The sequence below is a fragment of the Miscanthus floridulus genome, chromosome 18 (assembly GCF_019320115.1).
Source record: "Miscanthus floridulus cultivar M001 chromosome 18, ASM1932011v1, whole genome shotgun sequence".
Taxonomy (NCBI): Eukaryota; Viridiplantae; Streptophyta; class Magnoliopsida; order Poales; family Poaceae; genus Miscanthus; species Miscanthus floridulus.
Window position 1 is genome coordinate 18463677 of NC_089597.1, and position 60948 is coordinate 18524624.

A 60948-nucleotide genomic window follows, 5' to 3' on the forward strand; every position below is an offset into this window, starting at 1 on the left:
CCCACCAGCACATTTGGAAGCCCAGCCAGGAAAATTGTCTTTGACTTCAATGACATGCACACATGCTTTCACCTGGGAGAAATGGAGATGAATCTAATTTGCGCGTGGTGCCTGTAAGTCCTTGTCCTCCCGATATGATATGAATGTAATCTTTGAATTTTGTTGTAACTAACCCACGCCGTGATTTATAGAATGCAAGTGCACATTGTCAAACAAATGTTAAGTGTGAAAGCCAGGTATGTAGACCCTCAAGCTATAGCCCAAACAAATTTTAATTACCCTAAACGGTGGACACTGGATGCCAAAGAGCTAGCAGCTGCAAAGACTCTTCGGGAGAAAGAGCGCATCCGTAGTGCGAAGCTAAGGGAAGAGTCCCTTAAGGTTGCGGCATATATTGCCTTGGCTTTCAAAAATCTCCAACACCACTCTACTATATGGCTACCATACAACTTCGAGTAAGCTCAACTCTATATTTAAAGCTTTATTCGATATATTTCATTTGATGCAAAAGGGCTTATGTAATTCTATGATTAAATCCATGTAGCAACCACTGGATTTGTATAGCCGTCGATGTCAGGAGGAGCATGGCATGGGTCTTTGATTCATTAGATAAGGACACGGTGACATACAAAGACTTCATATCGATTCTCAAGACGTATACATATCGACAATCCTCATTAGCTTATATGTTTGTATACATACTTGTAACGTTCACTTTTGGATACTAACAAGTTGTATTTGCTAAAATAATTCGAACAAGGCATTTAGGTTCTATGTCACTAATCATCATGGAAGGCATGATCCAGCAAGGAAAGAAAAGCTGGCTATAAAAACACTATGTGCGGTAAGTGTAACTTACTTCTTCAGTACTCCGTTACATGGCTATCAAAAGCATTACTTAACATTTTCATATGCAAAACACACAGTGCCCCAAGTAGAAGCCTGGGAGTGTATATTGTGGATACTATATATGTTCTATGATGGGTAACACCGGTGCCTACAGGAGACACCCCTTAAGGGTAAGTTTGAACCTCTTCACCCGTAGTATAAAAACTTCATAAATGGTATGAAATACTAAACCGAAACTTGTTTTCTTGTAGTGGAGAGAAGAGAAAGGAATGAAAAGAGATCCATACAAGGATGACCAACTCTTAGAGCTCGTTGGCGACCTTTGCAACTTCATATTGGACCAGATTGTACACGTCAGAGGCGCCTACCATGACCGAGAGTCTGAGTTAGGTACAAATCCTCAGTACCAACACATTCGTGAGACTGAAAGGCTAGCTCTAGGACGTTGATAACAATGTATATGGAATTTGTATATTTAATGATGATTGTATATATTCATGTGAATTGGACTTGTAAATGTAGTTTATAGAATACTCTTATGCTTGTAGTCGCGGTCGCGGGGTGTTCGGCAACGCGAACGCTGGTCACGGGGCGTTCGGCAACGCGAACGCGGTTCGGAACGTTGGTCGCGGGGTGTTCGGCAACGCAAACGCGGTTCGGAACGTTGGTTGTGGGACGTTCGGCAAAGCGATTTTGAATTGAAAATTTGATTTTTTTTTTGCGGGAAAACGTATTGTAGGGGCGGTTTTAGATTGAACCGCCCCTACAAATACCTGTTTGTAGGGGCGGCTGGTACTACAGCCGCCCCTACAAATCGATTTATAGGGGCGGCCTGGGAACCACCCCTATAAATGCATGATTTGTAGAGACCCTTGCGTAGGGGCGGCTGGGCAAACCGCCCCTACAAATGGTCTACAACCGCCCCTAGAAATATTTTTTGACGTAGTGCTTTTTTGCCTTCTTTTTTTTTTAAAAAAAAAAAGAAAAACGAGCTGATGGCCTAGTCATCGTGAGCAAAGAGAGAGCAACGTCTCACACGTGAATATGTTAAGTGAAATATATATATAAACATATCCCCGCACAGAATGGTGAAAAATATCTGAATATGCACTTCCCTAGTGCAACACAAATTCGTGTTTTTCCTCCTTTTCTATTCTATTGAGATATGAACAGAAGCTTCGGTCAACAAGTTGCATATTCCCTCGTCCCAAAGGAACTGCAATTCTAGATGATAATATTCCGTGTTATTGCTACTGCAGTACTGCTACGGATGGAAATGCATGTAATAATAATGGAAATCTAAATTATCCAGTGTTTTTATGCGCTGCGTTGCAGATTGTAATCCATACATTTTAAATTAAGTTTCATCTTTCACTTTATGGTAAGTCAAACTTGTTAAACTCTAACCATGTTACGTTTATATAAAAATCCACCAATATCAAATTAATTCCATTTATTTTTTTCTTGAAACATGTTTTGAGAATCCATTATTCAAACTTGTAGGTGTTACTATATGTGTCTAAAAACTTGACCAGAGTTAGATGAAAATCGATTTAGGATAAAATCAAAGTGAACTATAGCTTAGAACAAATTAGGGAGTAAATCTGAATATAGTTATTCACATCTATATCTGATATGTATACTAAATTAGAATTATCTTAATTTGTTTAGCATATCTGGATTTAGATATGGATATCTCTAATGGCAACGCGAGTCATATGTTTTTGAGCAAGAACACCGGGGGGGACGATGAGTCCCCACCTGAATATATTACCATTGATTCCAGACAAGGTCTGGTGGGTGGAGTTACAAAGTCGGCTTGGTGCCAGTTACAAAGTCGGGAGGGGATAGAGATATAGATTAAATCCAAACAATTGATCTCCAGAAGCTAGAGAGGAGATAAGATTTCCTAGGATACGGCACTGTCAAAGTGCTGCAGTTGTCTTACAGGTCATCACTAGCCGATCAACACTTGGGTGTAGGCCCTGAAACACCACATCGTGTCGGTGTTTCCAAAGTTCCCAGTAGCAAAGTAGGATTAGAGGTGATGTCGCCTTAGGATGGGTCCCAACTGGGGGGCTGGCGCGCCATAGGTTCTCCACCGAGCCTAATTCTTCCATATTCCATCCAAGCCTAGCCCAAAACTGACGGGCAATGACACAGTCCAAAATGATATGGTTTGCATCCTCATCACTCCTCGTACACAGGTCACAAGTTGCATCCGTGAGCACGCCCTTCTTCTCCAGGTTCACCTTGCATTGTATCTGTTTCTGTAGCAGGAGCCAGGCGAAGAATCGTACCCTAGGGGGTGCGAAGTTGCGCCAGACAAAGGCAAAGGGTGGAAGCTGTGTTGCTCCCCTCTGATTGACGCCCTGTAAATCAAGCCCGTTGTTAGCTTGTGGTCTTTTTTTCAAAAGCACAACTCTCTCGTCTTGTGCCTCTATCAGGGTCATGTCCTGTAATAGCTGCTGCAACTGAAGTAGCTCACTTCTTGCTCTCGGGGTGAGTAGTGGTTGAAGTAGAGAAGAGAATGAGGTTTTAGACCCATCTCCAACCTTGACATAGGAGATACTCCCTCCGTACTCAAAAAAGTCGACGTTCTGGGCCTTTGGCCCGTTTTTACAAAGCTTGACGTTGTGCCATGGCAGGGTGAACTTTGGACTGGATTGCCCCTAGTCGACGCCGCCCGTTCGCTTCGATTGCCCGTCTGGCCGTCCGTCCGTCTTCACTCCCCATTAATTGTTGTTCCTTCATCTTCCTCTCCACGCTCAACTCGCTATTAGAGTTCGTTGCTGTTCCTTGCCGCCACGAATGGATCACTCGCGCCGCACGCTCGCCATGACGCTCGCCACACGCTCGCCGGAAGCGCGCCGCGCGCTCGCCGCTCGCTCGCCTGTACGCTCGTCGCAGGGCGCTCGCCGCGTGCTCGCTGCTCGCCGCGCGCTCGCCGCGCGCTCGCCATCGCGTCCTCGTCGGAGTCCGTTGCGGAGGAGGTGCTCGCCGTCGCGGCCTCGTCGGTGTTCGCGGACTCGGATGAGACGTTCGCGGACGTCGAAGACGTGCCGGACTCCGTCGAGCAGGTCGCGGCCTCGTCGGTGTTCGCGGACTCGGATGAGATGTTCGCGGACGTCGAAGAGGTGCCGGACTCCGTCGAGCAGGTCGCGGCCTCCGTCGACATGGTTGCAGACTCAATCGACATGGTGCCCGACTCCGTCGAGCCTGACTCCGTCGAGTCTCTATGCCCTCGCTGTGGCACGTTCCACGCTGGCGGTGTCTTCGGAGAAGCTTGCTACCAAGCTCGCCGGAACGCACGCAGGTGTGGCCATTGTGGACTTCTACACGAAGATTACGATATGCCAGTAAAGTGGTTCCATCTAATGGACAAATTCGATTGCGAGTTCTATATTCCTGATGTGGCCAAACTTGAAATGGATGGTACTAGAATCAAGTTGACTGATGACGTTTTGAAGAAGGTGGAAGAGTATATTAAGAAGCAGCAAACAAAGAGCACTAAGGTACAGTACAGCATCTCTCAATTTGGCCATTGCAAACCTAAGATACACTCATCTAATAATTTGCATAAACTTGCATCTTCTAATTTGTTACAGGAAGACTAGCAAGTGATTCGGCTAGCAATGAAGCTTCACAAGGGATTTGCAATGGCAGCCTCTTTTCCCTCTCTAGTGCTTGTTTGTTTATGTGAGGAATCTTGATTTTGTTGCAACCTTTTACCTTCATTGCTTCCTTCAAAATAATTTGTAGTGTGACAAAGATCCTATTTGCTTTCTTTGGACAGTACTCCAAAAATGCCTACAAAAAACAGATTGTAGTGAGTAGAGTACTTTAGTTGTTCAAGATCAATTTAATCAATCGAATGGATGATCATTTACCTCTTGCACTGCTGGAATTAGATCTTTAATTGTCTTAGCATCTTTCTTGTATTGAATGGCTTGAATAGCTCGAAAAAACCCCAAATCTAGAATGTTAAAATCTGGAGAATTGGGTGGTTGACATATAAGCCTAATGTCAAACCCATCTTGCTTTGCAACCGCACAAAAATGAGGATCATCAACTTTTAAATGAGATGGAGCATTATCTTGTTGAATGAATATTGGCTTGTTGACATCTTCTCTTGGCCACTTTGCTCTAATTGCGGGCAACACTCTATTTATCATGAAATCTCTTATCACATCCCTTGTGATTGATTGAATTGGTTTGATTACTTCCTCTCCACGAAGACGGTTGTGGCTTCCTCTAATAGCTTGTTCAAAATTGACTAGTGGAAAGCAACCTATTTTGCCATCAAACACACATACTCCATTTCTAAATCGTGGCCGAGCACATACACATAAGAACATGATCCTAGGGATGTAGTTCTTGTTCTTGCAAAGGCGGTGTGGTTCATCTTCCTCGGGTAGCAAGTAGTACCTCTCTGATTTTTGAGTGAGGTAGAACCACTTCTCATCAATAAACACAAAGTCAAACAAATCCTTGAACTTTGGATCATCAAGCAAACCTTGATCAATCATGTCAATGCACCACTTCAACCTAGTCTTCTTGTTATCATCAGTGAGGTAAGGTTTGATGCTACTAGAGTGGCGTCTAATGAAACCCCTTTTCAAATACCTTTGTATCCTAGATTTGCTAATACCAAGTTTACTAGACACATCTTCTATGGTCATCCTTTGCTTGAGAGGAATATCCCGCAACTTTTCCAAATCTAGAGGGATTGCTTTGCGGCCACTTCTACCTTTCTTTAGATTAGGAACCATGACCGGAATGTTTTGAGAAAGTTGGTTTTTACCTTGCCTCCATATGCGCTGAACTGATCTAATTTTTACTCCAAATTGGTTAGATACAATTGTTGTATCATGCTTGCCTAGTTTCCCATTTTTGCTTCTCATCAACAATGCTTGATACACTTGTTGTCTAACACGATCAGAATAGTCATTCTTCGGTTGGTGTAGTGGAACGGGAGCATCACCATCTTGTTCTAGCAAAACGAAAAAACAAGCTTTTTAATAGTACAAAGTAGTCACGGCATGATGTAGTTAAAGGAAAAAACCAATCATTTTAATAATGATAACAACAAGCTTATTTACAGTCCAAAGTAGTGACGACATGATGTAATTATAGGGAAAAAAACAATCATTTGCATGGGGTGCTGTTCATATAAATGAGAGGACTGTAAATTAGGCACGGCATGACTAGTAAAAAAACAGCTCCAAATTAGGCACGGCATGACTAGTAAAAAAACAGCTCCAAATTAGGCACGGCATGACTAGTAAAACAAAAAAACAAAGTGAGAGGACTGTACCAGTGAGGTTTTGTACGTAATCAAAGTCAACAGCTCCAAATTCATCTAATGGTAAGTTCAAATCTATTCCTGTTGAAAAGAAAAGACCACACTTAGAAAGGAAAATAATTTGCATGGGGTGCTGTTCATATAAATGAGAAAGAACAAACTGAGAAAGACACATTACCGTGGTTCTCATCTTCCAAAACTGGCTCGTTGAGATCGATGGGAAGGTTGTCGTCGTCATCTTCTTCCAAACGAACGTTTAGATCAAAGGCAGGGAAAAAAGCACTCATTGCTCGGTTAAGTGGACAGAGAAGATGGCAAGAATAGATGGTTGAGAAAGAAGGAAAGAGAGGCGTTTAAGCAAGCAAGCAAATGGCGTGGAGAAGAGAGAAAGCAAGTTGCCGCATAAATAAGCCAGTGGCGTGGAGTACAGGCAGCTCAAACGTCGGTGCTATCCGAGCGCGCAGGCAACAAACGAAAATGAAACAAGTGCCAAACGAAAATGAAACAATTGCCCCGCGCGCATGCAAGACTGCTGTCCGCGCCAAGCGAAAATGCAGGCGCCGAGCAAAACTGCTGTCCGCGCGCGCCACGCAGGGCAAACAGTGCCATGCAGCGGACCATCGCCATGCAAAATGAAATGGGCAACAAAAAAGGTGGGGCAACCGGGATTTGAACCTGGGGCGTAGCAATGCAGGCTCCGCGCACTAGCCAGTTGAGTTGGTTAACTTTCTCGTACAGAGAGCAAGCGCAACCATATTTATTAGGGGCAAAGAAGGAAAACTAACCCCTAATTAATCACTCCTTGGTTACCACAATCCTATCCTAAACGTCAGGTTTTTTTGGGTATGGAGGGAGTACTGCGGTATGCCAGCAGCAGACTTCTCAAGGCCTCCAATGGTCACTGGCGATGCTCCCCTGGAGCCCCACTAGTTGGACTTGCTGCCTTGCCCAAGCTGCCCATGAGGAGTCATTCGGATGGTGTAGACGGTGCACTAGTTTGAGCAACAGACAAGCGTTCTGGGTGTCCAGCCTCCTGATGCCAAGCCCTCCATCTTCTTTCATGGTGCACACTTTCTCCCAAGCCACTAGACACTTGGCGCCAGAGGAGCCGTTCCAGAGGAACGCCCAGCGTTTGGCGTCTAAGGCTTCTTTGATCCCTACCGGCAAGGCCAGAGCACCCATCATGTAGGTTGGTAAGCCATCCAGAGCCAACGCGAGTGGTATGTGAAAATGGTACTCCCTCCGTTCATAAAAGAATGCAACTACATGTTGCGTGTCAGCAAAAGTAGTTCACGTTTAACCAAATTTCTATTAAATATTATTCACATTTACAGCTCCAAAATAATTTATTATAAAAATACATTTCGTAATTAATCTAATGATATTTATTTGATATCATAAATATTGATATATTTTTATCTATAATTGATCGAACTTAAGATATAAAAACCATGATACTGTGCTATAATTGTATTCTTTCTCGGACGGAGGGAGTATTAGTATTTATAATTGTAACGTAAAATTGCTCTACTCCCAATAATTCTTAACAGTGTGGGCTGCTTTGATGTGTAGCATGGACCAATCGCCGACCGCTAAACGAACAAAAGGCTGGTTAACGTGTTATTCCAGCTTATAAATGGAGATGAGTACCCTCCTCGGATCGGCGTATATACCTACCTCAACAAATGCCTGGTACTCCTATATAAGAAGGGCTGCCAGCCTGGCGCCTCGATCGTCATGTGGGGACGGTTTGAACGACAACGTGAGAAACTGAGAATGGCAGGTGCCCTCCATCCTAAAATAAGTGCACTTCTAGAGTTTAGGTGAAGAGATCAAGATTAGTGAGAAATTATATATATGTCCCTATAAAGATGTAATTATTGCACTTTGGGAAAAGAGAAAGTAGAAAAAGATAAGTGAAGATAGCTTGTAGAGGTATATTTATTTTGGAAAAAAATTTGAGCTCTAGGAGTGCACTTATTCTGGTACGGAGTGAGTCCTTTGTACGAGGAAGAAAAGTGTCGTTTGACCACGCCTCACGCGCAGTCAAATCAAATGAAGAGCCTCTAAAAGTCAAAACGTGGCCGGCGTGGTGCCGCCGTGTCTTCTGTCGGACTAGGGGATCAGAACCAAAGACTATCCGTATCTCCATCCGTCCCTTTCATGAGTTGCCGAATTCGCTTTCTCAACCCGACGCTCTGCTATATATACACTCCTACCACTACGCCTGCCCTCGGCATCTTTAGCCAGCACAGCCCAGTCGGCAGTCGTGACCGGTGACCCGATGCTCGCTCGTCGGATCGCCGTCGCCGTCTCCGTCTCCAGTCTCCGCACGCTCCCCACCACGTGCACACCAACATGGACCGGCAGTATGCCGGACTAACCAAGGTAGCCATGGGCGTCCTGACCTTCAACTCCGGGCTCGCCGTCTACAACTCCTGGGGCGACGACGCGAGCTCCGTCTTGTTCGTGCTCGCCGCGGACGCCATCGTCGTGCTGCTCTTCCTCTGCCTCCGTGAGCAGGTAAGTAGAATATACTCCTATTTTTGTGTTAAATTTATTTAAAGCTAGTTTAAAATAAAATGCTTAGTTATTTAAGAAACAAGATATGTACTTATTTTGGACAATAAGTAGGTAAGTAGTTCAACCTCCTCTCTATTTTTCATGTTCAGGGCCGGCAGGGCCCAGCCTAAGTAGAGGGCCCAAACCTAGATATGTAAATCATCGTAGACTATAGTCCATTTACTAGCAACAAGAGCCCAAATAGAAAGGCAAATGACGTCAGTTTTTTTTTTTTCAAAGAAACGATTCTTTGTGACTCTCCGGCGCCTGACCATGGGTTGTCTTGCCTCTCGTGTCGCGAGTTCCTCGACACGGCGCCGCCTTGTGCCTGAATGCCTGCCGCTGCCAATCGCATCGTCGTCACGCACTCACGTTGGGTCTGGCGGTTGGTGTCAGTCGGTGTACAGGGTGAAGCGCACAGCAGACCTCCGTCCGTCTCGTGGCCCAGATTGAAATATCCAGTCAGGCACGCGTAGTGTATTTCGATTTTACACAGTCTAATCTTCTAGTTAGTGATTGATAAATAATAGTTGAAAATGGTGACTCATGTGGTGAAATATTTTCCTTCTAGTTTAGGATGTTAGGTGTTGTTAAACATGCTAAATCGAGACAGTGTTATTTGATTTGTTTCGTGCTTTACAAGTATATAATTAGACACTAACATATATGGTCTTTTTTACAATCACATATATGTCTTATATGGGTCCATGATGGTGAGTTCACCTTAGGACCTTGAAAACATAGGGCTAGCCCTGTTCATGTTCCGAAATTTATGGGCTTCAGGCATGCTAGAAAGTCGAGTCATTCGTATGAGTCATGGAAATTGACCATTGACCAGTGAGGGATTCGTATGACTCATGAAAATTGACCATTGACCAATGAGGGATTCGTATGAGTCATGGAAATTGACCATTGACCAGTGAGGGAGGGACCCCTCCTCGCGACGTCGTACACGTGAGTTGTACGTGAGAAGGCATCACGTCATCATGACATGTGCTCCGCGTCCACGTGTGCACAGGTCTCGTGAAATCCGAGGTCAAAACTCTTGGCCCCCCAGCCCCGACCAACCATAGCCGTCTATGCGCCCAAACCCTTCTCTGCAGATCCCCACGCCAACGCCGCGTCGCCAGCGACGACGCCTAGCTGCGGCCGCCGCCTGCCGTTGGCCACCGTGGGGATCCTCGTCGCCCTCGGCCTCAACCTCGCGCTCTGCCTCTGCCTCCGTCTCCACCGCGGCACCGGCGGCGGCCACGACCTCGCCTTCGTCGGCCTCTCCCACCTCATCCTGCTCCTCCTGTTCCTGTCCCTCCACCGCTTCCAGCGGTCGCCGCCAGGGGCCGGGCCAGGCTCGCCGCGTGGCTCCTCGCCGCCATGCTCACCGCCGCCTTAACCTGGAAGGTCGGCGCCATGATTCCCGAGGCTTCGAGTTCGTGGTCGCAGCGTGGGTCATAGCGGCGGAAGTGCTGGATGGACGGCGGCGACTTCATGCTATGCTGATCTGATCTGAGACTAGGAGTAAGCAAGTATGTAATGTACTACCCTGCTTATCTCTGATCTACAACAGTCTCGCATGCGGATCGACTTGCAGACTCGACATATGAATGGAAATAAAAATAATAAAATACAATTGGTGGACGACTTCGATCGTCTGTTGGTTTCCACCTGGAACAAAATAAAATCTTTCGGTCGCTTTCACATGTCCACTTGAACAGATGCAAAGGGCTGGACATTGAGGGAATTTTTCATGGGTAGATAGATATTCTCACGTCTCACCCATCGTTCGTTCATCTGAACATTTATTCAAGAAAATAAAGATTTTCCAAGGGGTGCCTCCTTTAATGGCGCCTTTCTCGAATGCCCTTATGTTAATGGTATGTGGACTTCACTCATACTATATATATCCTAATCCTAGAACATTTTTTTGTGAAATTAACAATTATCATAATAAACCATTGGATGTAACAATGATTAAAAAGCTCAGCTCAAATCACTGTTCGTTTCGCTGAAATTTGGCTTATACTGATGCTTATGCTGATTTGTTGAGAGAGAAAAATATTGTTCGTTCGCTAAAAAGTACTGCTGAAGTAGTGCTGAAGAACAGGGCAATATCAATATCATGGTCGCTCCTCTTCAACACCTTTTTTTCTTTCGGGTTTTGCAAAACCTACTAATAAGTCAACTAAAACATATCGAAACTGTTTTGTATTTAGTTGTGACTAGAAAAGGCACGCGGCGTTGCCGCGCCGGCCAGTAAAGGCTAATGTTAGGGGAAGTGATCGTTCCAATAGATTGCAGCTGATTATATATTGTATGCAGCAGTTCCTAGTATTGAACTCTGATTGACCAAATTATTCAAGAATGGGAGCATGTAACAACGGTGTAGCAGAGCAAGTATTATTTCAATTATTTAAATTTACAAACTGAGCTATGCGCACCTGGTTAGGTTCGGTGAACTTGTTGCACCAGGGTTCGTTAACTATGCTTATTTTTTGCGCTATATTACGATAATTGATAGAATGTTATTTCATACGTGGGGTAATATTTATGTGTAGGTGAACGTGCGCGCGCGCGCGTGTATATATATATATTATTTCCTACTTTCAGGGAGTAGTTTACTCTCATGTGTATATCTCTAGATTTAGGGCGTATATGGCCCGACGAAGTGTACGTAAATGGAGTATATCATCATACTAGACCATCTAGGGTACTATGTATGATAAGTATGTATGTATACTTAGAGTGTATGGTTATACTTATTTTATATGCTACTATCATAGTATTATATAATATATTAAAAAATATGTGCTCTTTTGAAATTTTTTTCACATAGTAAATATCTAGAATATTTTAATATTAGTATGTCAACATACTCAAACTGATAAATGAGTATGTACACATACGCAACGTGATTTTTTGATTATGGGAATAACTACTCCCGAGAGTATATAAAATACACCATATATATATATATATATATATATATATATATATATATATATATATATATATATATATATATATATATTAGGATCGTAAAGCCGGTAAAATCACTCAATCGTTTTATTTTATGCGTGGTATGGGTAACCTAGGGTAAAAATTTCATAGCAATTTGAATAAAGAAAATAACTCTATTAATTATTTATAGAAAACTCTAGAGAAATCTAGATCCACATTAATAGCAAAAAATTATACTAAAACATGTGATGTTATGTGTTTACAATGCAGTGCTAATTGTGTAGAGTTCAACAAACTTGGTTTGGCATTTTTTTATTTTTATTTGTTTTATTATGTTCTTTACAAAATTTCAACCGTTTTAGATAAATAATAAATTTGCAGGAAAATAGAAAAACGTCGTTGGGCCGAATTCGGCCTAGTAAGGCCCAGGTTTGGCGATATACAGGTCCGAGCGGGAGACAGGCCGGCCCATTTAAAAGGCCTGGATTGCGGGTTGATTTCGGTAAAGTTCGAGGGGTTTTTTTTCAAAAAAAAAACTGAGAGGAGGCCTGGACTGCGGGTTGATTGGACTAAAGTTCGAGGTTTTTTTTTGCAAAATAGCCGGGCCTCTTTATGAAATAACCAAGGATGGACTGTGGGTATTAGGATCGTAAAGCCGGTAAAATCACTCGATCGTTTTATTTTATGCGTGGTATGGGTAACCTAGGGTAAAAATTTCATAGCAATTTGAATAAAGAAAATAACTCTATTAATTATTTATAGAAAACTCTAGAGAAATCTAGATCCACATTAATAGCAAAAAATTATACTAAAACATGTGATGTTATGTGTTTACAATGCAGTGCTAGTTGTGTAGAGTTCAACAAACTTAGTTTGGCATTTTTTTTATTTTTATTTGTTTTATTATGTTCTTTACAAAATTTCAACCGTTTTAGATAAATAATAAATTTGCAGGAAAATAGAAAAACGTCGTTGGGCCGAATTCGGCCCAGTAAGGCCCAGGTTTGGCGATATACAAGTCCGAGCGGGAGACAAGCCGGCCCATTTAAAAGGCCTGGATTGCGGGTTGATTTCGGTAAAGTTCGAGGGGGTTTTTTTTCAAAAAAAACCTGAGAGGAGGCCTAGACTGCGGGTTGATTGGACTAAAGTTCGAGGTTTTTTTTGCAAAATAGCGGGGCCTCTTTATGAAATAACCAAGGATGGACTGTGGGTCGATTTTAGAAAAATCTGAGGGGGTTTTCGCAAAATATACTGAGAGGGCCTCTGAACTGCGGATTGATTTAAGTGAAGCTCGAGGGGTTTTGTGAAAAAATTTCGAACTGCCCTGGATTGCGGGTTGATTTTCTCTAAATAGAAGGGTTTTTTGCAAAATGACCGGAGCTGGTCCGATCTGGGCCGTCCACGCGCTCGATCCGACGGCCGAAAACGGCCGGCGACGTGACCACGCTCCCTGGCCTCGGTTTGATGCGAGAATCGTACTAAGAGATTGTGACTTGTGAACGGTTGCTCTAGGATCGAAGAACGGCTGAGATGGTGAAAAGTCTCCCAATTTTGTTTGCCAAACCATTGAGCTCATACAAGATTACATGTTCTATTGTATAACTGTTGTTACATGCTCACCATCTTTCTCCGCATAAAAGAAATAGAATTCATAAGATAGACGTCGCGAACAGTTCAACATCCAAGCTGGGCTACCCCAAGATATCTGCCCATAGATAATGTTGAATCACGGTGGCTTAATTAGAAGATTACGGTGCTATTACTCCTCTCCTCTGCGAACACAATTAAGCTGACATCACATGAGTAAGCATTCATGTCGCAAGCGAAGCTACACCTTAAAGTGTAAGCAATCTAAGAACCAGCTAGCAGTGGCTCAACCTGCTGACCCGACGGCATGGAATGGAACCGTACGTTGGCTTCGCCCCGAAGCATATGCGTTGTTCCAGATTATTTGAACAAAAACCTAAAGTACCAGATTATTATATACAGCTACGCCAAAGAAATTAAATGCAATATCTGTGCAGATGGAAACAGATACGTACGCGGGGCGCACCGACCGTTCATATACGCCCAACGACACGCAGCGCGCAAATACGTTACTACACACTTGCAGATCGGAACAAGCCAGAATATTGACTGGCATCCGACAACGCTTTTACTTTTTTTTTTATCGGAATGACAACGCCTTTACTTGTTCTAACAGAAATCCAGCATGTTCAAACAAATAAAAATGGTATTCTTGGAAGCATGGTATTCGTTGTTGTTATACTCAGATATAATTAAGGGCCTGTTTAGTTGCACCTCAAAATGCCAAAATTTTCAAGATTCCCCGTCATATCGAATCTTTGGACGCATGTATGAAGCATTAAATATAAATAAAAAATAAAACTAATTACACAGTTTAGATGAAATCCACAAGACAATCTTTTCAGCCTAATTAGACTATAATTGAACACGATTTATCAAATAACAACGAAAATGCTACCGTAACATTTCGTCAAAAAAATTGACATCCAAACGGTGCCTAAGAGCCCTGCCACCCATCCCTCGCACTCTGTGCCGCCAGGTGCCTGCTTCGCAGCGGGAGGTGGTTGTATGAGCGGAGGGTCCGCGACTCCGCGTTGCAAAGCACTTTTTTTTTTCGCGAACAGGTCGAACCTGTGTTTCATTAAGCCCTTGTTTAGTTACCCCATAATCCAAATTTTGGCACTATGTAAAATGAAGATTTTCCGTCACATCAAACTTGCGGTACATGTATGGAGTACTAAATATTGACGAAATCAAAAACTAATTCCACAGTTTGATTGTACTTTGCGAGACGGACGTTTTGAGCCTAATTAGTCAGCGATTGGACAATTATTACCAAATACAAACGAAGCGCTACAGTGTGCTACAGTACCTTGAATTTTTTGCGGCGCCAACTTTGAGGGCAAACTAAACACGCCCTAAGACGCCAGGAAAGTTTCAAAGTTACACAATTCCGGCCGTTCCATATCCACTGACAAGACGCTAGCGTTCAGGACTAGCCAAGAACATCAACACGCTAAAGCTAGAGCCTAGCAACTACAACACATACAAAGGACTATACGGCACTAGAGTTTGCAACCGAGGGTACAACAAGGCAAAGCTGTAGAAACGCTTAGCCTATTTGACGTCCGTCGCGCGACGCCAGCCTCTCCCCGGAAAGAGGGTCTCCATGGCTTCCTGCATTCCAGGGGGCAGCGGCGTGGTGAAAGCCTGCTGAAACTCCTCAAAGGACGCCTCATCAGGCTTCTCCATCTCGACCTCCTCAAGCCCGAGCTTTTTGAGGTGCACCTTTCTTGCCTGGGCGTCCGGTTTCGTTGCTCTGAACTTGCCCTTAGCCGCTAAACGGGCGCTGCGCTTGGGGACGAAATCGCCATCAGCAGCAGCCTTGGGGTCCTTGGTGATGCGCAGCCTAGGCGGTGACACCATAAGGGCATGTACAACCCAATGACGGGGGTCCGTCTCTAAGCGCTTCGATTCTGTTGTACAGACATGTATAAAGACAGGTCATACAACCCAACAGACAGAGCTCTGTCTCTAAGGTGTTTAATGTTTTGCATGTAGCTAGGATCAACTATAAATAATTTTTTGCATACCATTGTGTGGCTATTTGATAGAAAATATATAATAAGGATAAATAAGAGCAACATGATTACAATATATTTTTTAGAAACTATCGATATAATAATTATGCTATACATAGTCGCAACGCCTTCTGTCTAATTTCCTTTGTTTCCATAGCGTTGCCATATGTGCTCGATTAGATCCTTCTTGAGTTTTTTAGATACTGAATAAGTATTATTAAATTAATTATTGAGTATATTTTCATATTACATCTATTTAGATTCTTAAATATTTTTTTGTAAATTAATAATGTTTGACTTAATCAGACTCTAGATTTTAGAATGTATTTGTTGAGAATAGTATCTCTATACATCCATGACCAGGGCGACCATCCTTATCCTCATCCACAAGATTAAAAAAAAATAAGCAGCCAGACGTCCTTAACCTCATCCACTCGGTCGTGGAGACTCGTTCTCATCCCTTCCCTTTGTCCCAATCGGCCCATACAAGCACATCTCTTCTCCTCCTTCCTGCTCGTCGGAGCAGCAACTAAAGTGTACCTCCACCGCCCTGGTTGCCAGACCAACCAGAAAGAAGCCAGCAAACCAACGGCCTCGCATACGTCTTGGTCCTCATCCGCGGCCCCAGCACCAAGCGTGGCTTTCGCAGCAGCCCGTGCGAGGCGAGCGGCCGCTGGTTGGCGTGCGGGCCGAGCGGCGGATGGACGGCGCCACGGGTATCTCTTCCTGCCGTCGCTCTTCTCAGCCATCAGCACCACCGCTTCGTCGCCGTCTTTTCCCAGCCACAACCGCGATAGTTCCTTCCCGCGCGCGGCCAAACCACAACCGCGCGCACGAGCGCCCGGGATCCGCGCAGCGACGAGTCGAGGAGGCGGGCCGTACATCGCTGCTGAAGCCGTCTTCTCCGCCTCGGAGCACGGAACGTTCCCATCACCTCGCGAGGCGACGCCGACTCCGTCTCCAAGCTCCTGCGGGGTGTTTTCTGTAAAAATTGCGTCGCAGGGACGGGGTTAAAGGGACCGTTGTACGTGCCCTAAGCGGCTGCTCGAGCGGTAGCTTGATGGCATCGATGAAGGACACCAAGGCGCCATCCCCAAAGGAATCCGAAGCCGGCCTATCCGTGTGCGGCGACCCACAACCACGCACAGGCGAAGCTGGCGTTTTGGGGGCTTCGTGCTCAGACGGTGCTCCAGCTATCTGGATAATAGGGAGCGCAGCAACAACCTCCACCATCATCGGATACGGTATCAAAAAGTGTCACTACAGTAACATATCAAATCTTTGTCGAATACGGTGAAGCGGGGTGAGCATACTGATCTAAAGTGCTCTGATTTTGAGTCGTGACTAAAAAGGAGATGCGAGGAGCCATCATTACCCTTTTCTTGTGTTGGAGTAAAGCAAGAGATGCGATTGATATTGTGCTCCTGCATGGACGATTTCATCAATCTTACACCAACAATTAGAGCTACAGTACTTGCTAGCTCTATTGCCTGTGTACCACATCCATCTCTTAATACAAAATTACTCCCCACTTTTTCCAAATTATAAGCGTTTTGGTTTTCTAGATACAATGTTTTTATTATGTATCTAGACATAGTGTATATTTAAGTGTATAGCAAAACTATGAATCTAAAAAAGCCAAAATGTTTTATTAATTAGGAATAGAGAAAGTAGCTTTTACATGTTGCTCAATGAAAAAAGAGATGATAATCGAATGAAAGGTGATCATGAAAAGTTAACCCTTCTCTCTTTTCTCTCTTTCTATTCTATATAGAAAAAAATAATGAACTCGATTATATAAGCTAGCATTGTTGGAGGTGAGTAATAATAATGAAATATATTAGCATATTCTCGAAAAGAATTGTGCTACTATATATCTCCGTTCCAAATTAAATCGATTTGTAAAGTTGACCTAAGTGAAACTACTTGAAATTTATTTAAATTTATAAAATACTTATATTTATAATATTAAATTAGTATCACTAGATAAATCGTCGAGTGTATTTTTATAACATATTTATTTGATTTCAGAGATACCGTTGTTTTTTTATATAAGATTAACTAAATTTAAAATAGTTTGATTTAAAGTGATTCTAAAAAATAATCTATTTGAAACGGATGGAGTATTAATTACTACCGGTAGCATAGCATAGCATAGCGCAACTCAATAGAAGGGGATGGACCTAGAGTCGAGACGAGCATCGTGTGACAGTCGCACTAGCACACGGCGGCGGGCGAGCCGCGTGCCGCGTCTGGATCTGGCCGGTGCTATGACTCACGGAAATTTCACTGAAATCTCGCGGTGGGACTTGACTGCGGCGCACAAGCCCCGGTCCCCAATTCATCAACAACTCATAATGCGGTAGAGTTATCAGACCCAAACTGACACATGAGCACGTGACACCCCTCTTTAAACAACAACAGCCGCATCGTCGCTGCACACCTTCAAAGCCAAATGGCAGGCCCGGAGGAGTTGCGCAATCCCCGACGTGCCGACGACGGCGACGACGAAGACCTCCAGCTGGCGTGGATCGAACGCCGCCGCGGCCTCCAGCAGCAGCTCCTGGACTCTGGCCGCGCCTGCATGATGCTGGGGGCGCTCGTCCTCACGTGGGACCTGCAGCTCACCCGCGCTAGCTCCAGCCCGGAAGCACGTGCTGCTCGCCGCCTTCGGCCTTGTTTGCATGGCTTATCAGCCGTAGTCTCATAACAAATCAGCGAATAGTATTTTTCAGCCTGGTTTTTCAGCAAAGCGAACAGGGCCGTCCTCTGGCTCCTCGGCGTGGCGCTCGTGTTGCTGTCCCTCGTCTCACGCCGGTTCCCCAGGCTCGCCGGCGCCGGCGCCGCTCTCGTGACAGCGCTCCGCAACTACTTTGCTCGGAGGTGGTGGCCTCTTTTTTTTTCGAGAACGTACATAGCACGTGTTTCATTAAGAAGAAGTTAGAAGTTTTACACGTCCAACATCACATCACGGCGAGGTGCCATGAGTGATGGGGTTGAATACGAACACAAGGCACCGCCAGGCGGTGGAGCGCACCCTGTTATAACTAACTAAGAAACTAATGTGCGAATGAAGAGCCTGCAACCGAAGAGCCAGGCGGTGGCCTCTGATGTCTGAGGTTCTGAGCTGCATCCTGCGTGCCTTCAGTGTGTGATATCTTATATCACATGTAGTTATGTCCTGGTTTGTAAGCATCGTACATGACAACATGCACGAAATCTTCTCAAATTTTTATCACAGCCTCCACATACGACATCACTTCATCTCCACAAGTTTCATGGTTTTCGGACTTCGTTTGCATTTTATAGATTTTAAAAACAATTCGCCCGCAAGTTCGTGGTCATGTTTCGTGAATAAGATGTTCGAAATTTGGGGTATGTTCCTGGATACGGCCTTACACTACACTCAGTAACATGAATATCATTTTTTGAATCACTAATTTCCATTATTCGATGCACGTGCAGTTCAAATTTGCATTTTCCGAAAAAAATCAATTTAATAAAATAAATTAACTAAATATAGCAAAAAGCCACAAAAATGTACCAAATTGTAACATGGAGTACCGGGTACTGTAATAGGGCTGCACAAAAAATTTGGGAGCCAAAATATATATAAAAAAAGAACAGTTTGCCGAGTGCCATTGCCGAGTGCCATGGCTGGGGGCGCTCGGCAAAGGAATTTTTTTATTTTTTTTAAATTCCTTTCTTTGCCGAGTGCCTGGCCTGTGGGCACTCAGCAAAGTTTTTTTTAAAAAAATAAATAAATAAATAAAACAAGTCTTTGCCGAGTACCAGAGCCTGGGGCACTCGGTAAAGTGTTTTTAAAAAAAATGCGGCTTTGCCGAGTGCCGGATCGGGGCACTCGGCAAAGCCGGCGGTTTAATAAAAAACCGGCCGAGCGACAAACTCTCTCTCACTCTCTCTCTCGCCGCTGCCCGCCCCAGCCGTGCCCGCGCCCCCACACGCGCGCGCTCCCGCGCCCGCGCACGTCGCCGGCCGGCCGTGCCCACGCCGCGCCGCCGCCCGCCCCCCGCCGCGGCCCGCCCCAGCCGCACCCACGCGTGAAGCGGAGGAGGAGGAGGAAGCAGAAGGAGGAATGAGAATGAGAAGGAGGAAGAAGGAGGAGGAAGAAGAAGGAGAAAGGAGGAGAAGGAAGGGAAGGAGGAAACCTTCCCTAGCCCCTTCACCACCGCCACCCTACGACGCCCACTAGGTATGCCCTACTGTCGTCGTCGTCATCGTATTACTATTAGTTGTAGTCGTAGTAGTGGTTGAGTAGTAGTAGTACTTGGATATATTCTTCTACTTGGATTGAAAATATATATGTGGTTGTCGGCCATCGTGCCGTTGATATATATGTGGTTGTCGGCCATCGTGCCGCTGTTCCTTGCAGGTTTTAGAAACCTCATCATGCAGGGGAGGTTCTGCCGAAATTTTCAATTGACAGTCTTATGTTCTTTTTTTTAGAGAAGAGACCGTAGGAGCCGAGCCGGAGTACGTCGGTGACCCCGATCGTCTTCCTCAACGCTGCTGGTCTGCCTGCACCGCGTCGCCTCGCCACTGCACCGACACGCCACGGCCCCGCTAGCCTAACTCACCGGCCACCTTAGGTATAACCCCTCTTTCCGTATCATGGTCGTAGATTGCGTTACCCAGTTAGGTGTCTCCCGTTCGAAAGATATACGATTGGAGGTATGTAGATCTTTGCATACCTACGACTGTATCTGTTTCGGATTGTCCATGTTTTTTGGACAGCCCGCGGATGCGTAGATGGGTTAGTTTCCATGGTCTGCTCCGATCCGAGACAGAGTTTCAGCATCACCTCCCTATTGTTCTCCGGATACACACTCTCCCTGGCAGGACGTGTATCTGGTGAACAGCGAGGAGGTGCTACCGAAATTCTATCTCGGATAGGAGTAGAGCATGAAAACTAACCCCATCTACGCATCCGCAGGTGGGATTAGGACCTATCGTCACCTATTAGACAGTAGGAACACCATATAGATGCAATTGATGGTTACTTTACTCGCTGATATATACGTTAGAGGATGGAGGATCATCAGTGGATGTACACGGGACGGAGAAGTCAGAGTGATTTCAGCAATGAATGGATGAACAAGACCGATGCTTTCTTGAAGCGTGCATTTGGCAAGGCCGCTAAATTCCTGATTCTAGTTTTGTGTCCCTGCAGCAAATGTAACAAGAGAATGCAAAACAAGGACACTATGGGTAAACATCTTTTGAAGAATGGATTTACGCCGGACTACACCCGGTGGGTCCACCATGGTGAGGCCCATGGTATGAGGGAGGAGGTGGTGAGACCATGCGTCGAGGCTTATGATGCTGATGCCGGGGTAGCAGACATGTTAGATGACGTTCATCAAGCTCAATTCATTGAAGGACGTGAGAAGGAGGAGATGGAGGCAGCTGCAGAGGCGTTCTATGACATGATGGACTCGGCACAGAAACCCCTTCACGATCGTTCAACAGTTTCTCTGCTAGATGCCAATGGACGCGTAATGGGGTTGAAGTCCGAGTTAAACCTGAGTCGAGAAGGCTTCGATAAGATGTTGGCCGTGATTGGCACCCTGCTTCCGGTGGGCCACATACTGCCAAAGAACATGTACGAGGCACAGAAACTCTTTTGTGCACTTAAGATGCCATATGACCAGATACATGTTTGTCCGAAGGGGTGCGTCCTATTTAGAAAAGAACATAAGGATGAAAAGTATTGTCCAAAGTGTAAATCCTTTAGGTACCTAGAGGTAGACTCTGGTGATGGCCAGAAGAGTCAGCTTACGATCCCCGTGAGAGTCCTACAACACCTTCCATTCCTACCGAGGATCCAACGGCTATTCATGACCGAGGAATCCCCGAAACAGATGACAAGGCACAAAAAAGGCATACGGTACAATCCTAACAAGATGGTACATCCATCCGATTGTGAAGCATGGACCCGCTCTAATGACAAACATTGTGAGAAAGCAGCTAAGGCTCGTAATGTACGTGTCGCGCTGGCAATAGATGGGTTCAATCCTTATGGACTGATGGCTGCCCCATACACATGTTGGCCCGTGTTCGTTATCACCCTCAATCTCCCCCCGGCGTCTCCTTTCAACGACATAACGTATTCTTGTCGTTGATAATTCCTGGACACCCAGGGAGTAATATGGGTGTGTTCATGGAGCCTGTGATTGATGAATTGGTCCATGCTTGGGACGAAGGGGTATGAACATATGACCGAGCTATAAAGACAACCTTCAAAATGCACATTTGGTACCACTACTCCCTGCATGACTTTCTGGCATATGGGTTATTCTGCGCCTGGTGTGTTCATAGGAAGTTCCCATGCCCAATATGCAAGGAAGGTGTGAGGTTCATTTGGTTGCAGAAGGGTGGCAAGTATTCATCGTTCGACAAACATCATCAATTCCTCCCTCTTGGCCATCCATTTAGACAAGACATCAAGAACTTTACGAAAGGTGTCGCAGTGACAGACCCTAAACCACGGATGATGACTGGTGCAGAGGTTCATGCTCAGGTTCATGCTCAGATAGATGCTCTCGTGCCCAATCAAGAAGGTGGTTTTGTGGGATATGGTGAGCAACATATGTGGACTCATAAGTCGGGCTTGACGAGGCTCCCCTATTTCGATGACCTTCTTCTGCCACATAACATTGATGTAATGCACACTGAAAAGAATGTCGTCGAGGCACTTTGGGCAACATTCATGGAAACTAAATAGTCTAAGGACAACCCTAAGGCTAGAGTGGACCTAGCGATGTTATGCGATAGACCAAATCAAGAGATGCAGTCTCCTAGAGGCGGCAAGACATGGAAAAGGCCTAAGGCCGATTTTGTCTTGAAATCCAATCAAAGGAGGGAAGTACTTGAATGGATTCAGGCATTAATGTTCCCTGATGGGTATGCAGTGAATTTGAGGAGGAGAGTGAACTTAGGCACTCTGCGAGTCAACGGGATGAAGAGTCATGACTACCACATATGGATTGAGCGGCTTCTTCCAGCGATGGTTCGAGGCTATGTCCCTAAGCATGTCTGGCTAGTGCTGGTAGAGTTGAGCTATTTCTTCCGCCAGCTTTATGCCAAGGAGCTATCTTGGACCGTCATTGAAGACTTGGAAAAAGTGGCACCTGTGTTGCTCTGTAAGTTGGAGAAGATCTTTCCACCCGGCTTCTTCTTGGCGATGCAGCATTTGATTGTGCACCTCCCGTATGAGGCACGTATGGGGGGGCCTGTGCAGGCCTGTTGGTGCTATCCAATCGAGAGATGTCTAAAGACTCTTTGTAAAAAATGTAGAAATAAAGCCAAAATTAAGGCTTCCATTGTAGAGGCATACATTCTAGAGGAGGTGTCAAACTTCACACAGCTATACTACACGTAGAACTTTCCTAGCGTGCATAATCCACCCCCTCGTTACAATGTTGCAAAAATGAATCGAACCTCAGCCTTTTCCAAGGGCAACTCGAAAGCGCAAGTGCATCGACCACTAAGCACTTGGAAAATAAAGAGTGGCGCTGTATCATGCTATATGTGTTGACCAACCTTGCCGAGGTGCATCCGTTCATTACGTAAGTTCTCAACGAACTTGTTTCAATATGCCCTCACTATTCTGCATCCAACCCTATTTGTTCTCGTTGGTACAGGGAATTTGTTCGTCAATCCTAGCATGAATCAAGGGATCCTACCCCGCATGAAACTTTTACCCTTCTTTCACGGGGTGCGGGAGCAGGGAGGCCCCACTTCATTTCTTGGTTCAAACAGAAGGTACAGTCCAATTTAGCTCGTACTTAGTTCGACATTCCAAGTTGATCGTACATTCGAATAATATAATGATCTATCATGCTTGAGCTTGCAGGCCCAAACCGATGCGTCTATAAGTGCCAAGTTGAGACAGGTTGCAAACAGCTGTCACGTTAGGGTCAAGTCATTTACCGGTTATGACATGAATGGATATCACTTTCACACAGCAAGCTACGAGACCTATGAGGGGGTGGATTTTTGCCAACATGTTAACGAGGGGGTGGATTTTTGCCAACAACATTCCTCCTTCGGATAGTGTTGATTATTTGGACAATTTTGATAGTGATGACGAGACCTATGATCCAGCTAATCCCAATCATGAAGATTATTTCTAATACATGTAATACTATGTTTTTTTGTAATTATGTTTTGTTTATTTATTTTGCATCTATTTCTAATACATGTAATAATACGTCTTGTTTATTCTTTTAATTGCAGGTGATTGAACAAAGATGGCGGGCAACCGTGCAAACAGGAACGTGAACTCGGTTTACCAAAGAGCACGCACTGCAGATCCCGATGCAGGTGAGGGGTTGTCGGACGGGAGGAGGAGGAGCAAGGGCAGCGGCCGTAGGAGGCAGCAGTCTCCTACTACCACGCCGCGTGAGGAGGTGCCGGAGGAGCACGTGACGGCCGCGGACTCATCCTCGTCGGAGGACGAGCTGGTTTGGTAGACGAACGAGGAGGGAGAGGGGGCGCACGAGGAGGGAGCTTGTTTCGCTTCCTCTGGTTCATCGAGTGTCTACTTGCGAGGTCCCGCGAGCCTCCCTCAGGTTCCGCTTCCTCACCAACGCCCACTGATTCACCCTTAGGGGAATAAGTAAGTAACTTTAGATGTTATCATCACTACTTCATATGATATGTTGAAAATCAAAAGAGAAACTAATAATTTTTCTTAATCACTTGTGCAGGAACTGGGTGGTTGTGTTGGGTGGTAGCACATGCTCCCCCAATGGCATCCTGGGTCTTCTGTGCAGGCAACACTATCCTGTCCTTGTTGCGTACCACGGGGAGAATGAGTGGACCTACTCGTTTGACCACTATGCCGTCGCCCCCGATGCGGATTACCCCAACAAGGCAGCATGGGTGAAGGCAGAGTTTTGGGTAAGTCTCCCTCGCACAACATTGCTCAATACATCGCATTCATTGGACTTTTCTTGAAATAATGAATAGATACATCGTGTTTGTATGCAGTCTTATTTCAGATGCGAAGAGGGATTTGAGGGCAGGGCGGATTTGGCAGCTACCAAAGCCTGTAAAAAAATTCGGCACCGACATGCATCGCGAGGTGCGCATCCAGGCCATCGTAACCTACCACGGGTCGAAACTTGGAGAGAAGGTCACCAAGAAAGACGCAAGACTGATGACGCTGACCCAGAACCAGTACCTTGAGGTAGATGAATAACATTAATATTGATTCGTTTTGAGATTAAGTAGGTTCAATTTGATCTTCTTATATGTCAAATACTTGATGACGTGTAGATAAATCCCTGGTGGTGCCGAGCATATCCCGAGTGTTGGGCGATGATCATGGACAAGTGGTTCACGAAGGAGTATCTCGAGGCGCACAACGCTGCCCGGGACCAGTGTTTAACGATGCAAGGTCCAGCACACCATCAAGGCAGCCGTGGCCTCGCCGCATACAAACAAGCATGGGTACGCGATTTCATTTATCTATTTTGACGCTCAATTATGCCTGATTTCTAATCATCTTGCTGTCTTTCTCGCAGTCGGCGTCACATGGTGGCCAGGAGTGCTCGGACTTCTAGGCATGGTGTATGGCCAAAAAGGGCAGGGCAACATCCGACGTCTCCTACAACCTAGAGGACCCGCCCAAGGCGTACAGAAACCTGAGCGTCCACACCCGCATCAGTGACTACACGTCGGCGGCAAGGTCAATCCATGGGCCAGAGTACGATCCGAGCACTGAGGACATTGATGCGGAGCTCGTCATGAGGTTGGGAGGAGGCAAGAAGCACGGACGGTTGTGGATTGGCGATGGCGTCATCGACTCGACCTCTGTTCCCTCTCTCTCCTAGATCCGAGCATGGAGCACGAGCGGAAGCCTGGCCATACACCCACGGCCGAACGCTTCACAGCACCGGGTCGACGCACTCGAGGTTATTCCTGTTTTACTCATCGTACATTGATCTTTACACACCTTAATTAGTTTTGCATTACTGAAACATTGGACTGAAATATTGCAGGCCCGGCTGGAAGAAGAAGCAAGGCAACATCATGAGCTGGCGGCGCAGCTGGAGTCCGAGCGGGCCGCGCGAGAGGCCCAGGAAAAGAGGATGGTGGAAATGATGCAGTTCATGCAAAGTCTTGGGCAACATACGGGTCTAGCTTTGCCACCTGGTCTGTTCGCTCCACCTCCGCCTCCTCCTGCAGCTACTCCTGTGAGTATGAAAGTTTATTGCTTTCGCTTGTGCTTTGCTTGTATGACCTCTACCTTCCTAGATTCGGTTCACACATGCAAGTAATTCCTAGATTAGCTATCCAAGTAATCTTGTCTCACACATGCAATCTCTTCTCCTTTGTGCAGCCTCAATCGGCGGGTTCGAATAATCCAGCTCATGCGCCTCCAAATGATACAGCTTTTCCTTCACCACAGTCTCAGTGGCCAGCTTGGGGATGATGGTTGTGAGTCACACTTGTATTTGCATCTCTGGTTCACTTGGTGATGCACTTGTGATATTTGGACAACTGTGATGGACTTATTGTGGTATATGTGATATATATTGTGATGGATGTGATGGATGTGATAAATATGTGATATATGTTTGGATGGATGTGATATATATGTGATATCTTCTGTTTGTCGTGATGGAATGTTAAAAATAAATAAAAAAGGCTGTTTTTGGTCACTTTGCCGAGTGTTGCGCACCTTTGCCGAGTGCAATGGTCACTGCACTCGGCAAAGCTGGGAATCTGGGCACCTTGTCCCAGCTTTGCCGAGTGCCAGACCCTTGGCACCCGGCAAAGAAATTTTTTATTTTTTTAAAACACCTTCTTTGCCGAGTGCCATGTCATGGGGCACTCGGCAAAGATTTTTCAAAAAAAATTAAAAACCTTTGCCGAGTGCCGCTTCAGGGGCACTCGGCAAATTTTTTTTAAAATAAAAACCTTTACCGAGTGCCGGTTCAGGGGGCTGTCGGCGTTCGGAAACCGCCGACTAGTAAATTTAGTGGATTGCGTGTTTGGGCTTGGATGGTTATGCAAAGAGGACATGAGGATGTATACTGGTTCGGGCGGAATGTCCCTACGTCTAGTTGCGAGCTGCTGCTCGTGTTACTTGCACTGAGTTCATAGTAGGGGTTACAAATGGGCGAGAGAGGGACGAGCTCCCAAGTCTCTTTTGGTTGAGGTCGAATGTGTTGTTCTCGATCCCCCCCTCGGTGGTCCCGTCCCCTCCTTTTATAGCTCAAGGAGGAAGCGGGTAACATTCAAAGTCAGCCCCAAGCTTGCATGAAGTACTAGGGGAAAAGAGAAGATCGAAATCCGTCCTTTTCCCCCTTCTTGTCCGAGCCCCCTTTTCGATATTGCCAACGCGCCGGCAATCGGCGGCCATCCCGTCCTGTCAGTCGCCGCACGGCGTATAGGCCCTAGGCACAGGGACGCGCCGCTCCATTAGGCCCCTAGCCATGCGGCGCGCGAACCTTGTCTCCCCGAGACGCACCGCGCTGCACGTAGGCACGCGGCGCACGTGTCAGGTCACGGTGGGGCGCGCCATGTCATCCCGCCGTAGGAATGATTACATCCTATGGTCGACCCCGTCTAGGGACATACTATAGTCGACAGTGGCATGCCTCCTCCGTCTTGCGTTGGATGTCGTGGGCTGCTAGACGCGGTCCACCAACATCGCCTGTCACATCTAGGCGCGCGTCTCACTTAGGGCGGCGGGGTGCGGTGCGTGCTCCCGCCCTATGACTACTCCGACGGAGGCCACGCCAGGGTTGGGGGCATAGTGTAGGACTATTGATGTCTGACAGGGTCATACGAGGAGATGGCACCACTGGACCACCTTGTCGACGTTGTGGCGTCGTGAGCCGCCGTGTCGAAGCATACCTCCTTTCCGTGTTAGGGGGGTGGGCCCATGGTGGTTGAAGTGATGTGGGTCCCTCTTGGGGCCTTAATTCGTTCCTGGGTCCAGATCTGACCCCTAGGGGTCGGGCGAGGCGAAGCCCTCACCAGGGGGTCGGACGAGGCGGGACCTGTGCCCGAGAGGTCGGGCGAGGCGGATCGCGTGTCCGTGGGGTCGGGCGAAACCAGAGATCCTCTTAGTCGGGCCAGACCGATCCGTAGCTGTGCCCACAATCATTTTAGGCAGACTGAGGTGGATGTTTTTTAACTCCTATCTTACGAGTACCATAATATTGGTACCCGACAGTAGCCCCCGAGCCTATGGGGGAGTTGGACATTCCTCCGCAGGCTTCACCATAAGACGGTAGGGTCCTGTTCTCTTAGGGGGTGCGTGCGAGCACACCCGCTGGGTGTACCCCCCGAGCCTCTGGGGAAGTTGGCTTCTTCGCCAAAGGCTTCCTCGTGTGGGGGGACCTCAGTGTCCCGTGACTCGGCGCTATTTATTTCGTGAGGCTGACCCCGGTGCCCCTACGCATTTGTGAGGGTCGGATCGTGGGGTCAGGACGTCTGCGGTTCTTCTCGTACTCATGTGTCCACCTCTTAGTTCTCCTGCGACCTCGCATAGGGTCTCTTTTGCGATTCTGAGCCCCCCGAGTCCCTGCACGCTGCGGGGGTTTCGGCCGAGGGGTCGGTTCATCTTTTTTTCATTCCTCCTCACGTGTTTTTCCGATAAAACAAAGGGCTTGAGCCGTGCCACGGTTTTCCTCGACGGACGAACTATGGCGCTCGGTGAGTTATTAACGGGTTAGACCAAGTGGAACCCCGGTTCTCATTCGCTGGGAACCGGCTCGAGTCGGCTGGCGACAGGCTCTAGGTTCTTGATGGCCAGTCCATATAGTTCCTGGGCCCGTTCGTCCGGTCCCGGGGGCTCGTTGCCTTTCCTCGGGGAAAAACCATGGTCCGGCTACAGTCGGAACTCGAACGCGGGTCGAGATGCTCGTGGTGCACGGGCGCTCGGGTACTGGCCGCTAGCGGGCCCATCCCTTTCCGCCCCTCACTCTGTGGGTGCCCAGAGCGGCTGTTGAACCCCCCCAATGGGCCTGCCTTCGAACTCTTGGGCTTTATTGGGCCGTAAGAGCGTTTTTAGCCCTGTATCTCTTTCTTACCTGTGACGGCTCTTGGCCCAGCGGCGCGTCTTTTGAAGGGACGGCCTGTTAGTTGTACGCATGTAGCTGGTTGAAACGACGCGGTGGTTTTGATGGGATGGGGTGGCGCGTCAATCTAGGCAGACGGTTCGCCTCCCGCTTCCCCTCCTTAAGTACAGGGGTTTCCCCTATCTTCTCGTCGCACACGAACCATCGTCCTACCTCCTCCCTTCGCTCCCAAACTGCCGTATGCACCCGTGTCTCTCACCGTCGCTGCGGTCACAGCGCAGCTAGAGTTAGGGTTCACACCGCCGTCGAAGCTTTCGCCTCTCGGCTCCCATTATTCTAGCGATGGACACGTGGCCTCGTTCCGACATCACTCACTCGCGGATGGAGGGCCTCGTCAAGAAGGGCCTCCTCCGTGCGAGGACCGCTGTGAACGAGTGGATCGTACCTGGTGACGAGGACGAGCCGATGCCTCCAGATGGGTACGTCGTCTCCTTCATCCCCTTCCACGAGCATGGCCTAGTGATGCCCCCACACCGGTTCCTCCGGGGGTTGCTGGGCTACTACGACATCGAGCTGTAGCACTTGAACCCTAACAGGATCCAGCACATCGCGGCCTTCGTCGTGTTGTGCAAGGGGTTCCTGGGGATCGAGCCGCACTTCGAGTTGTGGCGGTACTTCTTCGCCGTCTCCCTGCACAAGAGGGTGGAGAGAGAGAAGGGGAAGAAGAGAGAGTACAAGGTACCGGTGGGAAGTGTGAGCATCCATCTCCGGGGAAATCGGGTGGCGCAGTACATGTCACTCTCGTTGATGTCATCCAACAAAGGGTGGCACAAACAATGGTTCTACTTGAAGTATGATCCCGCCGCCCCCTTCTCGATCTTCTTCGGCAGCTTCGTCGACTCGGCGCCGAGATGTGGGTGTGGGGTCCCCTTGCCAAGGAGCAAGATAGACTCAAAGATCATCTGAAGGCCATCGCCATCTTAAAGGAGCGTGGCCTCCGCGGGGTCAGTGTTATTGGGGCATATCATGTGAGGAGGCTTGCGCCCTTGATGGCGCGCGCCCTCCCAATGTATCGGATGACGCCCCAATCGCCGCTCGATGGGACGGTGATGCTTGCCAAGGACGCACTTAGCGTTGGTGAGGTGGAGCAGCGTCTCAAGGAGGCGACGGAGGCGCCGACGTCACAGTCGGGGGATTCCGTCCCTTTATACCCAGTTTTAGGGCACCCGCCGATGTGGCCGGATGCGGGCTTCGTCGAATTCGTAAGTACTCCCTCCTTCGGATGCTGTCTGGATTCCATTCCTTGCCATTCTTTCTAATCTCGCCGCCTGACCCCGAGAGTTGGATTCTTGCAGCCAGGACTTATTTTCTAGGATTCCGCAGCGTCGTTGCCTGAGGATGCAGAGCGGAGAACGGCGAACCGCCTCGCGGCCGAGTGAGAGAAGCAAAAGAAGGATGCCGAGAATGCAAGGAAGGCAGAGAGGGAGCGGAAGCGGGATCGGGGAGAGGACACTGATGACGACGATGACGATGAAGATGATGACAAGGAGGAAGAGGGGGTCGGCAGCGTCATGTCCGCCGACTAGGATGAGATGGAACGCGACGGCGAGGACGACATTGCGGACGGTGATCCATCTTCATAACTGATGGAGATGGGTTGCCCTTCCGATGTGCCCCAGGGGCCGTCGGACGCGAGCCACCTCGTGTCGTCCGGTCCCTCCGAGCAGCTAGCCGGTCAAAAGCGGCCCCGCTCTACCGAGCCGCAACTGGGGTCGGACGGGCCGGCCTCAAAGCTTCAATGCCTAGTGGCGCCGAGGAAGAGCGCTGCTCTACGGGAGGCTTGACAGCCGCCGGCAAGCACCGCCATGCCCGAGCTGGACAGGGGTACTGCTGGGACATCCGTGGGGCCACCCGTTCAGGCACCGCCGGAAACGCCGACCCTATGCATGAGGGGATAACCGACGGCCTGCATAGGGGAGGCATCCTCGGTTGCCCTGGAGAAGTCGGCCGTAGTCGTGATGTCAACGTTGACGGCAGCGCGGGAGGAGCCTCCGGCCATGCATGCGGCAGCGTCCGCTGTGGAGCCGATGGAGGGGAGATGGTCGATGGAAGAGGACGCTTCTACGACATGTACGATGGGCGTGATGCAGCCGGATGCGACCCCGCCTCCGCGGACAGAGACAGAGATACCCGAGGCAGGGCGGACTGAAGGGGATGCGCCCGCTGTGTCCCTAGTGGCCGTGGCGATGGTGCCACGCATCACGTCCATGCCATCGTCTTCCGCCACCGGCGGAGGGGTCGTCCCTGCGAAGAGGCCATGGTAGGAGGGGTCATCGGCGCATGGCGCTGGCGTGGAGCCATCTCAGACCCTGGTCCAGATGGGGACCAATAGGCCACGGCTCGAGCTGGTAGACTTGCAGAACCCGGGGGCCCCACCGTTTGTCCTAGATGACCCAGCGGAGGGGGAGGAATGGCGTCGCTACCATGGGATCATGGGAGGCGTGGCGCACCTCTTGAACGCCACGCTGCTCGCGGCTAACAACGGGCTGAAGCAGTTGAACAGTGCCACTGACCCTTGCACGGTACGGTGCGCCTGTGCCCCAACTGTCGGTTTTTATTTTGTTGCTTCTGACTCGTGTTTTTTCCACAGTCGCTGATGGCGCGTTCCCATGAGAAATCCTTGTTCCTTGATCGGTAGAAGGAGGCCTAGGACCACCTCGTCGCGGAGGTGTCTGACCTTCAGACCCGGGAGGCGGAGGCCCATTATCATGCTGAGGAGGCGGAGAAGATGGTCTCGGATTTGTCCGAGAGGGCGCGCAAGGACAGCGAGAATGCCACGCAGGTCGTGACGAAGCACGACGAACTATGTCAGTGGGATGCTGAGTCCCACCAACAGATCCTCGACCTCCAAGGTGAGCTCAAGAAGGAGAAGGGGCTGAGGCTGGCAGCCCAGGAGAAGGTCGCCGTGCTAGAGGCAAAAGCCTACCAAGATGCCACGGTGGCCGAGCAGCTTCGCAAAGAGTGAGACGACTCATGCTAGACCGAGTCGAGGCTTCGCACAGAGCGCGACAGGTCATGGCGAGAGCGTGACAGCGCGCAGCAGTGGGTCAGCTCCCTCCAAGGTGATCTCGAGAGGGAGAAGGTCAAAAAGTGGGAAGCCGAGGGTGTCTCTGCCGAGCTCGCCCTAGACCTAGGCCAGAGTCAGAGGGAGCTGGCTGAGGTTAAGGAAGACCTGCAGAGGGAGGTCGTGGCATATGACAATGAGTGCCTTGCCGCCAACTTAGTCTACCATGACCTTGGGGTGCCCACATCACTCTTATCTCGGACCGCGTACGGGAGCTTGAAAGGGGAGCCTTCCAGGCTGGTATTCACCGCACCTTTGCCATCGCTCGCACCCACTACGCGGAGACTATCAACTTGGAAGTGATGAGTCAGGGTTATGCGCCTGGCTATGAGGGCGAGGAGCTAGAGAAGATAGAAGACGACGTGGCCTCCCTTTCGCAAGACCTAGCAAACAGAATAGCAGACGCAGTCTTCCCCCGGAGGGGTAACTAATTAGATAAATTTCATCCAAGGTGCCAACAGCTGAATAATGAGTTTAAACAAGTGTTTTTGTTTCTAGGGTCAGTCGTGTGAACAATTATATGTTCTTTTCTTTTTAGTGCATAAAAAGTCATTGCGGTTCGTTCCCTTTTGGTCGTGAAGATTCTGAAGTTTGAAGCGTGGACGGGAAATCCTGATTACGCTGGTGAGCGAGAGTGCCATAGCCGTCGGGGCATAGGTTTCTCGCAGTCCGACTAGTTTTACTCAGTGTGTCTCCCCGTGACTCAATCTTCGGAAATTTTGACGTAAAAGGGGTCGGACGTGGCGTATTTTTGCATGTATACACTCCTTATCAGCCCCCGAGTAAGGGCTGACCCTAGGGCGCGGCTGGGGTCGGCCGTTACTAGTCGAGAGGGAGAAATGGCGAGAACGAGCAAGAGACGGTGTTTTTTCGAAAAACATCATTCTTTATCTCTTGTACATACATGCGTGCATTAGAAAATGGTCTAAGGGTAGAAGCGACGTAGCTGTTCGATATTCCAAGCGTTGGCGAAGATTTCGCCGTCGGCGGTCGCAAGCTTGAATGTTCCCAGTCTGAGCACCTCAGCGACGACGTAGGGCCCCTCCCATGGCGGAGAGAGCTTGTGGCGGTCCTTGGTGTTCTGGACGCATCGGAGCACTAAGTTGCCGATGCTGAAGGCTCGGCCCTTGACCTGTCGGCCATGGTACCGGCGTAGCGCTTGCTGGTATTTGGCGGAGCGGGCGAGGGCAACATCGCGACCCTCATCGAGTTGGTCCACAGCGTCATCAAGGTATTCCTTGGCTTCCATCTCTTTGTATGCGATTACTCTGGGTGCCCCGTAGTCAAGGTCGGTCGGCAGGACTGCCTCGGCGCCGTAAACCATAAAGAAGGGCGTGTAGCCGGTGGCCCTACTAGGGGTCATCCTTAGGCTCCAAAGAACCACGGGAAGCTCTGTGACCCACCGTCCGCCAAACTTGTTGTGCCTATTGAAGATCCTAGGCTTAAGGCCCTGGAGCACCATGCCGTTGGCGCGCTCAACTTGTCCGTTCATATGGGGGTGTGCCACGGCGGCCCAGTCGACCCTGATATGGTTGTCCTCATAGAATCTGAGGAATTTCTTCCCTGTGAATTGTGTGTCGTTGTCCATGATTATAGAGTTTGGGACCCCAAAGCGGTGGGTGATGTCCATGAAGAATTTGATGGCCTCCTCGGACCTGATCTTCGTGATCAGCCAGGCCTCTATCCACTTGGTGAACTTGTCTATGGCGACAAGCAAGTGAGTAAAGCCCCCGGGCGCCTTCTTGAGGGACCCGACCTAGTCAAGCCCCCAGACTGCAAACGGCCAAGTGATGGGGATCGTTTGGAGTGCTTGAGCTGGCAGGTGGGTCTGCCGGACGTAGAATTAGCACCCTTCGCAGGTGCAAACGATCTGCTCAGCGTCGGCTACTGCGGTGGGCCAATAGAAGCCATGTTAGAAAGCCTTGCCGACTAGGGTCCTTGGCCCCACGTGATGTCCGTAGGAGCCACGGTGGATGTCGTCTAGTAGATTCTTTCCCTGCTCGGTGGGGATGCACCGTTGCAGGACTCCTGCGCGGCTCTTTTTGTAGAGCTCCTCCCTGATGACGACGAATGACTTGGCACAGCGTGCGAGACGTCGTGCTTCTATCTTGTCAATGGGGAGCATCTCTCAGAAGAGGCACTTGAGATATGGGACTCCAGTCTGGCAAGGGGTCGGGTCCTGCAGATGGATCCTCGTTGATTTCCATGACCTCTAGGTCGGGCAGGTCTGTCGGAGGGTTAGCCCTCGAGCCCGAGGCGAGGAGCCGATTGTCAGCCCTAGCCCCCGAGCCCAAGACAGGTGACTCGTTGTCATCTTGCCCTGGCTCCTTATAACGGATTGATGGCCGGTGCTGATCGTTGGCAAAGACGCCGGCAGGGACCTGCTCTCGGCCGGACGCCATCTTCGCCAGTTCGTCGGCTGCTTCATTAAGCCACCGGGGAATGTGATTGAGTTCGAGGCTGTCGAACTTGTCTTCCAATTTGTGCACTTCTTGGTGGTATGCGGCCATCTTGGGGCTGTGGCAGCTTGACTCCTTCATCACTTGGTTGACGACGAGCTACGAGTCGCCTCGGATGTCCAGTCGTTAGATCCCCAGTTCAAGGGCAATGTGCAGGCCGTTGATGAGTGCCTCATACTCGGCCATGTTGTTGGAGGTAGGGAAATGGAGGCGGACCATGTACCTCATGCGTATCCTGAGGGGGGAAACGAAAATGAGCCCCGCACCGGTGCCTTTCTTCATCAATGAGCCATCAAAGTACATTGTCCAGTATTCTAGATCGACGGCCGCTGACGGCATCTGGAGCTCAGTCCACTCTGCAACAAAGTCGGCCAGTGCCTGGGACTTGATGGCTGCCCGAGGCACGTATGTGATTCCTTTACCCATCAGCTCGAGCGCCCATTTGGCAATCCTCCCCGTGGCATCGCGGTTTTGGATGACTTCTCCGAGAGGGAAGAACGAAACTACCATCACTGGGTGCGACTCGAAGTAGTGCCGCAATTTTCTCCTAGCGATCAGGACGGCGTACAGGTGCTTTTGGATTTGAGGATAACGGATCTTGGAGTCAGCCAAGACTTCGCTGATAAAATAAACAGGGCGTTGCACCTTGAGAGCGTGCCCTACCTCCTCCCGTTCCACCACTAGTGCAGCGCTGACTACTTGCGTGGTGGCCGCGATGTACAGCAAGAGTGGTTCCCTTTCGACTGGCGGGACCAGAATCAGGGCCTTTGTCAAGATTTGCTTGAGCTTGTCAAGCGCCTCCTGAGCCTCGGCTGTCCACACGAATCGGTCGGTTTTCTTCAGGAGTCGGTAAAGGGGGAGACCTTGTTCGCCGAGGCGTGATACGAAACGGCTGAGAGCCGCGAGGCATCCCATGATCCGTTGTACCCCCTTTACATTCTGGATCAGACCCATCCGGGTGATGGCCGTGATCTTTTCTGGGTTGGCTTCGATGCCATGCTCGGAGACGATGAACCCGAGCAGCATACCTCTCGAGACCCCGAAAACGCATTTTTCGGGGTTGAGTTTTATGCCGTTCTCCCGGAGTTTTTTGAAGGTCTTTTTGAGGTCGGCCACGAGCTAGTTGGCCCTTTTGGACTTGACTACGATGTCGTCCACGTATGCTTCGACGGTCTCTCCAATGAGATCGCTGAAGCATCTGAGCATACATCGCTGGTATGTTGCTCCGGCGTTCTTTAGACCGAACGGCATGCTAACGTAACAGTACGATCCGAACGGCGTGATGAAAGAAGTTGCGAGCTGGTCAGATTCTTTCATCACGATTTGATGGTAGCCAGAGTTGAAAGCACTAGTTTGGTTTTGGTTAATTGATGAAACCCTAAGTGCTAACCTAGTTTATCAAGTGATTATGAGATAGGTAGCACTACTTCAAGTGATGAAGCAATGGCAAAGATCTTGACGATGGCGATGGTATGGTGATGATCAAATGCTTAAACTTGGAAAAGAAGAAAGAGAAAAACAAAAGGCTCAAGGCAAAGGTATAAAATGTAGGAGTTATTTTGTTTTAGTGATCAAGACACTTAGTGAGTGTGATTATATTTAGGATAGATAGCCATACTATTAAGAGGAGTGAAACTCGTATCGGAATGCGGTTATCAAAGTGCCACTAGATGCTCTAACTCATTGTATATGCATTTAGGATCTAGTGGAGTGCTAACACCCTTGAAAATATTTGTGAAAATATGCTAACACTTGTGCACAAGGTGATACACTTGGTGGTGTTGGCACATCTACAAAGGAGGTGGTGTTTGCAGGGTTGAGATGGGTTTGGGTCCCTCTCTCCCTCCCGCCGAGCTTCGGGAATGCCTATTTTCTATTGCGCCAGATGCAAATTCTTGTGGTTGGCACATTGGAGCAAGGGTGAAGAAGTTAGAAGTGAAAATGAGTTGATCACGAAGACGCTGGCGTCGGTCAACTGACCGGACGCTGGTTCTGAAAGCACCGGCCCCTGGCAGCGTGCGTCCAGTCAAACTGATGGGTCTGCACAGTACCAAGGGTGTTGCACCGGATGCTCGACCTGAGATGCACCAGACGCTGGTTTCTGCGTCCGGTCAAACCGACATGGCAACACAGTGACTAGGGTTTAGCACCGGATGCTGGTCTATGTCCGGTCAAGGTGGACCGGACGCGTCCGGTCAGTTTTGCCAGAGCGTCCGGTCAGTTAATAGCCGTTGTGATCTGGCGGCTCAAGTTTAACTCAGAATGACACATGGCTTACATCTGTGGACCGGACGCTGTGTCCAGGGTCTGGTCAGTATGACCGGAGCATCCGGTCAGAGCGCGATTTGCCCAGTGAAGGGGTATAACGGCTCTATTTGATGGGGGCTCTATTTATAGCCTCATGGCCGGCTCAAGGGATATCTCTTGCACATTTTCATTGACATAGCAACCTTGTGAGCTTAGCCAAAGTTCTCCCACTCGTCTCCATCATTGATTTATCATCTTTGTGAGATTGGGAGAGAATCCAAGTGCATTGCTTGAGTGATTGCATCTAGAGGCACTTGGTATTCGTGTTGCGCTGCGGATTTTGCTTGTTACTCTTGGTGGTTGCCACCACCTAGAATGCTTGGTGCAGCGATGGAGGATCGGCACGAGTTGGTGATTGTTCGTGGCCGTCTCCGGTGATTGTGAGGGGAGTTGTACCTTCCCTGGCGGAGCGCCGAAAGGTAACTCTAGTAAATTGCTCGTGTCATTGAGTTACCTCACTTGTGGGTCGGTTCTTGCGGTGTCCAATTGTGTGGACGAGGTTTATGAAACACCTCTTAGCCGCCGAACCACCAAGTGTTGGTCGACACAACGGGGACGTAGCGTGTTGGCAAGCACGTGAACCTCGGGAGAAAATCGATTGTCTCTTGTCTTTGGCATTCTCCTGGTGATTGGCTATATATTCTTCTTGTAATTGGTTCATCCCCTACACATCGGTATAATCACTCTACTCACTTATTTACATTCTTGCAAACTAGTTGATACAAGCTCTTTAGTGTAATTAGAATTGAGAGCTTGCTTTATTATTTACATTCATCTAGTTGAGCTCTTTAGAGTAGCAAGATTGAGAGCTCTTAGTGAGTAATTACTTTGGAAGTTGTGTGCCTAAGTAATCATTGCAACTAGAATTGTTGCATAGGTGGCTTGCAACCCTTGTAGAGCTAGAGCAAGTTTGCATTATGCTATTTGTCATACTAATCAAATTGCTCTAGTTGATTTATAGATTTTTAAATAGGCTATTCACCCCCCCTCTAGCCATATTAGGACCTTTCAGGAGTACGCATCAAGGAAACAGAGGGTTTCGTACCCCGAGGTCGAGTCGACTATTTGATCTATGCGTGGCAAAGGAAACGGATCCTTTGGACATGCCTTGTTGAGATTAGTATAGTCAACACACATTCTCCATTTCCCACTTTTCTTTTTTATAAGAACGGGATTGGCTAACCACTCGGGATGGTACACTTCCTTGATGAATCCAGCCGCCAAAAGCTTCGCAATCTCTTCACCGATGGCCCTGCGCTTTTCCTTGTCGAAGCGACGCAGGCGCTGTTGCACTGGCTTGGAGCCTAGCCTGATCCTCAAGGCGTGCTCGGCGACTTCCCTCGGAATGCCTGGCATATCCGAGGGTTTCCAAGCGAAGACATCGCTGTTCGCGCGGAGGAAGTCAACGAGCGCGTTTTCCTATTTGGGGGAGAGGTTGGCGCCGATGCGCAGTGCCTTTCCGTTGGGGTCATTGGGGCCGACGAGGACCTCCTTGGTGCCCTCCACGGACCCAAAGGCCCGGCCTGTTGCTTTGAGTCGGGTGCGTCTGTGGCCACCTCCTCCCTGATGACTGCGAGCTCCGCCGAGGCGATAGTCGTAGCAGTGAGCTCGCAGCACTCCTAGTCGCACTCGTAGGTGCGCTGGAAGAAAGTGCCGATGGTGATGACTCCGTGCGGGCTCGGCATCTTTAGCTTAAGGTACGTGTAATTGGGGACGGCCATAAACTTCACGTAGCATGGACGTCCTAGGATGGCATGGTAGGTCTTGTGGAAACTGACCACCTCGAAGGTGAGGGTTTCAGTTCCAAAGTTGGACTTATCCCCAAAGGTCATGGGCAGGTCGATCTGACCGAGAGGCCTGGCCTGTTTCCACGGCACGACGCTGTGGAAGGGTGCTCCGGTCGGTCGAATGCGTGATCGGTCGATGCCCATGGCGTCGAGCATCTCGACGTTCATGATGTTGAGGCCGCTTCCTCCATCCATCAGCACCTTGCTAAGATGCTTTTTGTCGATGATCGGGTCCACGATGAGTGGGTATCGGCCCGGATGCATAACGCTATCCGGGTAGTTGGAGCGGTCGAAGGTGATGGGGGACCTCAACCACCAGAGGAAAGCGGGGGTGGCCGGCTCGGCCGCGTACACCTCACAGCGTGTGAGCTTCTGCTGGCGCTTGGAGTCGTACACCGTTGGCCCGCCAAAGATCATGAGGCAGCCGGTCTCCTCTGGGAAAGCGTCCTGCTTTTCATCTACATCGTCCTCTAGGGGGACAGGCTTCTTCTTCCCGTCACCTTTCTTGGAGCCCCCGGAGAGGAACTTCTTCATGAGCCCGCAGTCCTTGTAGGCGTGCTTGACGGTGTAGGCGTGGTTCGGGCATGGCCCCTCGAGCAGCCTCTCGAGTGATCGGGGTGCCCTCGCCGGCTTGCGTCCCCCCTTACGGTCGGCAGCGGCAACGAGCGAGCCCTCGCGCCATTGCTTGTTCTTCTTCTTGCGGGGACGGTTGGAAGCGCCTTCACCGGCATCGTCATTCCGCTTTGCCTTGCCCTTAGAGCGGTCAAAGATTGCCCCGACCGCCTCTTCGCCCGAGGCATGACCGGTGGCGATGTCGAGGAGTTCCTTAGTGGTCCTCGGGCCTTTGCGACCCAACTTGTGGACCAGGGACTCGCAGGTGGTCCCAGACAGGAAAGCCCCGATGACGTCGGTGTCGGCGATGTCAGGCAGCTCGTTGCACTGTCGGGAGAAGCGTCGGATATACTCGCGAAGAGTCTCTCTAGACTTCTGCCGACAGTTCTTGAGGTCCCATGGGTTTCCTGGGCGTGCGTAGGTGCCCTGGAAGTTGCCCACGAAGATCTCCTTTAGATCTGCCCAACTGTGGATGCGGTTGGGTGGAAGATGCTCCAGCCATATTCATGCTGAGTCGGCGAGGAACAAGGGGAGGTTGTGGATAATGAAGCTGTCAGTATCCACGCCACCGGCCTGGCAAGCGAGCCGACAGTCATCGAGCCACAGCCCGGGGTTTGTTTCCCCGGAGTACTTTGGGACGTTGGTCGGTGGCCGGTACCGTGGCGGGAAAGGTGCGTGGAGGATGTGGCGACCAAACACCTGAGGCCCTAGTAGGTCGGGGCTCAGACTCCGGTCCTTAGCGCTATTGTAGCGCCCACCGCGGCTGGTTTCGTCCCCCTCGCCACCATGGGTGCGCCTGCGGGCGTTTAAGGTGTCGTGAGCGTCGCGGTTGTGGCCGAGGTGCTCGCGCACTGGGACCGTAACCCGCCTCCCGTCATCGCGTGGCGCTTGGAGGACGGAAACATCCTTGCCATGCGATCCTGAAGGTGCGTGCTGGCCGGTGTCGAGCTCGCATCGTCGGGACAGCGAGCTCTCTGCCTGCTGTTCCGCGGCACGCTCGAGTAGCGTGCGGATCTCTCGGTGAGTCCGGCGGTCCTCTGGTGTTGTGGGCTCAGGGAGCCCTCGGAGCAAGGTTGCGGCGGCCGCTATGTTCTGGCTCGCCCGGGCGAAGTGTGGGAGGCTCCCGTCGCCCTCGACGATCCTCTGGTTCACCTCACGGGCCCTAGCACGCGCACGTCCGCCGTCTCTTCATTGCGCGATCTCTCGTTCGAGCTCCGCACGTTCTTGCTCGAGTTGGAGTCACGCCTCCTCGAGCTCCTGATGCCATGCCCGTACCTGCTCCTCCCGTACATCGGGCAAGGCTTCCGCGCCTTCGTCGTCGTCGTCATCGTCGCGCGTCAAACCAGCCACCTCGTGGGCGCTTTTGGCGTGCCTTTCGGGGGTCTCCGCCATGAAGCATTCCCGCGAAGGGTGATGGCTCCCCTCACTGGAAGCGGAGCCAAAGTTCAACTCTAAATCACTCGTGAGGAGATCGCGGACCGATTCCTCGAGGTAGGCGATCATGCCCACGAACTCATCGTTCGCGGGTAGCGAGCTGGGAAGCTGCGCCATGTGGCGCTCGACGATCTGCGCGGCGTTGCGCAAACCGTAAGGGAATGCCGTCGAGGTGCCTAGGGTAAAGACGTCTAGGGAGAGAGGTTCTCTGCCGGCGAGTTGCGTCATGATGTCGACGAAGGAGAATGTGAGGGCACGCAGGTCCTCCTAGGACGGGTGTGGTCCTAGGTAGACAGCAAGCAGGTGCTCCAGCCTTTCGAAGTTGAAGTCGAGGAGCTGGTCGCGCTCCAGGGCGTGAGCCTCCAGAGCGCTCAACCGCAACTCCTCGAGGGCTCCGGCGATCGCATCGAGGCCAGTGGCGGGAGGAGTTTGGTGGGCGGGAGCCCTCGCCAGCTCCCCCTTGGTGGTGACGATGAAGTCCAGACTCCCGAAACGCACGTGCGCGCCCGGGGTCCAGTTGATGTCGTGGCTGGCCATCCTAAGACTGATGAAAGTGAGGAAACGCGCAAAGGCCCCTACCTGGCGCGCCAACTGTCAGCGTTCGGAAACCGCTGACTAGTAAATTTAGTGGATTGCGCGTTTGGGCTCGGATGGTTATGCAAAGAGGACACGAGGATGTACACTGGTTCGGGTGGAATGTTCCTATGTCTAGTTGCGAGCTGCTGCTCGTGTTACTTGCACTGAGTTCGTAGTAGGGGTTACAAACGGGCGAGAGAGGGACGAGCTCCCAAGTCTCTTTTGGTTGAGGTCGAGTGTGTTGTTCTCGATCCCCCCCTCGGTGGTCCCGTCCCCTCCTTTTATAGCTCAAGGAGGAAGCGGGTTACATTCAAAGTCAGCCCCCAAGCTTGCATGGAGTACCAGGGGAAAAGAGAAGATCGGAATCCGTCCTTTTCCCCCTTCTTGTCTGGGCCCCCCTTTTCGATATTGCCAACGCGCCGACAATCGGCGGCCATCCCGTCCTGTCAGTCGCCGCGCGGCGTACAGGCCCTAGGCACAGGGACGCGCCGCTCCGTCAGGCCCCTAGCCATGCGGCGCGCGAACCTTGTCTCCCCGACACGCACCGCGCCGCACGCAGCGCACGTGTCAGGTCACGGTGGGGCACGCCATGTCGTCCCACCGTAGGAATGATCACATCCTACGGTCGACCCCGTCTAGGGCCATACTGTAGTCGACAGTGTCATGCCTCCTCCGTCTTGCGTTGGATGTCGTGGGCCGCCAGACACGGTCCACCAACATCGCCTGTCACATCTAGGCGCGCGTCTCACTTAGGGCGGCGGGGTGCGGCGCGTGCTCCCGCCCCAGGACTACTCCGACGGAGGCCACGCCGGGGTTGGGGGCATAGTGTAGGACTATTGATGCCTGACGGGGGTCATACGAGGAGTTGGCGCCACCGGACCACCCTGTCGACGTTGTGGCGTCGTGAGCCGCCGTGTCGAAGCATACCTCCTTTCCGCGTCAGGGGGGTGGGCCCATGGTGGTTGAAGTGACGTGGGTCCCTCTCGGGGCCTTAATTCGTTCCTGGGTCTGGATCCGAACCCCAGGGGTCGGGCGAGGCGAAGCCCTCACCAGGGGGTCGGACGAGGCGGGACCTGTGCCCGAGAGGTCGGGCGAGGCGGATCGCGTGTCCGTGGGGTCGGGCGAAACTAGAAATCCTCTTAGTCGGGCCAGACCGGTCCGTAGCTGTGCCCACAATCATTTTAGGCGGACTGAGGCGGATGTTTTTTAACTCCTATCTTACCAGTACCATAATATTGGTACCCGATAGGGGCACTCGGCAAAAAAAATTTAAAAATAAAAATAAAAATATTTGCCGAGTGCCCCAGGATGGCACTCGGCAACCTTTTCTTTGTCGAGTGCTAACTCCGCACTCGGCAAAGCCTTTGCCGAGTGCCCAATAAATGGCACTCGGCAAAGGTGGATTTGCCGATGAATTTTTTTCCAAGTGTGCATTGCCGAGTGCGGCGCTCGACAAAGTCTTTGTCGAATGCAAAATAGGATTTGCTGAGTGCCTCAGATACTCGGCAAATAACTCGTTTCGAGTAGCGTATGACTCACGGAAATTTCACTGAAATCTCGCGGTGGGAAATTTCACTGAAATCTCGCGGTGGGACTTGACTGCGGCGCACAAGCCCCAGTCCCCAATTCATCAACAACTCATAATGCGGTAAAGTTATCAGACCCAAACTGACATATGAGCACGTGACACCCCTCTTTACACAACACAGCCGCATCGTCGCTGCACACCTTCAAAGCCAAATGGCAGGCCCGGAGGAGATGCGCAATCCCCGACGTGCCGACGACGGCGACGACGAAGACCTCCAGCTGGCGTGGATCGAACGCCGCCGCGGCCTCCAGCAGCAGCTCCTGGACTCTGGCCGCGCCTGCAGGCTGCTGGGGGCGCTCGTCCTCACGTGGGACCTGCAGCTCACCCGCGCTAGCTCCAGCCCGGAGCACGTGCTGCTCGCCGCCTTCGGCCCGGTTCGCTTGGCTCATCAGACGTAGTATTTTTTAACCTGACTTCTCAGCAAAGCGAACAGGCTGGCTCCTCGGCGTGGCGCTCGTGTTGCTGTCCCTCGTCTCACGCCGGTTCCCCAGGCTCGCCGGCGCCGGCGCCGCTCTCGTGACAGCGCTCCGCAGCTACTTTCTCGGAGGCGGTGGCCTCTGATGTCTGAGGTTCTGAGAGTTGCATCCTGCGTGCCTTCAGTGTCCAAGGATCATGCATGGCAGTCCAGGCAGACCAGACCGTGCATACCGGCCGTACCATACCACATGCGACAGCCGCCTAAATAAAATAAAATAAAAACTTCATGAACTATAGTACTACTACTAGGAGTATAATATCATAACTTTTATTACGACTATTTACTGCTGGTTGCTTAGGCCATGTTTAGTTGGTAGGAATCGGCGACGCCTGAATTCCTGTATACTACTGTAGCGTACTGTAGTATTTCGTTTGTATTTGGTAATAATTGTCCAATCGTTGACTAATTAGGCTCAAAACGTTCGTCTCGCAAAGTACAACCAAACTGTGCAATTAGTTTTTGATTTCGTCAACATTTAGTACTCCGTGCATGTACCGCAAGTTTGATGTGACAAAGAATCTTCTTTTTGCATAGTGCCAAAGTTTGGAATTTGGGGTGAACTAAACATGGCCTTAATATAAACTATCATCAAATCAAATGGAATATGGATTATTATTATTATGGCCTCTTGTTTCACCTTGTTTTTCTTTAAGCAAAAGAGTCACCCTTCTTTATATATCAGAATAAGAAGTACAGACTTTATAAGGAGGTGAAATAAACCAATCATATCTTCCTGCCAAGAAGTTAACATAGCTCCTAACTAAGCAGTGAGCATAAAAATTAGAGCTTCTTCCTTCTTGGACAAACCCCACTCTTGTGAATCCTCCCTTCTTTGTTCTTGATCTCCTGGATGATGGGGCCGTGCCTCCCAAAACCTTCTCCATGGATGCTTCTTACTGCGTTGACACAATCACTGGCCACCCGAAATTTTACCCTCCAGAACCAGCGCCGATGCCCCCAGGAATTTGCCATCTTCATCCCTGGCCACAGCAGCCACCGAAGCCGGATGCTCCAGTTCTAGAGGTGGTCGCGTCGGCATTAATTTTCGTAAAGCCTCTTAGCAGTTTGATCCAGCGCATTACTGGGCTCCGCGCCACCGGCTTCTCCTTGTTCTTCAGCGTGACCGACTCCAGGTCGTTAATGAACTGCTCCACAAGGCTGTGAACCGTGTTTTGGAGTGCTTTTTTGAGCTAAGACATTGCTAAACTAGATGGCCTAGGATGTACTACTACTATACTTTTTCTTTGTTTCTTTTAATGGAAGTACATGAACACTTTCTTAAAACTAATTAGTATGCTGTTAAATTACTAGTAGTAGTAGCCTGTGCTAGCACACATCATAACGTAACGCAATAGCAGATGGGCAGACGCTGTATGACACGAGCAACGTGCCAGACTAGGACACGCGGCGAGCGTGCCGTCTAGATCTGGGCCTGTTGGTTGTTGCCACAATGCCACCATGACTCATTGGAAATTTCACGGAAATCTCACGGTAGGACTTCACTTGACTGCGGCGCAGAAGCCCCAACCCAATCCCCAATTCTACACTGCGAATCGACCACCGAGCAGCGCGATGGCGTATGCGGCGGAGCTCCCCTACGCCAACGATCCCAACCAGAAACCCAAACCCGCGGCCGCGGCGCCGGCGGCCCCCACCCGCCGCGTCCGTTGGACCACCGTGGCGATCCTCGTCTTCCTGGCGCTCAACCTCGCGCTCTGCGTCCGCCGTGTCCACGGCGACGGCCGCGGCGCGGTCGCCTTCGTCGTCGTCTCCCACCTGAACCTGGCCCTGCTCCTCTGCGCGCTCCACCGCTTCGAGGTCGCGCCGCACGGGTCCCCCGCGCGCGGCCGCGCCAGGCTCGCCGTGTGGCTCCTCACCACCACGCTCACCGCCGCCTTCACCTGGAAGATCGGGGAGGTGATGCCACTGGGCCTCGCGGTCGCGGCATGGGTCTTGGCCGCCGCCACCGTCGGCGGTGGGTTCTACGCTCTGTTTCTCCATGATGATAACGATGAGAAGCGATCTGAATCTCTGATCATGCGAGACTGCGAGAGGGATGAGAGACATCTGTATGTTCTTGCTTCATAGATGGCCAGATGGTATAACAGTATAACACCAACTTCTCTGACGCACTCTGATGAGCGTCCATACGATCGAGAAATAAAAGTCATACTGTATCTATTAATATAGAGGGAGCCTAAGCCTATGAGAACTGCTATTACCTGATCTGATGTTTCTGCATTTTGTTTGCGTCGCTTTCGCCGTTTTGCATATAGACTCTTCCAACTTGAACAAATGCTTAGTTCTTGAAGGACAGAACACATTCTAGCCACAATATATTATTAATAATTTTTGATATGGTTCGTCCCAAATTATTCTATGCAAATCGCAACGTATCTGCAATATTTGGCTATTTGCATGTGAATGTAGCTCTGTGAACCTTGTTATTTGCATGTGAGTGTAGCTCTGTGGATCCGGTGAGAATATCAATAAGTTGGCCACTTGTTGATGCTTCAGTATTTTGACCGTCTATTTTTTCTCTAGACTTTGGTTTTGATATTCTTGGACCTACTAGAAAGCTTTTGTAAAATTCTCCAACTTGAACTTGATATCATACCAATTCGATCAGCTGTAGAGTCATGAGACCTCCAATTTCAACCATCTCTTTGTCCCGGCTTTACCTTTTGTTTCTTTCACTTGATCTTTAGTGTCTAAGTCTACATTTACCATCTCTGAAACAATAGGTAAACTTTGAGCTATCTAAGTTTTGCCACCTTGAATAGCATATACTATCAGCTATCAGTAATGAAAGTTTATGTCAAATATTAGGGCTAGAGACAAACAGTGCTAGCTCCATCTGGGCATTGAAAAAAATATGCAGTAAGCAGCTTTCAGATATTGGTAGTGTCTGATTGATGAAAGAAGCGTGATGGTGATGTTGCTAGAAAGCTGCCTTTTCTTTTTCCGGCCTAGAACATTTGTTAACTATCATGCTCTATCATATCATACTCGTAGCTTTACTGCTGAGACTAATCAAAATACCTGCCCATCAGTGAGTGAGTTACACTTGTCCCAATACAGTAGTCGGATTTAGCATAGCATTTTCACTTTTCAATCATACTGACATACTGCCCATCAGCAGCTATGTTTTCTTGTGTCCTTCATTTTGGCACGTGGATTATATTCATAAGTTCTGTCATTTCATTTTGACACTTCCGTTAATCTGAAACAATTGTTGACCGTGGCATGATATTGTTCTAAATATTTTTCTAATGAATTTACACAGTAGTAGTAATACCAGCAGTAAGCTTTATGATACTTATCACCAGGCAGCAGCAGCAGCAGCATTTGCGATGGTGTTGCTTCTGCAGTGTTTGCTTGCTGCTGTACCAGATGTCTAGATGCATGCATGTGACACTGCTAGTCTATGTATATTTCAGTTTCAGTTTATGATATAAAACTTGGATCTGAAACTATGGGACATCTTTCTGTATTGTTTTCTTTCCTGGTAAGTAAACAAAATTTCATTTTTCAGATCAAGATCTGGAACTTGAACAGGGCTAGCAGTAGCAGTAGCAGGTATGTTGTGAACCAACCTTTTCCTAGTATGTTCTTGTTGCTGAAATTGTCTGAACTGCTGGATGGATCCTATGTACATTCAGTTTACATTTCACTGTGCATGCATTTAGCACTGGGTTTCTTTTCTTTGAGAGACTATAGCTAGCTTTGTCTTCTGTATTTGTGCGTGCATTCCAGTTGGGATGATTAACTCAGGGACGCTTTACACGTGTTCGTGGTGATGATTCAGTTGGGCAGTGGGCACACTGCATTCCAGTGCAACCCTAAGCTGTGACATAGTTCTGCAATGCTTCTTTATCATTTCTTTAGTTTTTTTTTTGGTTAAGGTATGAGGTGTAGCCATACAGTATATCTGCTAACATTATTGACTTCTGCAATGCTCCTTTTCGTGATCCTAACATTATTGTCTTCTGAGTAGTATTATGTTACTATCAGCTTCTTATGGTTATAATATTCTCAATGATCAACAAAAATATGGCCTTCCAGAGTACAGGATTGAGCTGCCTTCAGTAGTACTGCCTTCAGTCCTAAACCAAAGTATAGAAAGTGACCCATGAAATTGAGCCTGTTAAAAATCTAACTGACTTATATGCAAGCTGTGAGGTTCTTGCTAACTAGCTGTGAGGTTCTATTGTTCCTTCCTCTGATGAATACTCAGATCCACCTGGTGTTTCTATGGGTCATCTTGCTGTGTTCTTTTTTCTCCCAGAATTTTTGTTCGGTTCAAATGAATCTCCATTCCCCCCAAAAATTACTTGTTAGTACTTAGTTCTAGTTGCTACTTGACTTCTTTACCAATCTTATGTTGGTCGATTGAGCAATCTTGATTTTTTGGAGCAAGTAGTTAGTAAGTAACAGTGAAATCTTTTTACCCAAGAGCTCAAGAGTTTCCATGTTGCCAATAGTGATTTGTGCATAGAGTATATTGTTATTGATATTCACACTTGTGCAGAACCTGAGTTGTGTCAAGCAAAAACTAACAGGATATACTTTATTGTTATTTTACAGATTACAGATGCCAAGAAGAGTATCGCTTTTGTTAAAAGTGCATCTGCTTCCTAGGTCACGGCATCACCAAGCAAAATCCATCAGCATCTGTAAATAAAATCAATCTAAATAACTTAGGTCGCCTTGCATTCTATCCATTCTGTAGACTGTAGTTCTCCTTTTGTTATCCTGATGAGCACTCTGAAAAGTAACATGTAGACTTGTTCTCCTGATTTGGAACTAGTTCTCTTGATGAGCACTCTGGCAGGCAGCTTTGCCATGTTTACTGTGCTACCTAATTTAGACCGCCTTTCGCAAGTTTATTAATTTAATTAGCATCTCGGTCATTCTGACGAAACTCCGCAAGGGATGCACTGCAATTACGTTTTCGATTCGTGGCATGTGTGCTCTGCTAGTCATATGTTAGCAGGTTCAAGGTCCAACACGTGGTGTGCACTTGTACGCATGCATCATTCTTTAGCCGTTAGAAACTAGAAAGGCATCATTCTTTTTTTGCGAGGAGAAAACATGGCTGGTCACTAGTCTGATCGAGCGTCCGGAGTTCTGAATATAAGTTGGACAGGCGAAAGGGCATTCATGGATAAGTGCATAGATGCACCGTAGGCTTTATTAGCAGAGTGTATGGCATGTTAATGTGACCCCGCGTAGGCCGCTAAAAAACATCGGGGCAAAATTTTGATCCGTGCCCACCCGGTGAACACGTTGGGCTGGTTGGGTCAGACTAATGCTTATAACGCCCTGCTCGCTTGAACTGCTTATCAGCCACACTTTTTCGTTAGATTTTCCTATGTTTGCATGGTCTGGCTTTTTTTCTGGGTTAGATTAGATCGAGTATCGGTCGAAAACTATGATCTAAGTCCATCGATGTTCTGGTTGAGTTAGGTCTTTTTTTGGGACTAGTCAAATTAATTAGATTGGTCGGGTCGACTTTACTTAAACAAGAGCCTTTTTTAATCTTCGTCACTGCATGCATTTCAAAGCACTACAGAGGGCACGCGGGGTCTTTGCGGGCACGCCAAGTCGTAGTATTCAGAAATTGGCTAAGGAATGTTGCCTTTATTTCCATGACGTGTGCGTTATGATCTTCCGTGCACTGCAGGGGATTTTTTCTTTTAAGGCCCTGTTCGTTTCTCTGAAATTTGGCTTATGCTGCTGTTTATACTAATTTGTTGTGAGAAGAAAACACTGTTTGTTTGCTGAAAAGTACGGCTAAAGTAGTGCTGCAGAACGGGGCGTAAACTTCCCTGCACTTGCCGTGACGTCGGATTCTAGGCATGGACGGATGAAGACATGAAGTCGTCGATCGTACTTCCATTCCAAGTCATATATGCCCTTGTTTAGTTACCCCAGAATCCAAACTTTGGCACTATGCAAAAAGAAGATTCATCGTCACATCAAACTTGCGGTACATGTATGGAGTACTAAATGTTGACGAAATCAGAAACTAATTGCACAGTTTGATTGTATTTTGCGAGACGAACGTTTTGAGCCTAATTAGTCAACGATTGGACAATTATTACCAAATACAAACGAAATGCTACAGTGCACTACAGTGCCGCCAGAATTCGGCCGCCGCCTATGTCAATCGGAATCGAGTCAGTAGACCACCGTGCCCGGAGCAGTTGCATGCATATATATGCATGCGGCTAAGGATGAAAACGGAACGGAAATATCCCGAACCGAACCGCATCGTTTTTTTATATTTAATCCGATCGAATCCGCATTTTCTTGTCCGACTTTACCGTTTTCGCTTTCGCATTTCAGATGTTTCGTATTTCAAATGTAAAAGTAGAAAACGGTTTAGACATTTTTCCGACCGTTTTCTACTTTTCTACTTTTAATTTGAAATATTCCGAATTGAAAATTCGGTTTAAACCGAATTTGGCCAACTGCACAGGTCATACAGCCCAATTACAGGTTGTTCACCACGCAGCTGTGTTCTTTCTACTGGTGGCCAGCTGCCCTCTCTTATAGACGGCGCTCAGCCTCGTCTCTCTTCACCTCATGAGATGGTGCTAAATGTCAGGAAACCGGCAGCATCTACACGAAAGCCCACCTGGGCCATAGCCCATCAAGCTCATCGGTTTAACCCCCACCTGCAAAGTCAATCATTTGATAGTTTTTGCATCAGCCGAATAAATCTTTGTTACTCAAAAGAAAATTTTGAATAAATCTTTAAAATAAAATACTACATCTATTCTAAAAAGATTAATAAAATTATTCTGACTCAGTTCGAGATCATGTTTCTATAATATGCACTTGTTAATTATTATATGCACTTGAACTTGATCATGTATGCACTTAGTCATGCACTTGGTCTACGGGTCGGTATTCCGTATTGAGTTTTCGTATACCGACCGTGTTCGATATAATTCCGCTCGAATTGTTTCGTTTTCGAAATTCTCGATATTCCGTAAGTTCGTGTTCGTTTTCGTGTTCGGTTTGTCCGCTTTCGTTTTCGTTTTCGTATTCAAATGTAAAAGTAGAAAATGGTTGAGAAGTTCTCCGTTCGATTCCGTCCGTTTTCATCCTTACATGCGGCCATGCGTTGCCAAGTACGCAAGCAAAATTTTAAGAGAAAGAGGATCTTGTGGAGCTGCTCTTAGCTCATTCAATTAGACCCTCTTTACTAGGAGTTTGGTTTCTTAAAAAGTCATGTTTTGATGGCTTCGGCGTTTGATGAAAGCAGTTTCGGCTTCACCATTTTTAGCTTAGTCTTCAGAAGCCGTTCGCATGTGTGTATGTTTAGCAAGGCTTTTGATTAAGCTGATAGTGAAATTCTAGTAAAAGCTCCACCAAAGAGAGCAATGAGCTGGCTCTCGAGCTAGCTTGCAAGCTAAATGAGCTCAGAATTAGTAGTCCAACAACTTGAACCAATTAGATCTAGTGTTAGATTATATGCATGTGATTGAAGTCTAAAACTGAGTATGCTATTGCTATGTTATGATGTGGATTCATCTTTTTTTTATTTTTGCTTGTTTGTATTGAACTAATTAGTTACTGAAAATGATTCATTCCTTAGTTGAATCTATTGATGGCTCACTCGTGAACAAATGCGTTGGCTCGCGAGCTAAATGAGCCAAGTCCTTACAACCTGAGCTTGCTCGTTGTAGGCAACGACTTATCTTATTTACTCAGATTTCCGGTAGCCAACATTAAATTTATTATGGAGGTAAAAACGTAGAAAGGGAGGTATCCTTGGAATATTTTAATGAGAATATAATGTTATTTCTTTGTTTAATTTACTCAATATCTTTCGATCCTCATAATTCGAAAACATTTAAAAATAGATTCGTCCTGTTTTGCAGCACTACTTCAGCAGTACTTTTCAGCGAACGAACAGTATTTTCCTCTCACAACAAATCAGCATAAGCATCAGCATAAGCCAAATTTCAGCGAAACGAACATACATAACACACATGTAGGATTGCATAGCCAACAATGCTAAATCTCCGGTGCTTCTTTAGTTAAGTTTGATTACTTGGAGTATTTATCTTTGTTCAGATTTATAACTAAAACGTTAACTATTTTAGAACATAGGGTACTAGAGAATTCCTCGATCAGGTACGTGTTTTCTGATCATAGACAATTCAACCAGAGATGCATATGCAATTATCTCGTGCAAGCATGTGCTTTGCTAACCATTGCTTGGACAATGTCCTCAGTTCCTCACATCATTAGCAGGAAGGCGTCATTTTAACAAAGCTGATCCGGCGTCATTCAGGCTGGCTACGTCCCCAGCTTTGAGCTGTGACCTTTGGTGACACATTCGCACTGCAACACTGTTTGTACTAGGAAAAAATGACTGATTAATTTTGCCATGCTCAGCACTGGATTTCACACAATTCCCAAATGACCAAGATGGATTATGAAGCGAATCATGTAGCTGTGTTTTTAGTCTTTATGCCTACGCTTTATGTCACCCAAAGCTCAGGCCTTTAGCAGAGTCTTCCTTTGTGATTGTTTTCAGTATTTTTGGTTTTTTTTCTTCTCTCCTGTGGTTTTTGGTTAGTGCCTCTTCAGTTTTTTATCATTTTTTCCCTTCGCTGAAGGCTTGTAATTTGTGTGTATATAATTTTTTTTCTTACTCCTTACTAATATATTTCGGCAAAGCTTTTGTCAACCCTTCTAAAAAAACATTGGCTTGCAAATTTATCATGTAGTACCTGGATCTCTTATTTTGTACGCCATATCTCCTCTCTTCATCTTTCCTCATATTTTCCTCAATTCAGCCGCGAAAGGACATTTTCAGGTTTCTGCCCTAGGCAAATTCACGTAGATGCATTGGATTGGTGGTTAGTCGAATCGTTTGTTGCTGATCGAAAATGAATCGTCTCGTCTCGTCACCACCTTTCCTAATGACATTGGGTGACGATAAGGTGCGATCGGTCGCGCTTTTCAAGAATGTGCGACCCCGCCATCCTCGTCCCTGTCCTCATCCCCATCGACGTCTTTGACCTTGACCTCGCCCCCGCCACCGCCCCCACAACCATTGGCCGGCAGCTCCCTCCGCCTTGCCACGCTGTCCACCTCCCGCCCCCGCCCTCCACAAACCTTCGCTGTGATGCCTCCGCCTTCCTCGTCCTCGCCTCCGTCCACGCCCACCATAGGCGGATTTGGGCCTAGGGCCACGGCCCTAGGTGGCCCTAGGCGTGGCCCAAAACTCCCTTATAGCATATGTGCTTCTCTGGCCTAGGTTTAGACGTTAGGCCCAAATGTCGTAGCTTTCTGGCCCAGCATACTATAGAGAGGAGAGAGGGACGACATCTGGTGATTCGCGACCGCGCGTGAGGGCGTGGCGTCCGTGGCTCCACCGCGCGCTAGTACTCCCTTCCGTCGGACCTCCACGGCTCCACCCCACTAGGCGCCACTCTCCCGTGGTCCCGCCGGACCTCCAACCTGCAGAGCTCACGGCATAGCTACAGTGCCAAGCGGGCGCGGCGACCCGGTGGCTGGTGCCGGCAGCGGCAGCGGCATGCGCAGGCCAGCATCCCAGCTCTGCTTGGCTGCGTGGGCACGCAGCAGCATGCACGCCGCAACCAGGCTGCCAAGCAGGCGGCTCTGTTGTGCCTAATTGCCTCTGTTCCTTGTAGTTGCCGATTGCAAATTTGCAAGAGAAAGAGTACCGGCTGAGTCTTCGTCCCGTTCGCTTGAACTTATCAGCCATGGTACAATGTTTTTCTCCTCACAACAAAACAGCATCAATCGGCTGATCAGCCGCAGAAACCATCAACCTAACAGCCCCATTAATATTCTCATTCTCAAATCTAAGTTATTGGCACCGGCCTCTATTCCTTGCCAAGCAAACGGCTGAATGATTAATTGATTATGCCAAAAAAATTTTGTAGAGTTGCACAATGAAATGAAGTGATGAAGACATTAAAATCCTTTTTCTCCTGCTCGTATGACAATTACACAAACATTAGTTGGGTACTTTTTAATAATAACTTTCGTAGGTCAATTTAAATTGGAATTAAGATATCATCTAAAACTACGTATTTATGTGCTAGTTTTGTTATCTACCGATATTAGATCTCATGTGAGCGGTATTTTAACCCGATATGGGTGCTACACATTCTTTTGATAGTGGCCCTAGGCTTGAAAATTGACAAGCTCCACCGCTGATGCCCACGCCCCCACCACCGGTGGCCGGCGGCTCCTACCCCCTCACTATGCCACCCGCCTCCCGCACGCGCTTGGGTGATGGGCGGTGAGGTTGCTGGAGGCCTAGGCAGCGGGCAAGGTGCTGGGTGGGTGAGAAAGAAGAAGAAGAAACGTCGTACCTGTATCAACACGTAGGCGTCGGGGAAGGAGCCTCGAGGCTCACGTACAGGCTAACCCTTCGTAAATCTGAGGGTGCAGGTGTGGGCGCACTGGAGTTGAGTTTCTTTGGAGAATATTCCTCCCTAATAATGCACAAAATTAAAACAGCCTTGCTGCCGCGCTCTCTCATCCCTGCCTTATGTTGCGCCTGCACTGAGACACTGAGTCGTTCCACACTGATCTCTCTATTTCATCGTTTATATATTGGTCTTAATAACATACACACTTGAAGTACCTATAGGCAACTGCATAAATAAACAATCACACTCGCACACACACAAGCATACCCCTACAAATATATATATACGCGCATGAAAATGGATAACCTGTTTTTATATCAATCTCAATCGTCAGTAGTGGCTGGCCTGGGACTGGGAAGAAGGAACAAGACATAGAAGCCCCCGATCACCGTGGAACACCCCGTCAGCCACACGGCAGCGGCGAGGGGCGGCGGCATCAGCGCGGAGACCCTCCACGAGAACATGGCCGTCAGCAGCGTGGTCGTGAGCCAGACGCCGGCTCTGGCGCGGTCCCTGGCCGCCGAGCCTGGCGGCGCCGTCTCGAACCGGCGCAGGCAGTGGAGGAGGAGGACCAGGGTGGCGTACGTCACGCCGACGAAGAGTATCGTGGCGGCGGCGTGCCCGCCTGACCTGTGGATTGTGATGGCCGAGTTGCATGTCAGCAGGAGGAAACCAAGGAATGTTGGCCATGACGCCATGATCGATGATCCTACGTTTGTTACGTTTCTGCAGGTAAATTATATATATGGCGCCATGCATCGAGATGTAGGTAGCAGCTTATTTATATATTTATCGGATATATTATACCGATTCTTGCAATGGAAGTACCGTGGCAAGCAAGACATTGGACAGGAACAGGACCATGCACGTCCGGTTGTTTGGTGTGTTGTTGCGTCACGTTCCCGTCAAGCATACACAAGAAAAATGCACTGCGTACTCTATCCGTCGCAAAATATAAATATAACTTCTTGTTTCTGATGAGTTAATTAATTTTATGTATAAAAAATAATAATATTTATAACGCGTAATAATAAGTAGTTATGTAATATATTTTCTCATAAGAAATCTATTTGGGGATATAGGATTACATTTCTTGTAGGATGGAGGAAGTGTTGAGGGGGGGGGGGGGGGGGGGGCGCAGAGAAGGAGCTACTCAGTAAATTCAGCCATTCGGAACGTGTCCGGTGAGCGGTTTTTTAATCGTACAGCATAAAATATCATTTTCCTGGCGACTTGCCACGGTCGAGTGGGCCAGTTCGTTGTAAAAGGAACAACAACCGTGTATTCCTGTTTCGTCATCAAGGCGCACTAATGGGCAAAGCTTTAATTTGTGCGAGTGCGAGACGGAGGAATTTCAGGAACAATGTCCGATGCAAATGGTACAGCAACAGGTCGATCGTCACGATTCTCAAGTAACTACTCGTGCATGACCAACTCGCGCCAAGTCAGCATACAGCACTATCCCGTGTGCAGTGCCTGCTCTTGACCTGAAGCCTAGCCGGAGACCATTCTCGTATCCGGGCGCTGAACCCAGAATTTCCCTAGTGGAGCCGTTATGGAATGGAAAGGACGATAAGGTTAACAAGTTAAGGCATGCTTAGATTCTTTGACGTGCATTGTGTCACCTTGCCAAGCAAGGAATCAGAGTAGGTAGAGTGTTTGAAAGTATAGCTAGTTGGTCTTGAGCAAGCTTTTCTTTACAGGCTTGGGTGGGGCCAAATTGGCTTCTCTAGCCTGGCGATGGCAACCTTGCCTACTAGCTAGTACCAAGCACGCTCTTACTTTTTCTAGACTAAAGCAGGCTTGGTTCTGTTTATATTGAAAGCAAATAACATTTTGCTGGTGTTATCAGCTTATAAAGATCCAAGTCGTCGAGGTAGTGGCCCGAAAGCTACCCCCTTGTCACGGTTCACTCATGGCGAGAAGCGGTCGACTAGTGTGGATCAAATCGGTGTTATACGCTGTCCCATTTACGCAATGATGGTGGAAAATCTGCCATCATGGATGCGAAAGGAGATAGATGCAATTTGCAGGAAGTTCCTGTATGTGGGTGGGCAGCGATGCTTCTGTCAGAGGAAAATGTATGGTGGCCTGGCCGACAGTTTGCCTTCTTCCGAGCATCCACTCACACCATCATCGGCCACGGACGAACAACCTTATTCTGGGTCGATCGATGGATTCATGGTGATTGCATTAGAGACATCGCTCCATGTCTATATCAGCTAGGAGTGCCGAGACAAACGCGGCGGCGACAGTCAGTCAGAGAGGCACTTTTAAACAGACAGTGGGTACGTGCCATGCCATAGAGGAATACCTGACTCTCTAGAACATCTTGGAGGAGGTCAACCTCAACGACCAACCGGATAGACTGGTATGGCGATGGACTCCTGACGGTACTTACTCAGCCAAGTCGGCCTACACCATGCTACACACCGGCGCGGCTACCTTCCGCGGTCACCGCCTAATATGGAAGACTTGGGCTCCACTGAGAATCAAGATATTCCTCTGGTTGGCCCTGTGACGCAGGCACTGGACGGCTGATCGGCGCGCCCGCCATGGGCTGGAGGCAAGAGACCGCTGCTTCCTATGTGATCAAGCACCGGAGACAATTGACCACGTCATCGCCTCTTGCCCGTTCACTCGGGAACTCTGGCACTTCAACTTACAAGTGCTTCGATTGCAACTCCCCCAGGGAACCCAATCAACGATCAGCTGGTGGCGCCTATTGTGGAAGCTTGTCGACGGGCAGCAGTGGAAGGGCCTTGACTCGTTGTTTGCGCTGGTGTCATGGCAGGTTTGGAAGGAGTGTAATGCAAGGTGCTTCCGAGACTCTACCGCTACGATTGCTGAATTGCTCCAGATCATCAAAATAGAGGCAGATCGCCAGATCGAGGCTGGTGTGGCTGGGCTAAGAGCGCTGGCTGAAAGGTAGCAGCATTAGTTTTGATGCTTGTTGTTGTGTTTTCAAAATGTAGCCCTTAATTGTGCACCGGTTTGGCCAGCAACTCTTGTAACATAAACTCTATCCTTCTTAAACACAATGATACGCAGAGCTCATGCGTATTTGAGAAAAAAAAAAAGATCCAACCACGAATCGACGTCAACTCAAAAAATGACCAACTTCTACAACCACAGAAGCGGAGAAAAAAGGGTAAAGTACACTTTATAACCCTCAACTTGTGCCAAAGTTCGATTTTCAACCTTCAACTATGAAACCGGTCAACAAACACCCTCCAACCCTCAAATTGTTTTGTCGCGTAATGAGACTCAAATTTCAAAAAATAGAAAACCCATCAATACGATGTTGGAGGGTGTTTCTTGACCGGTATCATAGTTGAAGGTTGAAAATCGAATTTCAGCGCAAGTTGAGGGTTGTAAAGTGTACTTTACCCGAGAAAAAACTACCAAACAACAAACGCCCATGCCAGACCTCACAAAAAGCGGGACCAAAAAGAACAAAGCAAAACCGACCACACCCTACGCTAACATCAAAACCACTACTAGCCTGAAGGGCTGAAGCAGAAACCCAATAAATCAGCTCACTCTCGCTACCAGGTCTTCAGCCCTTTCTTCAGTTTCCCAAATGTCTCCTACCATCTTCTGAGCCTCTTGACGAGCAGTGGCAGATGGCAATCAGCACGCCCCTACTCTTTGCGTCTCGCTTTAATTTGCTCGACGGTCTACATGCGGCTGTGCATACATTCGGGGAAAAAAATTCCGTGCAGTCTGCATACAGGCTCTTGATTCCTGCCACGCATGGGCAGACCTATAGTTGTGCCCAGGTATACCTGGACACACCCAACATTTTTGCCTAAAAAATTACTCCCTCCGTTCTAAAAAAGAGTCGTTATGGGAATCGTGCTGGTCAAACTTTCTTAACTTTGACTAGATTTGTAGAAAATACGTGCAACATTTATATCTCTAAATAAGTTTATTATAAAATATATATTCAAGGATCTACCTACTGGTACTAACTATGTATCATAAATATTAATATTTTGTTAAATATATTTGGTCAAAGTTAAAAGTTGCTCACTTTTTGGGAAGCGAGAATAACCTTTTTTTAGGGACAGAGGGAGCAGTAGTTAGTAGGTTACAGGTATATAACGTATGTATATAGTATAGGTAAGTGTCATTATTGCAATTATCTTCATCTTATTCTTCATCCAAAAACAACAGCCCACGCAGTCATGCTGCGGCTCATTACCTATCGGTCCACCTGGCCAATCGCAATGGCCCTTCTGGCTCTAGGACCAATCCTAATTCTGTTCTCCTCCGTCGTTCTATCAAATGGCAAGGCAGAGCGCTAGCCACAAGCCGTCGTGTGGCCTCCAGCCCCGGCCACCCCGGAACCACGACGCAGCGACCCCCAAGAGTGTAGACATGCAGCGCGCTGCAGTGGATCCACCATTCCTGCGGTTCGGGCACTCGGCATCGGCAAGCATGCAGCCGCAACTCGGGCGCGCGCAGGAGGGCATGTCGGTCGCTGGCATGGGAACAAGAAGCCCGAGTAGATTTGTCGTAGGTTTTTGTCTCAACAATTTAGATCAGCGATTTGTGAGCACAGAGGGGTAGCACACGGGACACGGTTTTATAATGGTTCAGGTACAAGGCATCCTACATCCAGTGATGAATATAACAAAGCAGCCTGAAAGTATTCACCGTAGCTGGTGTGGTGCCGCCGTGTCAGGATCAGAACGAAAGACTGTCGTCTGTGTGTCGCTTTCCAGAGTTGGCGACTTGCGTACGGAGTACTACTCCGTATTTGCTTTCCCAACGGAGTATATAAAGTTACAGCCTCGGGCTCGGTTGGGCATCTGTGCCCTGCCCCCAGTGGACATTCGTGACCCGATGCTCCCTCGTCGGATCGTCGCCGTCTCCAGTCTCCGCACACCAACATGGACCGGCAGTATGCCGGACTAACCAAGGTAGCCATGGGCGTCCTCACCTTCAACTCCGGGCTCGCCATCTACAACTCCTGGGGCGAAGCGAGCTCCGTCTTGTTCGTGCTCGCCGCGGACGCCATCCTCGTGCTGCTCTTCCTCTGCCTCCGTGAGCTGGAGCTGGAGCGGGCCGGCAGGGGCAGAGATGTCAAGACCAGAGCCGCGGTGTGGACGTTGACGACGCTGCTCTCGGCCATGTTCGCGTCTAGGGTGGCGCCGCTGATGCCGCCGGTCGTCGGCGCGATGGTCTGGCCGATGGCCGTCGCCACGGCTGGCGGCGGCTTTTGGGCGTTCTTCCTCAACTGAATCATTGGTGTATGCGTACGTCGAGAGATCTTGTTCATGCAAAGGAGAATTTATTTTGGGCTTCTAGTTTGTGCAGTTTGTTTGTACCATGTTGCTCTTTTGTATGCAGAAGATTGTTTGAAAAGGCTATGTTGTTTTCCGCATTAACAAGTGCTGTGTATATGCCCTGCTTTTCCATTACATTTACACCGAAGTAATCAGCTGCCCGTCTGTCCATCCCATCTTTAATAAAACGGTAATCGCCGTACTGCCTTCGTTTTCCCATCTCGTACGTACGTCTAGAGAACAGCGAGACTGTACGTCACGATCTAGGTAGAGCAAAGTGCAAGAATTGGTAGAGGAAATGGATAGAATCGAGATTGGAAAAGAAGAACAGAGTAAGAACGGGGACGAACAGAGTTTGGGGAATAGTTCGTTAATGAATTCTTCCGTAATAACCGTCTCAGCATTACAAAGGCGCCTAATATACATATACGCCTTAACACCGCCATCTTCTTACATGGGCCGAGCCCCTACAGCCCAACAGACCAAGCCCATATCACTCAACGCCCAACCGATGTCTTGACGCCGCTCAGCCACGGATGCACATCCTGTCCGTGACAGACGCCCGCGCCTCAGCTACTGGTACAATGGCGCCACGATATGAAGCATGAAGGCCCAGCTGATTTTCCAATGGAATCGTGTGTGCCTCGCGCATGCCGGCGATGCTGTCGGCACGCAGCTTCCATCAGCGTCGTCGGCGTCGGTGTTCACAGCTCTGTATCCGCCGTCCGCTCCACGACGTGGGACAAATGGACGGTGTTGCCGCGGCGACTGGCGGCAGGCTGACCACGAAACCGCGGTCCTTCACTTCTTCCGGCTTCCGCGACTCCTGTCTGTCTGAGATCATGGTGCTGGGTTGGCGTTGCTGGCTCGCGACGCCTATCTGCTGCTTCGCGCGTGTTCGGTTGCTATTATAAGCCGGCTTATAAGCTGGTTTATCAGCCATGGTATAGTATTTTTCTCTCCCAATAAATTAGCCATATAAATCAGCACAAGCGGCTTTATGAGCAGCTTTGGTGGCCCACGCGCTCACGGACAGAAATGCCTTTCGTGGCCCAGCGCTCTTGACGCCTCACTAGAGACTGGACCCAGTGGCCCGAATGAACCAGGTTCTTTACTATTTTCCCTTTTGTCGTTTTCTTTTACTAAAAAAAAATACTCTTCCTCTTCTTTTATTGGGAAAAAAAAGCTACGACGTTCCTTAACTTGCAAGTTTCACACACGCTGCCGAGAGCCCGCCGGTCCGACGACCTTGGTGCCCTAAAAGCTAAACAAGCTCACAAGTCGAAACCCTTTATTTTAATCGAATCACAATACACACAAATACACATCTAGTTGCATATACATTTATGAGTTAAATGCACTGGTGGTCCATTAACTTATGAGAAAGTTTTAGTTAGATCCATCAACTTTGAAAGTAAATTTTTGGATCCATATACTTTTTATGTCGTATCACTCAAGTCTATACCCTCCACGTGGGCTTCTAATGCTGACGTCTGAAGCAGCTCTTGGCCAGAGCATTTCGTCAAACAGGTCGTGGGCATGACGAACGCCACTGCCTGTTCAAACGCCAGAGTCCAACGCTGACTGGGTACACGTATGACGTGCCAGAGGCGCCCATGTGGCTGTCGGCGGAGACCAAGGATTTCCTGGCCGGCTGCTTCAAGAGACTGGAAGCTCACTGCTCACGCACGAGATCAGGTCCTGCAGCTGGCGAGCGAGCGCAAGGCGGCGGCGGGGCTGGCGCCGCCACTGGGAAGCGACTTCCTGGGCTCCATCATCGACAGCGGGCCATGAGACAAGCGGGGTCACCGCGACGTGGTGCCTCATGCTCCTCGCCACGCACCCGGAGTGGCAGGACCGCGCACGCGCCGAGGTGCTCGACGTCTGCGGCGACAGCGACGGCGACGCGGCGCTGGCCTTCGACACAGTCGCCAAGATGAGGACGCCGCACGCGGTGGTCCTGGAGACGCTGCGCCTCTTCCCGCCCTCGTTGTTCGTGGTGCGGGAGATGTTCCGCAACATGCAGCTCGGCAGGCTACGCGCCCCCAAGGGATATACATACACAGCGCTAACCATGAGCGGCCTGTCCCACGGCTGCTGCGCCATGCACAGTGCGCATCGCCAGCTGCGCCACGGCGCGTGCGCCCTTCCTTGGCGTCCCTCTGCGTCGTGCTCCGCCCTAAGCTGCACGCGCCGCTGTCCTTTCTGCGCTCCCATGCCGACCGCTTCCTCATCCTCTCCTTGCTCTCCACGACGGGCTACGGCGTGCTGTGCGGTAGCGCCAGGCCCAAGGCCACCGCCAGCATCAACCTCCAGTTTGGCATGCTGCTGGACCTGGTCATCGCCCGCGCGAGCTGCGCGTGCGAGGCCAAGTGCTCGAGGCAGCTCACCGGAGCCGGCGACGTCGTGGCAAGGACAGTGTGACAAGGTCGAGCGCACGCGTCAGCTGGGCAGGCTCGCGACGGTCGCAGGGTTATGGTGACGGGAGCGCACATCAGCAGGGTGGGCTTCGGCGGCGG

General features: G+C 49.0%; 3 protein-coding genes and 1 pseudogene across 4 annotated transcripts; 3 read left to right on the forward strand and 1 right to left on the reverse strand.

The window, feature by feature from the left end:
• Positions 1–8548: 8548 nt before the first annotated feature.
• LOC136523383 (uncharacterized) lies at positions 8549–10536 on the forward strand (annotated as a pseudogene).
• A 27313-nt stretch (positions 10537–37849) lies between these two features.
• LOC136523385 (uncharacterized) lies at positions 37850–40180 on the reverse strand. The gene is made up of 2 exons (XM_066517079.1): positions 39905–40180; positions 37850–39055 (listed from the first exon to the last, which is right to left on the reverse strand). Exons 1-2 carry the CDS (start codon positions 40178–40180, stop codon positions 37850–37852), a joined length of 1482 nt encoding a protein of 493 aa, XP_066373176.1.
• A 4005-nt stretch (positions 40181–44185) lies between these two features.
• On the forward strand, positions 44186–47565 carry LOC136522822 (uncharacterized). 2 transcript variants are annotated; one of them, XM_066516623.1, is made up of 3 exons: positions 44186–44804; positions 46240–46284; positions 47293–47565. In XM_066516623.1, the coding sequence occupies exon 1, from the start codon at positions 44278–44280 to the stop codon at positions 44791–44793; it is 516 nt and encodes a 171-aa protein (XP_066372720.1). In that variant the 5' UTR covers positions 44186–44277; the 3' UTR covers positions 44794–44804; positions 46240–46284; positions 47293–47565. The 2 variants fall into 2 exon arrangements, with proteins under 2 accessions (XP_066372720.1, XP_066372721.1); XM_066516624.1 differs by having other exon boundaries at positions 44186–44680; positions 46241–46284.
• A 10391-nt stretch (positions 47566–57956) lies between these two features.
• On the forward strand, positions 57957–58534 carry LOC136523128 (uncharacterized). The gene has a single exon (XM_066516909.1). The coding sequence runs from the start codon at positions 58034–58036 to the stop codon at positions 58382–58384; it is 351 nt and encodes a 116-aa protein (XP_066373006.1). The 5' UTR covers positions 57957–58033; the 3' UTR covers positions 58385–58534.
• The last annotated feature ends 2414 nt before the right edge of the window (positions 58535–60948 follow it).

Excerpts from the sequence above, each read along its gene's own strand:
- LOC136523385 (XM_066517079.1), bottom strand. The coding sequence starts at position 40,180 with ATGGCGCAGCTTCCCAGCTCGCTACCCGCGAACGATGAGTTCGTGGGC. Across the intron at positions 39,056-39,904 it reads CCGATGTACGGGAGGAGCAG|GGCACCTACGCACGCCCAGG; the intron begins GTACGGGCATGG and ends GGCAACTTCCAG.
- LOC136522822 (XM_066516623.1), top strand. The coding sequence starts at position 44,278 with ATGGCGTATGCGGCGGAGCTCCCCTACGCCAACGATCCCAACCAGAAA.
- LOC136523128 (XM_066516909.1), top strand. The coding sequence starts at position 58,034 with ATGGACCGGCAGTATGCCGGACTAACCAAGGTAGCCATGGGCGTCCTC.